Genomic DNA, 72,089 nt, shown 5'->3' with positions numbered 1-72,089 from the left:
AGCATTAAATGTGACACACATCCAAATAAAAATTCCAAAGACACAGATGCAAAACACAGGAAAATTCCTAGAACAGGGAGAAAAAGGTCACAACCTAAAAAAATGTAAATATAGATTAAGAAAGCAAAACTGAGAGCTTTCCCTGCATAAATGATTGTGTGTTGCTTCCATCATTTGAGTGCAAGATAATTAAAAGAAAAGAAGCATATAGCACCAGAAAGGAAGGGTCAAAATTAACAGCCAATTCTAACAATTTATGTTAATGATCTTTTTTCATTATATAGTCACAGGAAGCCAGAGCCTATATCAGCAGTTTATGCTGCAAGACACAAATCATCTAAACATGAGAATCTCCTTCCATTACAAGATATACAGTACTTGTACAACCCCAAATCAGAAAAAAAAATGTAACGGTATGGAAAATGCAAATTAAAAAAAAGTAATTATTTTTAAATTTACATTGACTTTTTCATTACTGACAGTACAAGATCATGGGTGTTCATCTTAGGTTTGTGCCCTTGCCCTTAATTCCTTCAGATTCCTTGGACTGTTTCTGTTAAATAGATCTGGTGCCCACACCTTCAATCAATTCTTGTGATGAATGCCTTCAGCAAGGAGAAGATGTTGTGAGATAGCATCTAACTTTCACTGAATGTTTCGACCCAAAATCACAACATCCTCCAATTGTTGGGTTGGCAGTGGCGGCCAGTCACTGCCCATCTTCTCTTTTGGTTTCCAGCTCATATTTTCCTTCAACCTGCAACCTCCTACTTTCCGTTCTCTTCCTTCTATTCCCAGGGCTATGAACATTTTCCGGGAACACCCTGCAATCTACTTCGACTGGAAATAGCCAGATATGACACCCTTTGTCCTTGCATTCTTGAACCAAATCCTGATGCTTGGTGGCCTTCCTCTCCAAGTCCTCTTCATATTAATCTTCCCACAAAACAGTCAGTTCTAGCAAGATGATCTTCTTCGCTTCCTCTGACCATATCACTATGTCAGGCCTTAGAGTGGTTTGAACAACCTGGGGGAAATATAGCTTCCTACCCAGGTCTAGCCTTATCTTCCATGCAAGAGCTGCAAAAAGGCTCTTCTTGGTCGAGGGTGGCTTCTCCCCCTATCTGATGAACTGGATGGATGGACCTATACCCTCTCCTTCTCCAAAATATCTGCCAGTGCCCTGAGAACCATGTCATGGAACCATGTATATCCTCCTTGGCTAAGTGCAATCTTGCAGCTCTCCAGTATGTGGGCCAGCCTGCCTTTCTCCTTGCATTGCTTGCATGGTGGATCCTCTCTCATTCCCTACCTGTGCATGTTAGTTGGTGTTGGCAGGAAATCATACACTGATCAGAGAAGGAAAGGCTCTTTCTTTCAAAGTTCTGCCCATGTGATTCAAGTACCACAGCCCTTGCCCTTCGCCCTTCCTTCTCTAGGCATCTGGCCTTGGCTTGGATCATATCTTTCCTTTCTTTTGGTCTGCTTTTCCCCATTTCTGGAAATTGTTGGTTTCAAGCCCTGGTCGCTCCAAGCATACGTTCCTAATGACATCCTTTAGCTTCAACATACTTTCAGCCTGTGCAACAGTCGTGTCTACTGCTCACTTTCATCCAGATCTTGTGGTGATGCTTGCAGCTCTGACTTTTCCATTGCTAGATTGTGTATACATCAACGCAGCCCTGCATTTTGCCACCTTGAACTCCTGGGTTACTGATGATAGCGATTGCTGCAATTGACCAGACCTGTTATATAGCCCTGCTGACATGAAGCTTGGTGGAATTTCAAGCATTCTGTGAAGATGTTTGTTCATTTGCCTCTTGATTCTTTCAACTACTGTCATTGGGATTTAATAAAATGTCAGTAGCCAAAACAGTCTTGGTAGCAGATCATGCTGGAAGAGCCAGTCCTTGTATCTGCCTGATAAACCTGATGCCTCTATCTTCATCAACTCTATTCATCCTCCAGTTTCTCTGTCTTTGATTTGATTTGATTTTGTCAGTGAGAGATGCATCATACCACTTCCAAAGACATTTTCTTGGGTTCTATTTGATTGATGGTATAACCTTCCCCTAGACATGGAGCTGGAACTTTCTGGTCACTTTCCCATTTTTATCACCATACCTCCTGACTTCTTGGGTTCAAATTTCATTCCTACTCATGTTACTAAGTTATCAAGTGCATCCATGACCCATCTTGCTTGTACATGGGATGAAGTTGTTATAGTTGGGTCAACCATAAAGCCTATTGAAGTCTGGCAAGTACCAAAATTCAGAATCAGCCCGTTGGATTCCCTCCCTGCTGACTACTGCTAAATTACCTTTGCTTTCCTTTGCTTCACAGATAAGCTGGTTAAGGAAACCTACATGTTCCAAGTGCCCAGCAGAGTCTGGAATGCAACCTTTCTAAACTGATGTGTCAATGTAGTTGTTCTTCACGATGAAAGTAGTCATCCTTTTGGCCAAGACAGAGAAAAATATCTTACCTTCAATAGCAAGGACAAAAATGGTACGAAGTGGCTGATCTCTGAAGAGTCAGCTTCCTTTGGTACAAAACAGCACACTGCTCTTTTCCAGGATGATGGCGTCATACCTTTTACCCAGACCATCCACAAAAGTTCCCAAAGCCTGTGGAGGAGCTTTGGGCATCTCTTATATTCTTTGTAAGGTATGCCACTTGGTCCTGGGACAGATGCTGATCGGGCCTTCTGTACTACTAGGCTGACCCGCCTTTTAAGGTGACCGACTTTTAAGTTGACCACTTCTTAAGGCAATTCAATATGTAGATCAATTTGATATTTTATTCAAACTCATTAATTTGGTTATATTGCATTTAAGCGGTATTACTTTTTGTTATTTTTGTGATGAAATTTAAACTTTTTTTCTATATTGAGGTCGCCCTTTTGAACCCCCCTTAATATTTAGGCATTTGTACTCCATCAACATTAATTATTTCCAGAGACATATTTTGTCTATTTTTCCAGCGCATCACGCACAAAAGCAAGGGAACGATGGGAGCACCAGAACTCTGCTCACATCATGTCGCGTGCACGCAAGCTGCAAGTAGTAAGTCCGTGATAAGCGGAATACCGCTACGCTTTCCACTCAAGGGACGGAACGACAATCCCGACCACTTTTATATAGTAAGAAAGAAGAAGAAGATATCGCACAGTCTGGAGTAGAAAATCATCTTTTACCTGGAAAAACTAAACTACAAATCCCATCGTGCATTGCAAAATGGACGGGGCGTGTGTGAAACTAGATAGATAGATAGATAGATAGATACTTTATTAATCCCAAGGGGAAATTCACATAATCCAGCAGCAGTATACTGATACAAAGAAACAATATTAAATTAAATAGTAATAAAAATGAAAAAAATTAAAATAAAATTAATGTTAGCATTTACTCCCCCGGGTGGAATTGAAGAGTCGCATAGTGTGGGGGAGGAACGATCTCCTCAGTCTGTCAGTGGAGCAGGACAGTGACAAAAGTCTGTCACTGAAGCTACTCCTCTGTCTGGAGATGACACTGTTAAGTGGATGCAGTGGATTATTCATGATTGACAGGAATTTGCTTAATGCCCGTCGCTCTGCCACAGAAACTCCGCACCTGCGTAGCACTCACAGGACGGAAGGACAATCCCGACCGCTTTTATATAGAAGGATGCCTTGCACTTCTCTCCATGTTGGTGCCCTAATATTGAGCTATTCCTCTGGGGACTCGGTTTTGTCTAATTTTGAGTGAACACTCAGAGTCTGATTCCTATGAGTATTGCTTTGACTCTCTTTGGGGAACTTCTCCACAACTTCCTTAGGGCTGAGAAACCTTCCAGATCTTGCCTCGCCCAACAGGGTATTGTGAATCCATATGGGTTTTTTTATGAACTGTGCTTGCCAGACCTCTTTCTCCTGCCTCAATTTCCGTAACCTTTCAGCCCTCCTAAATCTGCACAATTGCACTTGAGGTCCCCCAGTCAGATCTTTAATGCCCAGCTTTTTGTCAGCATTAGCTCTTTTAAACTGCTTGTTGAGAGTCTTGATTTCCTTCCTCAACTGCATTACTACCCTTTCCCTCCTGTTAAGTTGTTGTTCTTGTGTTCCACTGATACCTCTCTTTTCTTTTATGCCAAATTGTTCCTTGGCCATAACTTAAATGATTGTGGTCATACACTCAATTTTTCTATCAGCAGTTTCTGAAAACGTGGCCTCTAAAACTCTGTCAAGGTCCTAATCTAATTGTTCACATCTAGCATTGTCATTTTGTAGGCATTTCATTTTCTTACTCGCAGGTTCTGGGGTAGTAGTAGAGAGTCCCTCCTGAGGTTTTTGGTTGGAATGGCTGTAGAGAGGTCTCCTGTACTGTGGGATGCATCTTGCCTTGAGTCCTCCTCCATCTCATGTTGTGTCTCCACTCTGTGCTTCAACCACTTCTACCCTCCTTCACATTTGGTCCTAGACTGATGCATCCAAAGTACCTTTACATTCTTACAAACCTTCCTACAATGGCACTTCCCCTGTAAGTGTAGTTTGAGCAAGCCTTCTCATAGTCCATATGTTTCCTTTGACCATTACCATTGTATATGTCCTGTTGAGTCTCTCATCCTCCTCCTCACTCTGGGGAGACACTGGGGTTATTGCACATTGTTTTGTTACGTAGCTTTTCTTATGCCCTCTTACAGGTGCTGCAACTGAGTTTGGTGGCCTCATTCACCCATGCCAGTCTTTCCTGGAGGTCAGTTGTCTTTCCAGCATCATTAACTGAAGTCACTGCAATACCAGAGAATTAACCACTGAATACATCTAGTGACCAAACCTTCATTCACCTCTTGTGATTGATGCCTCATGCAATGAAGAGAGAGAAATAAGCAAATTCCTTCCAAACTTTCTTTGAGGAACATTGTTTAAATACATTTCAGCAATTTTCTGACACATTGGTTGATTCTCTGCTCATCTTTGCAGCTCAAAGATTCAGCCTTTTGTGGATACTGCTTTTACACCAAATTATGACTGCAATCACCTTTTGATATCACTGTTTGAAATCACATCATTATATATATTTTTTACTTCATTACTAGCCCTAATTTGCCTTGTCCCAACTTATTTTGGAATGTGTTACAGGTCTGAAACATAGGAATGGACATATATTAACAAATGAAATGATGTTGACCAGACAAAACATGTAATATATTGGGTTCATACTGTCTGCAATGAAATAAAGTAACTTTAAGAATCACTATTTTTTTTATTTTATTTGCATTTTCCATATAGTCCCAACTTTTTCTGATTTGGGGTTGTGTAATACCCCAGACTTATTCATATGAGGCAGATCTTTGGGATGCGGAATGGGACCTAAAAACCTAGGGAAAGTTCATATGCACGCAAGAAGAGCAAGAATCACTCAGAGATATTAACAATGACCACAAAATTTAGCTTATTGGACCCATGAGGCAGTAGAGTTAACCACTGCCTCACCATTATACTCTTTAAAGACTGCACTCCATTAAGACTGCTCTTTTCAGGTGAGGAGGTTATTTTAAATACATGTAGAGCCAGAGGAGAATTGTGAGTTAGGAATTTCAGCCAGGAGTGAAAAACACTGGACTGATCTGGTGAGATTGTGCATGTAGAAGGCAATACATTAGGCTTGTCATTCAGTGTGGTGCCATAGAATGGTGTTGCTGGTATGCTAAAAATGTCAGCTTCAAAGAGGGTAGGGGAGTGTGACCATAGCTTAGGAAATGCCTCAAAAAGTCAAGATTTTCAGGGAGTGAACTAAACAACATACATATACCTACAGGTACTGTATATAGCAAAATGTATATTTAAATGCATAATTGGTACTGTAAATAGAACTAAATATTTCATTACAGTGAGGAATGTTCCTGATTGAAAGAAACTGTTCTTCAACTAGGAGAGTCTATATGTAGCTGAATAAACCTAATGACTTATATTGTATGGTTTCTAGGAATTTCCTTTTTTTCATTATTTGTTGATGTGTAAGTGGTAGTGTATAAGAGCATTAATAAATATGGAGGATGTACAGGTGGATATATTAGCACAGAAGGAGTTTACTTTCATCTCTAAATGTGGTAAGCACTGCTTCATTTTCACAGAGCTATACAGATGTGTAGAAGAATGTTAAAAGGCCTTCTTTTTAAACTGGCTTAATTGTGACGGTAATAGAAGGTCATCTAATAGAGCACTGAATAAAACTGGCCCTGCTATGTGGTTGTATTTATCACTTCCTCTTAGATTCAGATCATTTGTTAGTTGCAGCGACTTCTATCAACAGGAAATGTTAGATGAGAAGGTAATTTTATTCTGCATTTCTTGCATACCCAATGTGATGTAAGACATAATGTTGCTGTCACTAGTGATGACATTTCAAGGGTCTGGATGACAGAAACATAAACAGAGTGTAGATTATGTGTGACAGGTCCTAGATTGTTATTGGAACTGAAAAGCGATTTAAAAACAGGCCTAAACATTATTTGCATTGCACTGTGCAATATAACAAACAAAAAGGAGCAATAATGTCTAATATAGCTTTTCTAAACTTACTTTAGTCTGATATGTTTTAAATAGTAATGTATTTGTTGTTGACAAAGAACATAGTACTAAATCAAAAAAGTGTATATGCATGGCAGTAGAAATGCAAGTAAAATGTAATTCATAAACCCCTTCTGGTTGTACTTACAGACTAATACCTTTCAGCTCAGTTCTTTTCACATTTCCAGATATATTTTTTAGAAAACATCAGCTAGTCTTGATTCCACAACCAGCATGATATAGCCAGATATTTTTTGGTGTTTGGTATTTGGCACACTCTATTAATCTCCGAGGGGCAATACCACTAACCATATAACAGTACTTGAACTCATATTGTGTATGACAAAAGTGTAAGAGAACATTGTACATAGTCTGCTCAATGGAAGTCTCAAAATGTGACAAAAATAGAGTTGTCTCATTAAAATATGTTGGGTTATACTAGATTAAATTAGATTAGATTAGGTAAACTTCATTAATCCCAAGGGGAAATTTAGATGTATAAACCAAAAGAAACATAAAAAATAAAGATACAGACTCGTAGGATAAATAATATAATCAATCAATAAATAAAAAATAAATATTGAGCCAAAACTTGCAACTTGAAATTATATTTAAATCTTTAAATTGTACTTAAAGTGCATAAGCTTTTAGTTTGGATTGTCAGGAGGAAGAACCGAATAGCCGGATCGCATAGTGTAGAAAAGATCACCAGAGGTGGTTCTTAGCACACAGTGGTGGAGTGAACCTCTGGCTAAAAGTGCTCTAAGACAGCACTTCCTGGAAGGGATGGAAGGGATTTTTCTTGATGGCATCCTGTTTTGCCATCCTCTTTTCCAGAACAGCTTCCAGTGTGTCCAAAGTTAGCCCTATGATGGAGCAGGCTTTCCTGGTAAGTTTATTCAAGCTTTGTATGTCTTTCAAACTCAAGATGCTTCCCCACGACACTGCAGTCTAGAACAATACACAGGCTACTACTAACTGGAAGAACATTTCAAGCAGCTTGCTACATACTTCAAAAGACCCAGATCTCCATAGGAAATACAGTCTGCTCTGGCCATTTTTATATAGTGCCTCTGTGTTTTCAGACCAGTCTAATTTACTGTTTATATGAACCCCCAGATACAAGTAGCTCTACACCACTTCTACAAGTCCCTCCAGAAAAGTGACTGGTCTCAGAGGCTGCTAGGCACACCAGAAGTCCAGCACCAATTCTTTTATCTTGCTGATGTCAAGTTGCAGGTGGTCCTCCCTGCACCACAAGACAAGGCTCTTTCACTCTGACTCATTTACGTTATTAATACAGCCTATGATGCAGAAGTTGTCTGAGAAATTCCGTAGTTGGCAAGCGCCTGTATTACAATAGAAGTTTGTTAGGTAGGGGGTTAACAGAAAGGGAGACGGGAGAATTTCTGACATACAATCTCAGATCCTAACAAACTCCTGTGTGTTTGTCAAATAATCCATAATCCAGAAGATTGTGGGGACATCAATGAAGCAGAATGGGGCTGAAGGAATTGGAAAAAACAAAGAACATTATTCTGACTGTGGTAGCAGTTTTGTCCAAGTAGGAATAGACTCTGTGAAGCATGTAGACCAGAGCAACCTCCACACATATATGTGCCTGATAGGCAAAATACAGTGGATCAAGGTGTTTTGAAACCATAGGTCAGAGCTGTTTAAGACCAGCTTCTGAAAGGTCTTTATTATGTACTAGCAAAATACCCGCGCTTCGCAGCGGCGAAGTACTGCATTAAAATTTTTATTAAGAAGAAAATTAAACCTTTTTAAACTGAGGGAAAATATGCCAATAATTATTTGTTAAGGATCTCTTTGTATACCATGTTGTCAGTTCGGCCCTCCGGTTGTAATATGACCAAGCTGTGCGGTGAGCTTACTCTTGAGCATGTAACTTACAGTTGACCATGTGAACAGTAATCTTGTCTCAAATGTCACAGCTTGGATTGCTGCTGTCATAATCGGTTTGAGTTTCATGGTTTGTTTCAATTACGACAGTATTTGCAGGATTTGTTGTGTTGAAGTGACATTTGGCATCTGTCAAGCGTTGTAAGCACACAACCGGTTTCATTGATAAAATCACATCCAGCTTTTGAGAGTTTAAACATTCATAAACGTCAAAGTGTCCACTACTGAAATCGTCACCTGTGAATCTAAGATGTTTAAGAGGCATTGGCGGTTGTCGAAAGGTGTAAGCTATTTGGCCATTTCGGTACACTTGAAAGCGACAACCGAACAATTCAGTGGCAGCCATCAACTCACATGCAGAACCATAGGTGAAGGGCTTAAGCATTTCACTCTTATAGTGCTCCTGTGTAGTATAATTATCTCCTGTACCGTAATCAGTCCACACCTTGAACCTGTCCCAGTCATTCAATACATAAGACAGAATCTTCCTCCGGATATCAAGAGTGAGCCTGATATGGCCGTGCAATATGTAACAAAGAGAATGGAAAAGGTAGGTGGTATCTCCGGGCAGGAAACCATTCGGTAAGTGACAGTTCTTTGATCGATAGTGATCATCTCGATAGACATGGTAATGGGGGTTGGAATGATAAAGGAAATGGGTACCTGAGCAATGTAAAGTAATTGTAAAATACCTATACAATACCTATAATTGTAATAAACAAACAATAAAACAGCGGAGAAGCCGTGGATTAAACAAATTTGGGCTGTAGTTATCAGTAGGGAGATGTGAATCCCGTGGCGAAGCAAGGAAGGGAATGTAGAGACCGGAGCAACGGACAGTCTTATATAGGCAGGCAGCCAGCCAACAACGTGGGAGGCGTTGGGACGGAGGACTCAACGCCACCTCACGCGGTGACCGAGGTGCAGGCTATGGACATATATATGTACGTAAGTAGGATTCAGTTAGCGTTGGGAACCCGTGTACCAAATTTCTTGAAGATGGGCCCATAAGTAACAAAGACTGTTGAAAAGTTCAATATGGCGGCCGACAGTGGCATCATACCACCGAAATAAGTACATACATTGGTTTCGGTTAGTGCAGGGAAGCCGCCTACCAAATTTCGAGAAGATGGGGCCATAAATAAGAAAGTTCAACATGGCAGACGTTGTTGACCGTTATGACCATTATGCATAGAATTTCGAAATGAAACCTGCTTAACTTTTGTAAGTACGCTGTAAGCAATGAGCCTGCCATATTTCAGCCTTCTACCTACACGGGAAGTTGGAGAATTAGTGACGTTGGAAAGTTCAATATGGCGGCCGACAGTGGTGTCATACTAACGAAATAAGTACGGACATCGGTTTCCGTTAAAAGTTCAATATGGCGGCCGACAGTGGCATCATACCACGAAATAAGTACCAAATTTCAGCCTTCTACCTACACGGGAAGTTGGAGAATTAGTGACGTTGGAAAGTTTAATATGGTGGCTGACAGTGGCGTCATACCACTGAAATAAGTATGTACATTGGTTTCGGTTAGCGCAGGGAAGCCGCCTACCAAATTTCGTGAAGATGGGGCCATGAATAAGAAAGTTCAATATGGCGGACGTTGTTGACCGTTATGACTGTTATGCGTAGAATTTCAAAATGAAACCTGCTTAACTTTTGTAAGTAAGCTGTAAGGAATGGGCCTGCCAAATTTCAGCCTTCTACCTACACGGGAAGTTGGAGAATTAGTGACGTTTGGAAAATTCAATATGGCGGCCGACAGTGGCATCATACCACCGAAATAAGTACGTACATCGGTTTTGGTTAGCGCAGGGAAGCCACCTACCAAATTTCGTGAAGATGGGGTCAGCCTTCTACCTACACGGGAAGTTTGAAAATTGGTGACGTTGGAAAGTTCAATATGGCGGCTGACAGTGGCGTCATACCATCGAAATAAGTAAGTACATCGGTTTCGGTTAGTGCAGGGAAGACGCCTACCAAATTTCGTGAAGATGGGGCCATAAATAAGAAAGTTCAACATGGCGGGCGTTGTCGAACGTTATCAACCGTTATGACCGCTACGCGTAGAATTTCGAAATGAAACCTGCTTAACTTTTGTAAGTAAGCTGTAAGGAATAAGCCTGCCAAATTTCAGCTTTCTACCTACATGGGAAGTTGGAGAATTAGTGATGAGTCAGTGCGTGAGTGAGTGAGTGAGTGAGTGAGTGAGTGAGTGAGTGAGTGAGTGAGGGCTTTGCCTTTTATTATTATAGATGAAGTAAGAGCAGTTCTTGGGATCATTGGAATGCCCTTTCTTTGGCACTGGGACCACATACGATGTTTTCTAAAGACAGGGTTCCTTCCACAAACTCAAATGAAAGGGAGAACAGGTATTGAAGGACAACAAAGAGCTGCTTGACACACATTCTCAGCCTCCTGGGTCTGATTCCATCCTTTCATCTTGTTTGTGCAGACTTTCCTCAGCTTTCTCTTCACTTGATCAGCAGAGATAGACAGTCCAGGAAGTGGGATGGGACTGGAGATTACACGTATTGTGGCATTGTAGGGGGAAGTCATGCGTAGAGATGACAGTTGGGATTTCATAATCTGCTAATCTCCAGAGACTAAGCAGAGTTGGGTGAGGTCTGAAGTGACAAGAATGAGTCAAACCTGTTAGAGAACTGGTTTAGTTCATTATCTCTGTTTGTATTTCTTTCCTCTGCAGGTTTAACAGCCTCATGGTCCTCATCCCATTCCACACTACCTTCATGTTGTTCTGATGTAATCTGTGCTAGATTATCTCTTTAGTGGGCTTTCCCTTCAGAAAGCTGCTCCCTATGTTCTGACTACTCTTTTTCTTATTCAGTAGATATTTTAGGTCTTTTGCATTTCATGGCTTATTGCTGGGGGAACAGCACATACTCTTTGTGGAAATTGTACTCATCCATGGAAAATCAATGTAGTCTGTGATGCAGTGGCTGATTTCCTCAATGTCGTCATCATGTGACTAACAAAGCATGTTCCAGTCAGGCATCAAAGGCATCCTTCAGAACCTCTTCAGCTTTTCATGTCAATTCCAGCATGGTCCTTGTGGTGACTGGCAGCTGCTGGGCAATGGGTTTATATGAGGTTATGAGGCGTACCAAATTATTGTGCGATAGATCAGCCCAAAGGAGGCAAAGTAACAGAGTGATATGTCTATTTAACACAGGCATGTAACAAGTCCAAGGTTTGGTGTTTAATTTTTCTCCAAAATAACACTTCCATCACATTACTTGGTAATTTTTACACATTTCTATGGTGTTTTGTATAAAGAAAAAGTTTCTAACATGTGTGGAAATTGTGCTTCTTAAAGGTTTCCAACTGGTTGCTGTGGTTTTGTTCTTTCACCACCTATGCTTACACTGGGTTAATCTAGAACAGCCAGTTTACCTATAAGACACATTGGGAATGTGAAAGAAATAATTGTGTAGACACAAGGATAAAGTTAAAAATTCTCAAAGATGACAACTCAACCCATTAATGCTGGATCCACAAAGCAGAATCATTTCTTCCTACACCACCGTGCCATCTTATACCCTGTTGATCTTTCCAGTTTCCCCTTATCACAGCCAGAAACTGAAGAAAGTTTCAATCAATTTTTGTCTATTTTTTTCTTTAATGCTCAGAAGTTAAATTATCAAAATTATTTATTATATTTCTTTCTCTTTATTTGGAATGTATTATGTACAGTTCATACACAACCCTTGATATAGCTTTTCTAATGTTTCAGTCCTTTTAAAGCAGTTATTATGATTATTACAATTATTATTGGCCCAGTTTTTTATTGTTATTTATTTTTATGATATAGCTTTCTGTAATACATGCTATTATGTTCCAAATTGTGTTGCATTAAAAGTAAATTTAAAGGCACCTTGACATAACAACAGTTTATAAGCTTCATTCATTACTTTTCATAGAGATAATAAATCAGTGAATCCAGTATGTAGCTTTCATAGAACTACCTTTAACCTAGTACCAGAGCTATGAAAGGAAAAACTGAATGTAGCAAGAATTGATGTAGCAGGATCAAACCTAGAAAAATAATGAAGGAATCATTAACAACAATAAATAACAGTTACTAAGGAAAAAAGCTGACCTCAAGTTCTACTTATACTGCTGTCTGTTTATTTGTTTTCATGTTCTCTTGGAATAAAACTGACTTTTAAAATGTAATTGTTAAATAATACCGAGATTAAAAATTAATACAATTCATGCATTTGTTCATTTGTAAATTAAGCTGTTTATACTTTTTGATAAGATTTGCCAAAAAAAGGAATCTTTGGTATAAAGATGTGTGCATTTTTATATAACTTAAATGTTACAGATCTGTTTTAAACTAGATGCCTGATTTTTTTTTCCTATTCTCTGATTGAATTTCATAGTTGATTGAAGTCCATGTTCAAGTCAGGCAGGAAACTGGCTAGAAAGAAGAAACCAAACACAATCTGAACCAAGATTCCATCTGGAAATAGTTGTTTGCTTCCCCTGCTGTACAGCAAAATGTAAATCAATATGTTCATAAATGCAGACAACTGTATGTCAATATCAGTTCTTATTCCTGGCCAAAGATTTCAATCAAGGGGGATATAAGGTCAGTAATGGGTCAACCCAATACAGTGAGTCACATCTGGCCAGAGAGAGAATAATAAAGGAGGTCTAGCAATCATCCTCAAATTAAGACAACTTTTCTAGTAATTTTGCTGGCATCCAAACCTCACCTCTTCTTAACAGGAGGGGAATGTTTACTTTTAATTGCTTTCAGGGAATGCTGCAGGTGTGTGTCCAAAGTCCACTGCCTGGTGTAAAATAATTAATTTTTTAGCACGTGACTGCATTTGTCAACTGATGTAAACCCTGTGACATCCGGGTCACAGGGGTATTATGAATACATCTAATTTAACCCTTCACTTTAAGCACAGCTCCTGAGAATTATGACAGCTGTAAAAGTATTTATGGTCTATAAATTTAAATCATCTACCAAAAACTGCTGAAATCAAGCCAAATAATTAAAAAAGTTAGAATTTATATTTCTTAATAAATAAAAGTATTTTCTGCTTTCTCATGTAAGCTTAACAAAGACTTTACTCCTTGGGCTCCATCACAGTCAGGTTACTTCAGGTTTGTCACTGAAGGTCTGATCGAAAAATTTTGTTCTTAAGCTATCTATCTATCTATCTATCTATCTATCTATCTATCTATCTATCTATCTATCTATCTATCTATCTATCTATCTATCTATCTATCTAATCTTGTAGCCAGAATTAAGCCATCAAACGGATTAGCATATGTATTTTTGATTTTTGGTGTTACCTAAGCTAAGTTGAATATACAGTAATAGCCACAGTGCATATTAGGTAAATTATCAGTTTTTTTAGGTATTGCCCTCCATATTAGTAGGAAAGGTGATTCAGGAGAAACTAAGCGATGCAGCACTTCAACTTTGTTCATGTTCACACATCGTCACAGACTACATCAGGACAAGAGCATCTACATTCAAGTACAGAGGCACCAACAAGCTTGTGAACCAGACAAAGCTTCACAAATTTAATATATCCAAACCAGAAACCTTACAAAAGCACCTATAAGCCAGTGCTGAATTCATTTTGTATCCATGTGAGTAATTCTTTAGACGAGAATTAAGAAGTCAAAAAGGAATTCATAAGTTCCTCTCCTCTTTATACCTGTACGTGAAAGATAAAAAATCAACTAAGCTAGCAATTGTGGATTGTTCATTTACTGACCATTTACATGTTTACCTACCATAAATCCATCTTCTGTAAACTGTAATTTTGTTGGTTGAAGCCAACATGTTTTGGTTATTTGTTGAAAAATATCATGTTGTCACATCTTAACCACAAAACAGAGAAAGTGAACCTTTTCCAGTTTATGAACTGAATTAAATCTCTCTCTTAACATAATTCTAGCATCCTGGTTTGTAAGGAAGCAGAATACCAGCACTGGTTAGGTTACCCACCCACTGGAAATCACCATCTCTTAAAAAAACTTGGAAGAATATCATCTCCTTTTTCAGGGCTGGAGGAAAGCTCACCCCATGGCCAAGACCAGCCTCCTTACCTCAGCAGCAGATTGGCAGTTGAGATTCGATTTCGGTAAGCAGCTAAGGTTTTCTGAGCACATTGATATAACAGCATTCTGTCAGACATGGTCATCTTTTGAAATTCATCAAAAAAGTGATTGTGTTAGAACTCGCTGTACCCTAGGAAGAGCACATGGAGAGCACATATGAGAGAAAGCCCACCAAGTTCCAGGAGCTGGAAGAGCATTGTGTGAGACAGAGCTGGAATAATCACTCTGAGCCAATAGAGGTGGTCTGTTGGAGATTTGCAGGCTGGTCACTCTGAAAAGTTATGATACAGTAGGGTATGGTGGGGATGGCAAAGAAGAAGGCCATCAGGACATTTGCTTTTGGCAAGGAAAGAGCCAATAGATGGGTAAAGAGGGAGTCCCCATGGTTGACTGCTGATACATGTTCAGGATTGATCAACCCTGATTGGGTACTCTGTATGAGGTTGTTTGATGTTGAAAGGCCTGAAACACCTGAGAACTCCAAGTTATATCACTCATGATGCATCCCAGTGCACCCATGAGATGTATTGAGAAAGAAAACTTTTTGACCATTTCCTATAACTCAACAGCCATCTGTCCCAAACTGAAACCATCAAGTAGTAAATTCCACATTGCATTGGCTATGCCACACACTTTGTGCAATGTGGACTCAATGGAATGGAATCACTTTTTTAGTTGAGTATATTTACACATACTGTACAAGGAATTTATAGAGAAATCTATACATTTCTGTGGTGTAGTAATGGCTAACAAAAATTCTTAATCTCATGTTTCAATGCAGAACAGAAAGAATAAAGCTTATGATATAATAGAACCCAATGGTGACCAATGCTGTACAATGGCAAATACTTGATGTGAAAAACTCCAAATAAAAAAGAAAAAACCAATAATGTTATTTGTGTCGTATGATCCACATGTTTTTTATCCAGTCATATACTCAAAACTTTTAAACACATACACATTTTTGGCAAAATATTGTTCAACACATATTTCCAATAAAGGCAGTACACATCAAAGACAAGAAAGGCATTCCCATAATGCTGCATTTTTGAACTGAAGATCTGAATCTCCCCCTCATTCATTGGTCAAGAGTCCTGTCTTCGAGTCATATTCCTTTTAATTAATGTGTTACTCCACTTTTTACACTTTTCCTAATTTTTATGTCTGCATTTATTTTGATAGATATGCGTCATTAATTAGATAACTAAAAACAGTCAGTCTCTACTTTTTCTCCAGGTTTTCACAATATACAGAATCACTAATCAGAATGTTCATACGAGACATTGTTCTTTCATGTAAAGAATTGAAAGCAAAAAGAGCCTGAATATTTGTTCTCAAGTGTTATTTCTAAGAATTAGGGTGTAATTGAATAAGTTGTATTTGCCTGCAGTCTCTCTCTTCACATGCATATAGAGTATACCTTGGTGTTTCACTCTCAGTTGCTGTAAAAAGAAAAGAACAGCAGAGAACATAATTGATAATGGACTCAGGGCCAAAAGGAGGGATGCATATGTAATCATCAATCTGAATCGTAGGACATATGAGAACATGAGGGCAACCATTGAGAAGGACATTAAGGAAGCTAAAAGGCAGTTACAGAGGAATATAGCAGATAAGGCAATAGATGACACAAAGAGATTCAGTATTTTAGTAGTAAAAGCTAAAGGATGAGGTGAAGTGGATCAGGAATAGTAAAGGAGAATTTAAAAAATACAGTGAAATAGCTGATGTTCTGAACTTGCATTTTTCTGAGGTCTACACATGTAAGAAAATGGATAACCTCCCAGCGATAAACAGGACTACTAAGGAGGTACTGAATGATTTGGAAATTGAAAAGGGGAGAAGTACTGTTTAGTTTAAATTCGCTGAAATCAAACAAATCATCAGGGGCCTCATGCATAACGGTGTGCGTAGAACTCACACTATAACATGACGTTAGCACAAAAGCCGAATTGTGCTTACGCACAGAAAAATCCAGATGCAGAAATCTGTGCGTTCGCCAACTTCCGCGTTCTTCCACTATATAAATCCTGGTCGGCGTGAAAAGTAACGCTTGTGCACACGCGTGCTGTTCCGCCCCAACTCCTCCCAGAATTACGCCTCTTTGAATATGCAAATTAATATAAATAGCCCTTAAGCTTAGCGTTCTGTGAAATAACAATGGGAAAAGCAAGAGGGAAAATGGAAGAATTTCAGCAAATACCAAGTGTAGGCAAGGAAAAGCATACTATTTGTTGGCTTAAACAGTGGTATAAAACACAAAAGCAAGTTGATTGACTGACATAGCGTGTCAGGGAAACTCAAAAGCTCAAGTTCACAAAGTCGCACGGTGCCCTAAATAAAAAAGAATTTGTCAGATATCAAAGTCACCGTGAAAAGGCGAGTCGTAGCCCACCATCTGAGTTTCATATGAAAGCTTATTAGGGCGCAGAGAAAAAAAAAGGCACACAGTGGGAAAAAAGCACAAAATTAAAGTAGAACATCATAAACTAAATAGTTTCTCAGATCACAACGTAAGTAAAGTAGCACGTTAAATGCTTTGTTTTGTATTTGTTCTTCTATGTGCTCTATGTGTGTGAATCACTAGTGCTTCTTAAACCTGCTTTCTCTACCTCTGACAGGACACAGAATCCATTACATTTGTGATATTACAGCTCTCTGAATAACTAAAATACTGAGATTTATACTTGATATCATTTTCATGATAATAGGAGTTAAAGCACGTTATTAAACATGGGTTTCACGGTGGTGCAGTGATTGTGCACGACCTTCAATGAAATAATTTATTGCAGCAGTACTCAGGGGTGGCTATAAGCTCGTGGTGGCACTGGGCAGAGGAAGAATCGATGGCTCTTTTGCCCACCAATGTCAATATGGTATCTTATGCACGGCGGATGGCCACGTCCATTGCGGACACTGCATAGCCACCTCGTCCTCATGACACAAGCGTTTAACTTTTGCCGAAATTTGCCACTGTGTTTTTAGTTGTGTTGTTATTTTCTCTTTCTGTTTTATATTCAATATATATTGGAGTGGCCGCCCCGGGATTTGGCGGCCCTATGCAGGTGCACAGTTTGCACATGCCTAAGGCCGCCCCTGTAGTACTGTCTTTTTCAAACGTACTAACCTCCAATTCATGTCCTTCCTTTTCTTTCTCCAAGTAACCGATCGCCACACAATCAGCTCTGTAATGGATGTTAAGCCATCTGTAAGCTTAGAGCACCGATTCTTCAAAACTTTTAAGGAACATTGAAATATCTTCGTAGTACATGTTTAATTATTCAATCCTTCACGGAAGTCCAACTGAAGCATACAGTGTGAGCAGAGCTGAGAGCCAGATCCTTGCTAGCGTAGTGACACCGTGTCCTTTTAATTATTAACAATATAGATTATTTAAATGAAGTTAAAGTTTTATCTGTATAATAAATATATTTTGCTGCATTTCATCTTAAAAATTATATCGTCATCATATGTAAATACACTCTTTAAAAAGCGGCTCAGGTTGTGCATATTATAACTGTACTGCAAGTTTACAGTGAGGTAACTGTACTAATAAGTACTAACAGCTCTACGAGGAGCACTTGATGGACTGATTGAGTGCGTTTAGAGCTCTTGGGATGAAACTGTTTCTGAACCGCGAGGAAAGGTTTGAAGCATTTGTCATATGAGAAGCAGTTCAAATAGGAAGCATGGCTGAGGCAGGAAGCATGGCTGAGGCAGCATGTGCTTGATGCTGTATACCGATAATTCTCTTTCCGATCAGCTGCTCCGAGTGGTGCAGTGAGAATAATATGGAAAAAGATGATCCGATGTGGCAAACCCTAACGGGAGCAGCTGAAAGAAGAAGAAGAAGGTGCAGTGAAAGTAATAACATTAAAGCAGCTATGGTATTTAGAATAGTTTGACCATTCCATGGACCATTATATTGTTGCTGGTTAACTACAATCAGATGCATTAAACTAATAAACAGTATGCGGTTAATTTCAGTGTATATATAAAGCCGCGTCAGGAAAAGAAGGATAACCACACAGGAACAGTAGCACTGCTTTGATGCTGGGTGCCGCCAGTCTGCAAAACCGAGCAGAGAACTTGCATACGACAGGGTATTAGGTACCGTGGAAATGTGCGTGGTTTTACGCCAAGTTTAGATTTTATACATCGTGATTTGAACGTGGGAACATTCTTACGCAACATTTCTGTGCGTACGCACCGTTTATACATGATGCCCCAGGTCCAGAAAATATTTATCTTATTTTTAGCAAGTCACTGTACACTGGGGACATTCCCAGGGACTGGTAAAATGGCAAATACAAGTAACTATAAGCCAGAAAGCTTAATGTGCATTACAGGTAAATTAATGGAAGGAATTATTGAGGGAAAGATTGAGCAACATATAGTAAGAACAGGAATTTTACTGAATGGACTCAGCAAGGGTTCAGAAGAGGGATGTCATGTTTTACTAACATGCTGAAATTGTATGAGCAAGCAACAAAAGTATCTAATCAAAGAGGAGCATATAATATTATTTATCTTGACTTTCATAAAGCATTTGATAAGATGCCATATGAGAGTTTGTGCATCAAACTAAAAGAAGTGGGGATTCAGGATATAGTGTTTAGATGGTTGCAAAATTGGCTCAGGTACAGGAAGCAAAGGGTTATGTTACAAGGGACCCTATCAGAAGTGGATAATGTTAATATACAGTATATCATCTGGATAGGAATATAAATAACAAGCTGGGTTCGTTTGCAGATGATACCAAGATAGGTGGATTGGCAAATAATCTAGAATCCATTGAAACATTACAGAGGTACTTGGACAACATACAGGCTTAGGCAGTTTTGTGGCAGATAAAATTTAATGTAAATAAATGTAAAGTATTACACATAAGAAGTAAAAAATGTTAGGTGTGAATACACATTGGGAGGTCTGAAAATCGAAAGTACACCTTATAAGAGGGAATTAGAAGTTGTAGTGAACTCAACACTATTGACTGCCAGATGGTGTTCAGAAGCCATAAAGGAGGCAAACAGAATCTTAGGTTATATAAGTAGCACCAAGGAGGTATAAAGGCTCAGAGTTTATAATGTACTGGTGAGGCCGCATCTGCACTACTGTGTGTAGTTTTGGTTTCCAGGCTACAAAAAGGATATAGTAGCACTAGAAAAAGTCCAGAGAAGATCGTCTAGGCTGATTCCAGGGCTACAGGAGATAAATTATGTGGAAAAATTAAAAGAGTTGAGCCTTTTAAGTTTAAGAAAAAAAAGATTAAGAAGTGACATGATTGAAGTGTTAGTACAGTTGCACAAACATTAGGAAGTTTTTCTTTAAACAAAGAACCATAGATACATAGAATAAGTTACCAAGTAGTGTGGTAGACAGTAGCACTTTAGGCACTTTTAAAACTAGACTTGATGTTATTTTAGAAGAATTATAAATGGATAGGAGTAGTGAGCTTTGTTGGGCTGAATGTCCTGTTCTTGTCTAGATTGTTCTAATGTTCTAAATGCAAAACAGCCCGAATGCACACATGTACTGTAGCAGGATGGATTTTAAACATGCAGCAAAGAATTCTGTAACAGAGGGCCACCATCATGTGAAAACACCAGGAGACGTGTAAACTTCTTTTCACATCTCTAATTCTCATCCTACTTGATTATTAGAATAAAATGCTTCTATAGTATACATGGGGGGATATTTCGTACAAAATTAAACAAACGAATAAATAAATAAATAAATACACAAATAAATGATTCATAAAATGTGACAAAAATAAATAAAAAATGATATATGGATATTTTGTACAAAATTAAACAAATGAATAAATAAATAAATACACAAATAAATGATTCATGAAAAGTGACAAAAATAAATAAAAAATGATATATGAGAATAATTAATTAAATATGTCATAAAATATGTTTTTGTAGCTTATTTATTTATGGAGTTACTTATTTCTTCATTTATTTATTTCATTGACTCCGCATGCAACATGAAATATGCCTTTGAAATGAAAACTGTCATTAAGAGAGTGGGATCTGTTTTTTTCCTTTTATTTTGATTGGTGAATTGTTGGGGAAGCGCACATTCAAAGTTCAGACTGTGATATGAGTGCAAGAAAAAGTTGCCTGCAATAGCTACGTCAAGCAGCTACTTTATTACAAGATGCTCTGAATTCCGCATTCTCTCGGGTGTCGGGTGCTTACTGTGAATGTGGCCCATGATGGCTGATTATTTACGAATACTCTACTGACGATTCACCAATAAAAATAATTTTCACTAGAGCCTGTCCTGTCAACTTTGATGGGTAGAAATGACAGTTTTTATTTCAAGGCATTTGACATGCAGTTTCACTAAAATAAATACATTAAGAAATAATTAAATAATTACATAAACCAATAAAACATATTTAATGACACACTTAGATATTTATGAAAACATACAATTTTGTGATTATTTATTTATACTCTCATTTCACAATGCATTTATTTATTTAATTTTGTCCAAAATATTCCTCCATATTTATGAAATGTGTGAAGAATTGCTGTTAATGATTCAAAGATTAGATAAATTGTTGTTGAACTCACACAGCATGTGATGAATCAGCTTCTCTAATTCTGTCTCTTGAGTCTAAAAGTTTTGGATTCTTTCCATCAGGCTTATTCAGTAGCACTGAGTGGCTTTAACAACAACAAAAAAAAGATTCCATTCCAAACTAGGTATGTGCCTATATGTGTCAGTCATTCTTGTGAACAAATCAGTTAGAGCGAGAGTATTAACGCAAGACAGGGAAAGGAAAGATTGCTTCTGAAAAGCACAGTAGAAATAGCAATATGTAAATGAAGGAGCCATTTCAATGGCCCTGTCTCACAGGGGAGCCAGTTCCCTATGTTCAGCAAAAGGAACCTTTCAAAAAGAGCCATTTGTTAGTTCTGTATCCAGGGAGGGAAGAAAGGATGCACTCCTGTCCTGAAAACTAGCCAAATGAATTGGGTATGGCCTCGAGAGAAGATACATAAATGGGAAAAATAAGATTATCTGCAAACATTCGTGTAGTTTTAGCAAGACTCTGTAAATATGAATAATCTTTACTAAATAGTACTAACTAGTCATAAGGTGCAAATAACGATACTGCCTTTATCATAATTTACATTTGTGAAATAAAAATGGTTTAAGTGACCTTTACTTCTTTAAATATGAATTATTGATAATTTGTGAATAAACTTTGATTAATTTCATAAGCTTTATATATTAAATACCTTTACATTAAGGGTAAAAAAACCTAAAAATATATCTTAAGCAAATAGTTTATTAATTACGTTTCAATTTTCAGTTTAACTGCATCCTTGTAAAACATTGTCTTTCTTGACATTTACTTTCCAGAAAACCACACTTCTTTTTTAAAAGGTTAACTAAACGCATTCAGTCAAAATGTCTTTAACTATTGCTTCTCCAGGCATGGATCAAATGGAGTGCTAAGTTAGATAGATACGCTTATTGAAACAGTGTTAGGTACTGTGTGTAAGTTTTTTTTTAAAATTTACAATAAGTGAAATTTAGTTGTTGGTGGATTAAAAATAGAAATAATTCCAATTAGCAAACATCCCAAATTTGCCAAAGCACCAAGTAAAGTGATCTCGTTTTAGTTTTTGTTTTTTTATATTTTTTTTTATCAATAATCCAGCAGTGTCTTAATCTTTCAAATCATTACTTTACAAGATGTTCCACCAGAAAGAAAACACAAGGTAGATTAAAAAAAATTAATTGAAAGATGGGTTTTTATGACAATAGGGGGCCATAATTTCTATCCAGTGAGTGATACAACAAAGTAATTAATTGGTTTCCAATCTATTTGAAATTCTGCCGACTGGATCCTGACATATACAAAGTCAGTCTGTCAGTCAGTCAGTCAGTCATCTTCTAAACTGCTTAGTCCTGAACAGGGTTGCAGGGATAGATTTAGCCATTTCAACTAGTATAGGGCACAAGGCAGGAACAAACCCTGGCCAGGGTGCCAGTCCTGTGCATGGCAAACAAACACACACACACATCCACAGACCAGCCACACACTGGGGCCAATTTAGATTTGCCAGTCCACCTAACTTGTATGCCTTTGGACTTTGGGAGAAAACTGGAGCAGACATGAGGAGAACATACAAACTCCACACAGGGACACAAACCCTGATCTCCTTACTGCAAGACACCAGCGCTACCACTGCCCCATATACAAAGTGACCATATCTAAAAAAGGGGGACTTGAAATTAAATTCGGTAGTCTTAAGCAAATTAATTTCCTTAAGTATAAACCCACCAAAATCCGCTCTTCTTGTGCTACCGCAGTCAACCCTTGTTTCTTGAAAGCACTCATTACGTATATAATTCTATAGGAAGCTTTGAAAGGTATAATATAAACCTTGAAAAAGAAAAAAAGTAGTGACATTTTGGATACTATGGGTTAAAAGAGAACATGCGACCAACTTATCGCACCTATAAAAGCAACATAATGAGGACACATATCTTGCATCAAATTTCTATAATTCCTAACCAAAACTTTTATATTATTCCAAACCATAACTTGTCATGTCTCATGTTAATATTTTTAGCATTACTGTAATCATAATGCCTGCATAATATAATGGTGTAAAGCATGTTAAAATATTTAATTTACGGTATCAATACCTGAATTTTCTTAACCTGCAGAAGTGCTGCACAGCAACAAGACAGGAACAAAGCTTGCCACTCCATTTAAGGAAAAACAACAACACTAATTTGGATTCAAATGAACACAGAAAGAATATTCAAACTCCTTACAAAAAGCAGCCTACGTTGAAACTGAGCTGGAATTCCAGTGATATGAGGTGGCCAAAACACTGGCTGTGATCTCTTGAAACTCATGATTAACTTTTAGATTAGTATGGATTAAACCTAGGATTTGGTAGGGTGGTACAATGATTCAATCCCCAGTCAAGGTACTCATCATGTATGTTCTTTCTGTGTCTGTCTGGGATTTTCCTTCAGATACTGCTGTTTTCCAACTCATTTTAAAGTTGTTTTCATTAAGTTAGTTGAACATGTATGGGTGAATTTTAATATGCACTATGCTTCAGTCTGATGCTTTCCTTCCTTGAACACAATATTGTCAGATTGGCTTCAGGCTCACAAGTCCACAAACTGGATCATGCAGGTAGGATAACGAATGGACAGAGATTGCTTTTAGTGTAAAGTTTGTGTTATGAAGTATATTTATGTTCACAGTGAAGTTTCTTCTGATTTGACACTTGAATCATTTGAATTGCCAAATTTAGCTACTTTAACCTTGATACTAGAGTACTACTAAGTATAAGGAAGGGCCTTGTGCTCAAACAAAATAGCTTTGTTTTGTGTGCTCCAATAGTTTCCTCAAACACAAAACTTAATGGCTGCCTGTGGTAAAGGCTAAATAACCACTCATCTGGCTGAGTACATTGGTTTATTATTTGTGTAAAATAACCTTTAGTCAAATACAAAGCTCAGAAATCAAGGTCTCTGGATAAATGTCTATACTGTTTACCTAGAATCAGCTTGCCAGGCACCCAAAATTCCTTGAGACTTGACTTATTTCTGTAAACAGACCCTGCTGCCAGTTTCTGGCAAACTCTAATTTATTCTTTTGAATTCTCTTTTAATGACTGACTGTGGAGCTTTTCCAGGGTTTTCCAGCAAACTACATTTAAGATCTTATTTCACTCACATTTTTCCCTTTGTCCAATATTGGAGGAGTCTTAAGTGTCTTTGATCATAGAAGTGGTCTTCATAATGGAGATTCTTAACCTCTTGGTCACAGGACAGTTTTAAGAGGGTTTATGAGTAGACTACAAATGCCTGCTATATTCTCCTCCTTATTCTGACAGTTGATCACTACTACTGATCTACTTGGTGGAACTGCACATTAAAATAAACCTTAAATTTACTGTGCATGTCCTCAACAAACTTTACTAGAGGGAGCTGTAAAAATAAAGGATTTATTAAAAGTTTATTATGGTGGCAAAAGGTTTAAGATGAAGCAATAACATATGAAAAGGAAGTAGAGGAAAACTCTTTAATAACTTGTGAACAATTTTCATCATTTTCACCTGTTTTGCCACCTTTTCAAATAAAGAACCTCTTTTAACAATCAGTTACAAACACCATTTCAATAATAAAAAAATTTCTGATTTCAAATATTTAGCAGATATGTCAAAGAAGTGAGTGTGATTAATTTTGCCAAAATCTTCACTTCTATGATATTACGTTGTAAGAAAAGTTAATAAAAGTGCAAACTAGCAACTCCCACGAGAGTTGTTTTACCATCATAATTACAACAGATAAGAAGAAAAGCTGCTTTCTTTTCGACATTCGCCTTTATTCCCCTAACATTCAGTTTTCTTGGTATCTCTAACAAAGTGGTTGTGTACAGTGATCAGAGAACAGGGGGAGCTCTAGTCCTGATCCAACAGCATATTCATAAATCAGAACTTTCAGAGGCTGTCACATGCACCATAATGAGGGCCATTATTCAGGCAGAGTGTCAAAACCACTATCAAAGGACCTTCTTGGAATCACAGTCACTCTGTTTCTTGTTAAATAAGCAATGTAGTATACAAAATGGCAAACAAGAAGCAGGTCAATCTGATACAGTACAGGGGCACAGAGACCTCTGGAGTAATTTACCCTCAGGGAATACTGATGGCTTGGGAGACAAATTATATAAGCTCTCAGAAAAAGATTAATGGAAATAAAAAAAGGAAAAAAAATCTAAGACACATTTCCAGATGCAATGTGTTGCTTATACAGCAGGGTAGGATAGTGTTGTATATGCAAAATTCCAAAGTAAGAACAATATGCCATCAGCTAAGGTCTGTAATGCATATCACAAACCAAAGCATCCAGAGTAATTGTGCATCAAGTACCAGTGTCATTTAAATAAAACTAACTTGCTGTGCTATGCATACCTTCTTTTAAATACAAAAAAAAAGTTTCACCTGAAAGCTTTGGTTCATTTTTCCTGAAAATCACCATTCAGAATAGATGAAAGGAGTAGGGAATTATTTAAAAACCCTGATCAAGGGAGCAACTAATTGAACATGAACAGGGGTACATGTGAGGGTGAACAGTTATCATTTAAAGCTTCCATGTTTGGTGATGCAAGCAGCTAATATGCCCTGTGGCATGTTCATCTAAGCATTGCACAGGTTCCCCACCAGAGAGACAGTGGTCCTCCAGCAACAATGAGCATCTCAGAATGTCTTACATCACATCCACAGTAAATGGTAGAAATGTGTGGGAGACTTTTGACTTTTTGGAACATGGCGCCTGACGGGTTTACCACCAAATATATCTTAGATGGGCAAGAGGATCTTGTAGTGATGTCATTGTGTGGACTAACTACCCTCAATAAATGATAAAGGCAAATGATTATAGGAGGTGATGGATTCTCATACTTTTATACCTCATGTTCCCCCTCTGTGATATTTCAAATTTTTGTCAGGATTGAATTTCTGCACATGTCTTGTCTTGTGTGAATCCTGAGGTCATCAGCCACAAGGAAAAAGAAGAAGAATGTATTTCTAAAGATGACCCAATGCCAGTGCATAGAATAGCAGGCTGCATGAGATATACACAAGCATGCACATAGTTGTTGGCTGCAAGAGGTCAATGATAGAAATTGTAATGACATCTTTAAGAACAATTCACAACTTTCCTCTCATTATCTCATGACCTGAAACTTCACTATAAATACTGATAATATTTCTGATGCATGAGCCGAGCAAATGAGAATACTCACGCATTGCAAGGGGTAGGTGCAAAAGTGCAGATGTGCTTTTATTAAAACAGTCAAACAAAACAGCGCTCAAACAGCAATAAACACCAATAAAATAAAGTGTTCTGTGGAAATTAAAATCCAATTAATAGAAAAGCCATTGAAATTAGGTTAAAACCCTGCAGGAAACTGTCTTTAAAAACTTGAGCTCAGGTGCACTCCTTTAAAACAGCCGTCTCCTCAGCTTAGCCTGACCTGACCTTGCAGCCAAGGAGACAGTTATCTGACAAGCACCTACCATCCTTCTACAGGTCTGGGTCCCTGCCACTCCATTGCTGCAACAAGGCTGCCACTCTGAACCCAATGTTTGGGTCCCCAAAGGCCATGGTGCTCACAATGGGGCTCCCAGTCCAAGCCTCAACAACTCCTGCTGCCTTCCCAGACTCACCGTGACAGCCCCTGAGTGGTGACCACCTGCTCCCTCGAGGCACTCTCCTCACGGCTCCTTGCCTCCTAGTTCGCTGTCTCTCACTCTTGGTCACACCTGTACCAATTCTCTCTCCTGTCTTCCTGCCTATTTGTTTTTCCTTCTTTTAACCTCTGCTCTGTTCTTGTCCCTTGTGCTCCCGTTTTTATAAGCTGGGAACGGTTGCAGGTGTGATTGCCTGATTGTCATACCCGGTTGATAATGAGACAATCAGACCACCTGCACATGCCGGCAAGGCAATGCACGGCCAGCTGACCACCTTGCACCAACCCAGAGACGAGCCATCTTCTCAGACAATCACTCGCACCTGCTCTACTATGCAGCATGAGCCCATCCATCATTTTTTTATTCCATTATTTTAAATGAGAGCAGCGCCACAGAGTTGTATTGAACATTACCCAATACATTATTTGAAATACAGACATATACATGAAAGTAAAATTGTCACAAAGACGTCACGATATACAATATATTAATATATTAATTAATAATATATTATTTCTTCCCTTTTTAAAATCCTTATAAAATCCCAGAAAAAAAAACAAAAGACCACAACTTCTGTAACCAGCAGTGTCAGTTTTACCAATGACTTTTAAACTGGAGCTCCAGGACATGAGGATGAGGATGAAACCTGGGAGTAACTCCTTCAGATCCAGCTAAATACTCATCATGGGGTGATCATCCTTTCTTTTCTTACTCTTTCATGCTCCTTATTTCCAATGGAAAGATCTCAAGCCAGGACTTCCATGTTACCGATGCATCCTGTTTGGGTTAAGTCATTCTTCTTTCCTGAATAAAATCCCAGCCTTAGAGTAAGCCGGCTAATAAATCACTGCCCCTATTCACTACATTCAGTGATGCTCCATGACAAGGACATATTTACATAGACACACAAAAGGCTAACATGGCACCGCTACAGAACCACATACTGTAGTTTTTTTTTTACATATAATATATAAAGCTACACTGCGGTGGGCTGGCACCCTTCCCGGGGATTTGTTCCTGCCTTGTACCCCGTGCTAGCTGGGATTGGCTCCAGCAGACCCCCATGACCCTGTGAGGATATACAGTGTTCAAATAAAGTGCAGTGCTTTCGTAAAGTCTTCATTAAATAAATAATCCAATAAAAAAAACATGTGGAGGTTTAAAATCAATAAATAAACGAGGTAAAATAGTACAGGAAGTAACATGTTAAAACCAAAATCCGGTATCTTCTGCTTCCATGGCGGCTCCCCTGCTACACTCATCTGGTCTGCTCTACAGGAGAGTCGCCTACCTGCAGGATCAGCTGCCCTTCAATCAGGTCCGGTAACCCTTCGACCCTTGGCTTCGTCAGGCTCCCAACCGGTCCAAGACTTTGGTTATTTCCCAGCGGCCATGGTGCTCACGCTAGGACTACACCAGCCCAAAGTCTTCTCGACTCCCGCTCCTTCTACGGTCAAGTCGATTCCACTGGTCACTCCAGCTACTTAGTCGCTCAGCTGGAGCGACCGCTTTCTCAGCCCCACTGAGTGTCGGCCGAACACTCCCCTCGTAGGCTAGCCTCCCAGCTGCCTGCTTTCTCCCTCACTCGCTCTTACATACCGGCGCTCTCTCTCTTACTTCCTGCTTTCTTCAGCTACTTCCGTCTCTTTCTCTTTCTGTTTTCTGATCTTTACTTTTTTTTGTTTCTGATCTTCTTTCTCCAAACCGACTTGCGCTAATTATAATGCGAGGGGCCATAGCAGCTGTAGTATATTAGCCATGGGAGCAATCACGGATGTGGCCAGTTCCTCACCTGTGCACACGGTGAGAAACGCCCACATCGCAGATCGCCCCGTGGCTTGCTATGCGCGCCCTCGCCGCCGAGAGCGGTGATTATTTATTTAAAAAACTGGCCCTTATTGAGAACGCTGTGGACCCGCTATACCACATTCCCCAATTGTACCATAGAGTATATTCCATAGTGCCAGTTGATGACTCCATACTGGTAGCAATGGGTACTCCTGTTAGTGACTAATACAGTAAATGGCAGTACGGGTGTTCTGTGGTCACCATGATTCAATCCTGTCCATCTAAAGTTTTTTGTTTTTTTTAATTAATGAATGCCTCTGTAGTGGTTGTCAGCATTATTGACATGGAAGCCTAATTACAGTATATACACACAAAAAATATGACTATCAGGTGAATCTGAGGACTTCTTTTTTTGTGGGTTTAGGTGTGTTCCAAAATTATAAAATGTAAATGTATTTTTGTTTTCTGTTTTTCTCTCATCTCTATGACACCACAGCAGCTAAGCTTAGTCAATACTGGAAGCTAAACACAGTTTCCTACTGCACCTATGCGGTGGAAAGGGAACAGAATGACCTTCAATTTGTCTTTCAATGAGAAAGGCACTTGCATATTTGACTAGGCACTTCCAAGAGAAAGACTGCAGCAAAGGAAAAATTAGGAAATATCAAATAACTAAATCTGTTACAATTTAGTTGTTACTAGCAAAATACCCGCGCTTCGAAGTGGCGAAGTACTGCCTTAAAATTTTTATTAGGAAGAAAACGAAACCTTTTTAAACTGAGGGAAAATATACCAATTATTTGTTAGGGAACTCTTTGTATACCACATTGTGAGTTCGGCCCTCCGGTTGTAATATGACCAAGCTGTGTGCTGAGCATACTCTTGAGCATGCAACGTACAGTTGGCCATGTGAAAAGTAATCTTGTCTGAAATCTCACAACTTGGATTACTGCTGTCATAATCGGTTTGAGTTTTATGGTTTGTTTCAATTATGCCAGTATTTGGAGGACTTGTGTTGAAGAGACATTCAGCATCAGTCAAGCGTTGTAAGCATAAAACCGGTTTCATCGATAACTTCACATCCAGGTTTTGAGAGTTTACATTCATAAACATCAAAGTGTCCACTACTGAAATCATCACCTGTGAATTTAAGATGTTTAACAGGCATTGGCGATTGTCGAAAGGTATAAAATATTTGGCCATTTCGGTACACTTGAAAGCGACAACCTAACAATTCAGCGGCAGCCATCAACTCACAAGCAGATGTATAGGTGAAGGGCTTAAGCATTTCACTCTTATAGTGCTCCTGTGTAGTATAATTATCTCCTGTACCGTCATCAGTCCACACCTTGAACCTGTCCCAGTCATTCAATACATAAGACACAATGTTCCTCCGGATATCGAGAGTGAGCCTGATATGGCCGTGCAATATGTAACAAAGAGAATGGAAAAGGTAGGTGCCATCTCCGGGCATAGAAACCACTCGGTAAGTGACAGTTTTTTGATCGATGGTGATCACCTCGATAGATATGTTAATGGGGGTATGGTTGGAATGATAAAGGAAATGGGTACCTGAACAATGTAAAGTAAGTCTAAAATACCTACACAATAATTATAATCGTAATAAACGAACAATAAAACAGCGGAGAAGCCGTGGATTAAATAAAATGGCTGTAGTTATCAGCAGGGAGATGTGAATCCCGTGGCAAAGCAAGGAAGGGAATATAGAGACCGGAGCGATGGACGGCCTTATATAGGCAGGCGGCCAACAACGTGGGAGGTGTTGGGATGGGGGACCCAATGCCTCCTCACACGGTGACCAAGCTGCAGGCTATGGACGTATATATGTAGTATATAAGTAGGATTCAGTTAGCACTGGGAACCCACGTACCAAATTTCTTGAAGATCGGCCCGTAAGTAACAAAGACCATTGAAATGTTCAATATGGTGGCCGACAGTGGCATCATACCAACGAAATAAGTACGTACATTGGTTTTGGTTAGCGCAGGGAAGCCGCCTACCAAATTTTGTGATGATGGGGTCATAAATAAGAAAGTTCAACATAGCGAACGTTATCGACCGTTATGACTGTTATGTGTAGAATTTCGAAACGAAACCTGCTTAACCTTTGTAAGTAAGATGTGAGGAATAAGCCTGCCACATTTCAGCCTTCCACCTACACAGGAAGTTGGAGAATGAGTGAGTGAGTGAGTGAGTGAGGACTTTGCCTTTTGTTAATATAGATTACAGAGAGAGATAGCCACAAAATACATACACAGCAAACATTGTTTTTCTTTTACTTTACTTCCACTATTTAACTTACATATCTTTATATATAATACGTAACCATGGCTATTTGTTTGTCTGTGCGGGATTTTAAATCACCTGTTGACCTACTGACCTGAAATTTGGTACGCATATACTATGTGATGTCTGCTATCCACTTTCGGGATGATGATTGACCTCCAAGATTATTCCACTTTTTATTTTATTTTATTGTAGAATCGACTCTCAGCAGCAGCCAGCAGGGTGGCCATGCGGCACATGTGTACAGGTGCCATTCTCATCCCTACCACCTTCACCGTCACTTCCCCTACCTCCTCATATCTTAAATCATTGTTGAGGCAGATAGAAGACTTAAGTGCCTGCTTAAGTGAAAAATTAAAGAAAAGTAATTGCAACACAAACACTGACTTAATCAGTTTTAACGTGAACAGATGGTGTCGAAAGAAGAGAAGAAGTGGGCCACTAGGGTGGAGAAAAGAAGAGTTGCTCAGGAAGCAGCAAGGGCATCAAAATCTGAGCAAACGGATGCTAAACGTACAAAGAAAGAGTATGAAAACTACAAGTCAAGTGTATTCACTGCACGTTATCGAGCAGTGCGCCTTTACTGGTATTTTCATAATACTTGTGATTTCAGACTAGCACCTGCCTTTATTAAATTGAATACATGATGACCACCAAAAAGATGGAATCTTGTCATCTGTCAAAAGCAATGGAACACTTTACATCTTGTAAGTTGTACCGTAAAAAAAATGACAACCACATAAAAGGAAAGGATTTAATTTGTAAATAAATTTTGGAAGATTATAGCACTAGGGCATGTGTGTGTATGTGTATACAGAGCAAAACAAAGAAATCCTACAAAAGTATTGTCAGATGTACAGTAATTATTGTATTTATATGATAATTTCCCTCACTTTATTATTTATGATCAATGATTTTAAAAGTGTCCAAATATATGATAATGTCACTACTTAAAACATGTTTAGATGGGCAGGGAGTAAAATATGCTCACCAAGTGGCAGGAAACACAAAAATATCTTTTAATGTTGTTCTACAACAGCCTCATCAGCCCAAGCAGTTTTCAAGAATATTTGGTTCATTTAATGTGCCAATCACTATTACATTCTATTGTATGTGTGTGACTCACTTAATTCCATGCTTACATATTGAAATTCAGTTTCACTTAGAAATTGTTTATGGATGTAGTGTACAGTATATATTGAACAGTAAGGATAGAACATATAAAATTTTATTAAATATTTTCCTAATTAACATAGGACACATGAGTGAAATCTGAGAGTATGAAATAACAGAAAGGGAAAGGTGTCGATGGTTGTGGTCCTCCTGATGCAGTCAGAGCAGGCACTTTGTGTACTCTGATCCTAAGTGTAAGTGGGTTACTTTTATAAATGTGTCATGCATGGTTTTGGTGGATAAGGATTACATTTGTGTTGAACTACCTTTAAAAGCTGTAAATATTATGGAGGGATTCGTATTGAGAAAGTAAGATTATTACAACATACCAGTATCACATATATTCTGTATATACATTCACACATACAGTATATATAGTCACATTCTGGGCTATATTGCTCAAATAATCTGGAAAATCAATTTCTATCCCCAACATACTTTATTTCTGGCTTGGAAATAAAATCGTGCAGTTTTCTTAAACTTCTGATTTGTCAGACTCAGTAAAACCTAAATATGCTTTCAGCTTTAGAAAGACAGGAGAAGTCCAGCCAGGTAAACAATTGTGTTCTGTAACAAAGCAAACGACAAATGTCAAAAACAGTTGAGGTGCCACAGATGTAGATTCTTTTTTTCATGGTCTATATTGAGGCTTTTAGAATGGTCGACCATGGTGTGGCGCACCCAATAACTTGATTGCAACTGATGAGTCTTAGTAACAGCAAATTCATGATGCTGCTTTCTGGCTGTTAGGCTTCTTCAAGGTTGCCGAGTTACTCCTGGCTGATAATACACGAATACTGTGAGTGTAAAAATTTTTAGGTATATTTGCAGTGAAATATTATTGGGAAAAATAATGTATAGGTTTCTGAAGTATTAGATTTACAGAGCTTGATGTGCTCCTTCAGTTAAGGTCTACCACCAGTTCTTTTGCTTTCTTGACATTTATTTACAAATTATTTAGGCCACACCATAACACATAATGATTTTGACAAGAATGGTCTCATCAGCAAAGTAGACCAATCCTAGAGAGCCTGTATATGTAATGAAGTTATTCATATACAATGAATAAAATGGTTGTGACAACACACAAAACCATGGGGCAGATGTATTCAGGATGAGGGGTTTAGAGGTGTTGTAATGAAGCTTTCTCTCAGAAAAAAAAATACAATTATTAAAAATATGTTAGTGGTTGATTCCAGTATTTATAACTTTGTCAAAAAGAATGAAGTAATTTTGGTAAAGGTGGACATTTAGTCAGTAAGAAGGTTTAGGAATGTCATGAAAACCCACAGACACAACATCTTCTACAGATCTGTTCGTCCTGTAAGCAGTCTAGTCTACTGCAGATTCAAGTGCAAATTGGGGATGTCTTTGAAACAGGTATTACTGTACCCACCATAAGCAGTTTAAAAGATTTGCCCCCTTAAAAAACAGAAAGAAAAGTAAAAAAAATAAATAAAATTAGTTATTTGTGTTGAAACAATGTTCTGCTATTCTGTATGCTGAGATGCCATCTTCCATGATGTTGCTAAATAATAAAATTTGACTGAAGGCCCATATCTGGTGGTTGCTGTTCAGGCTGTTTTTTCATCTTGTTTTGTTATCTGCAGCAGAATGACTTTAATTTGTCTGGTAATATTAGTTACAAAATGTTTCACTTTGTAGTCGGTAGTTACATGAAGGTCTTGCCAAATACCTCTGCATCACTGGTTGATATTTATTTTCCACATTGTTTTATATTGAACTTTGCACTTGCTGCTTGCTGCATTTCGTAGCTTACATTTAATGGCCTTGATTTTACATTAGTTTCATTTTCATCTTTGTAAGCTCAATTTCTCTCTTCCAACAATTATTATTTTGTTTTGTTTAACCAGGGCTTGTTGTTGTACACAGATAACTGAAACTGAAAAGACATAACACCTCACAAAAATGTAATAAATAAAATCACTGTATTCTTCACCTTATGTTGGATATAGCAGATGCTTTTAAACATATACCTATCTCCAGGCCCACATATTCTATTAGGCAACCCGGCCAGTGTGTGAAAAAAGTCCCATCATTATTTTCTTAGATTCAGCTGCCTATTGCCTATAAGTTTTTAATAAATTGCTTCTAAGCATTTAGTTTTCTGTTATACTTGAGGATGAGAAGTAACATTTAATGAGGGGTGGATATATGCTTGATAAACCTCAGACATCATGCAGTAACTATGATATATCGTTAAACAGCTCAGCTCCTCAAGTGAATGATCAGCTGACCAATCAGCTGTCCGCAGCACGAGACCTTGCAGCATCACCACTTAATCCCGCCATGTTTCGGTAAAGTTGCACATAGATCAGTCAAAACTGGACAGAAGGCAATGTGGTAAAGGTAAGCATAACAGTCTTCAATGGTGTCTTATACTGATGATTTCTCATGAGTCAGCATCTGGTTCAGAAATCACTTAATAAAAAGCTAACTTAAGTTGCATGTAAAGTGAGTTCTGAGAGTGACAACATCAAGGTCTGTCCATTTTCCATCATCTAATGGTCTGTGTCGAGGTCCCCAGTCTCAGGGTTTGTATGACATTAATCAAGTTGTCATTTCACTTTTATAACTGTTCAATTCTGTGTTTCAGAGCATCAGTTAGCTCTGCTCTGTAGCCACAGAGTTGTTCGAGTTTCAAAAAAGAGACTCTCTCATTGCTAGTTTAACATTGTCAGAAGGAAACCAGTGAACAGTTTATCTCTTCTTGACCAGACAGCTACACTCTCGGTATGATTCTATTTTCTGAGATGCACTTAGATCATATTGCATCATTTAAATTTGGAATATTTTTGTTTGAAACAGAACATTTACAAGATATACATATGAAGAAAGAAGCTCCAAGTGTTTCATTTTAAATTAATTTTCACATTGGAAGGTCACATTAGCAAGTTGGTGTCCTATGCAAAATGTTTTAAAGGCTGTAATGCAATTAGTAGTTTGCAAAAATTGGTAGATATCCTGCAGGCTAACTGCCTAGTATAAGGTCTATGTGTGCCACAATAAAAAAGGCAATGCAATTTTACTCATACATTGTGGTAAGAAGATCCATCCATCCATTTGATATCCTTCTTATTCAATTCAAGGGTGAGTTGCTAGAGCAAATTCTGGAAGCAATGGGTATACTGCAGGAACATTTCTGAATAGGTCTCCAGCAAATTACATCACACAGAACACGAACATACAAATCAACAATCAGCCAGTTTATAGTTGGGAATTAACTTTAAAAATACAGTATACTGTATTTTGGTGGAAAACTGGAGGATGTGGAGAGGGCCCAAAGTAGACAGTTGCAGAAGCTAAATCCAGAACTCTGAAGCTGTGAAGCAGCCAGTAGCACAAATCACTCTACCAGTGTGCTTTCATGAAAATAAAATCTAAATTTTTATTTTACAAATATACAGTGTGTATTATTTCCATTTTACACCTTTAATTCTGACATACAGATATTTCATTCAACCCATTTAACGATCAACAATAAAATACTAGTACTCACACAAAAGAAGAAATGCCAATTTGCCAATTATGAGCTTGCTTAGGGAGATGTCAGAATCCATGCCTGTTAGATCAGGCAACGTTCCTGCTCTCCCTTTGGATTAAATTAATTCTCTTACCTGTAGTTTTCTCTCTTCTTTGTCATTTTGGTTATAGCCTTACTTGATCCTGGCCCTCCTTTCTCTTTGTCAGGAAGCAGTTTTCACCTCTGCCACCACCAACTCTCAGACTGAATGTTTCTGGAAGGGCTTTTTTCATTGATATCCTGCCCTGGAGTTATTTCATATTTCAATGATTACTTCTAATCTGTCATAAAGATATGGCAACACTTTTAGGGCACAATGAATCTCAGATCATTAGCTATCTCATTACAAGGCTCAGGTATCCCCAACTGTTTTGGAATGACAGAATCTTTCTATAAATATCAAATGCTTGGTAAGGTGCACCTGGAGATTCTCTTGTTACATTTATATGTTATCGAATAGATGGGATATTAGAGTCAGAAATTTCATGTTACCGCAAAGTCAGAGCTCCAAGTTCAAGAAAGCAACACTACCTAAATTCTCTGACTTGTGAAATAACGCGGATCTTGAAAATCAATTGCACAAAATAAAAAAATATCCTGATCAGGCATTTGGAATTACACAGTGTACCTTTATGTTTGTTTTTTATTTTGACAAAAAAATACAGTTTACCTTTAACTTCTTTTTTGCAGATCAAGTAGCAAATCAACAGGTGACCTTGCGTTTTTCCCATAAATCCAACTGAAAATTTATGTGAATGTGCTGTACTAAAAAGGTGAAACGTCACAAGTTGGAGCTCCTAAAACTGCAATAGCACATGAGATACAAGAGTATCTTCTTCCACAGAATTTATCTCTGCAATAGGAAAAAACAAATATTTATTGAATACTCAATAATGACATCATATCTTATTGTATAATTTGTTCACATTTTTAAATTACCTCTAAGGTACAACAGCAAGAATTCCACAGGAATTTGTAAATTTCTAACCTGCAAAAATGTTTGTTTCAAGTGTACTCATTCATAATATACCACTGTATTTGTATTATCTGTCCCAGAAACTTGCTAATTTTGAATTTAACAATAAATAAGTTAGCTAACACAGAAGTATTATGATATGGTCACGTAATGACATCACACACACAACTATATACAGGTAATTGTTGTCCATTCATGGTTGTCCAAGATTATGGATCCAAATCCAAGACAAGTCAGTCCAAGTTAGTAGTGACGCATCATGAGTGATATTACACAAAATAATTCTATTCCTTGGTGATGGAAAGAAGTGAAAAATGACAGTATCGAAAAATGGACACAATAAGTATACAGTGTCTGCATTTCACTTTATAGTACAGTATATTATTTATAAGACAAAATCTCGGGATCTAATCATTATACACTGTATACATTGTGAACATTTTGGTGCAGAGTGTGTATGTTAAGAATAAATTAAGTCCTAAACAGCGGCGTATGCTCAAAGTGCCTCTATTAAAAATTTATAGTTAAATAACTCAATAAAAGTTAATGAAACTTTTGGCTAATGCCACCAATGTGACACCACTCACTGTCATGCTATATGTTTAAGAGGAGCATTTTGCGATAAAGTCTTCATTTTATATAGATTTATAATTGAAGCAATGCATTCGTTTTCCTTTTGAAATGCTTAATCAGTATACATGAAGTAGTTAGTTTAGTTGATACAAAACCTACTATGTTGGTCTGGAGTTATAGCAGAAGTAGATGGGGTACCCATCTAAGAGGGGTTGAAAACTAAGTAATCCACATAGACCCCAGCATTAATGTTTGCAGTACACCATGCAATATATTTGTCTCTGTTGTATGCCATTAGGTATGGGATTCATAAAAGCAGTGTTAATGTTTGTGATGTGCCATCTGTTAGAATGACAAATGCAGTGCATTTTATTACTAGAAATGTTTGCGATGCACATGACATTTGGAAAGTCAGAGACATAACAAATGGACGGACACAAAGACACATCCTTTTATTAAGGTCTCTTAAACTCTTTCAATAAAATAGTGACTCACATACTGATAAAAACAGAAGGAAATACATTGAACACCTCGCAGCACAAAGGATTGTGGGAATGTAGAGCAAACTACTAAGTCATCTAGTGGAAGCAGAAATTTTCAAATGAAAAGCGTCTATATATTGGGACAGTTTAGCTACAAGCTAACAGAACAAGCATGACTCACTTGTCTCTCTTTTTTCATACTAAAAAGCTTTTACCTGTTTATACTTTTATAAACAGAGATGGCTTATACTTTATCAGTCTTCAACGCAAACATATTCTAAATACTGATATCCTTACTTTTTAATACAATAAATTTACATCAGTTTTGATTATTTTCTTCTCGATAATAAATACTTAGTGTAGTGCTGGTAAAAAAAAACCCAGCCACAGGGGATGCACAAACTAGTGTGTTTCTTCATGCCGGTAAATGGAGAGGGTTACGTCAGGAAGGGCATCCAGTGTAACATTTTGCCAAATCAATATGAGGACAACAATAGAAAATTTCAATACCGGATCGGTTGAGCCCCGGGCTAACAACAACTGCCACCAGTACCGTTAGCTAACAGGGTGCTGGCGAAAATTGGGCTACTGTTGGCTGAAGAAGGAGAAGAAGAGGGGGGAGACATGTCCGGAGGCAGGAGGGGAGGAGGAAATAAAAAAGAGAGTGGAACTGAGGGTAGGGACTTTGAATGTTGGCAGTATGACTGGTAAGGGGAGACAGTTAGCAGATATGATGGAGAGAAGGAAGTTGATATATTGTGCGTGCAAGAAACTAAATGGAAGGGGAGTAAGGCCAGGTGGATTGGAGGTGGATTCAAATTTTTCTATCATGGTGTGGATGGGAGGAGAAATGGGGTACGGGTTATTCTGAAGGAACAGTATGTCAAGAGTGTTTTTGAGGTGAAAAGAGTGTCAGGCAGAGTAATGATTATGAAGCTGGAAATTGGAGGTGTGATGATGAATGTTGTTAGTGCATATGCACCGCAAGTTGGGTGTGCAATGGGTGAGAAAGAAGATTTTTGGAGTGAGTTGGATGAAGTGATGAACAGTGTACCAGAAAGTGGTGATTGGAGCGGATTTCAATGGGCATGTTGGTGAAGGGAACAGTGGAGATGAGAAGGTGATGGGTAGGTATGGTGTCAAAGAGAGGAATGAAGAAGGTCAGAGGATAGTCAAATTTGCCAAAAGGATGGCTATCACTGTGGTGAATATGTATTTTAGGAAGAGGGAGGAACATAGAGTGACGTACAAGAGTGGAGGAAGATGCACACAGGTAGATTACATCCTATGCAGAAGGAGATTGAAGATTGCAAAGTGGTGGCAGGAGAAAGTGTAGTTAAGCAGCATAGGATGGTGGTCTGTAGGATGACGTTGGGGATCAAGAAGAGGAAAAGAGAGAGGGCAGAGCCAAAGATCAAATGGTGGAAGATGAAAAAGGAAGACTGCAAGGTTGAGTTTAGGGAGGAGTTGAGACAGGCACTGGGTGGCAGTGAAGAGTTACCAGACAGCTGGGAAACTACAGCAGATGTAGTAAGGGTGACAGCAAGAAGAGTGTTTGGCGTGACATCTGGAAAGAGGAAGGAGGAAAAGGAAACCTGGTTGTGGAATGAGGAAACACAGGAGAGTATACAGAGGAAGAGGATGGCAAAGAAGTGGGATAGTCAGAGAGATGCATAAAGTAGACAAGAGTACAAGGAGATAAGGCGCAAGGTGAAGAGAGAGGTGGCAAAGGCTAAAGAAAAAGCATATGATGAGTTGTATGAGAGGCTGGACACTAAGGAGGGAGAAAAGGACCTGTACCGATTTGCTAGACAGAGGGATTGAGGTGGGAAAGATGTGCAGCAGGTTAGGGAGATAAAGGACAAAGATGGAAATGTACTCACAAGTGAGGAGAGCAGATGGAAAGAGTACTTTGAGAGGCTGATGAAAGAAGAGAAAGAGAGAGAGAGAAGAGGTTGGATGATGTGGAGATAGTGAATCAGGAACTACAATGGATTAGCATGGAGGAGGTAAGGACAGCTATGAAGAAGTTGAAAAATGGAAAGGCCGTTGGTCCAGATGACATGCCTGTTGAAGCATGGAGGTGTTTAGGAGAGATGGCAGTGGAGTTTTTAACCAGATTGTTTAATGGAATCTTGGAAAGTGAAAAGATGCCTGAGGAGTGGAGAAGAAGTGTACTGGTGCCGATATTTAAGAATAAAGGGATGTGCAGGACTGCAGTAACTAAAAGGGAATAAAATTGATGAGCCACAGCATGAAGTTATGGCAAAGAGTAGTGGAAGCTCAGTTAAGAAGTGAGGTGATAATTAGTGAGCAGCAGTATGGTTTCATGCCAAGAAAGAGCACCACAGATGCAATGTTTGCTCTGAGGATGTTGATGGAAAAGTTTAGCGAAGGCCAGAAGAAGTTGCATTGCGTCTTTGTGGACCTGGAGAAAGCATATGACAGAGTGCCTCGAGAGGAGCTGTGGTATTGTATGAGGAAGTCGGGAGTGGCAGAGAAGTACGTAAGAGTTGTATAGGATATGTATGAGGGAAGTTGTGACAGTGGTGAGGTCTGCGGTAGGAGTGATGGATGCATTCAAGTTGGAGGTGGGGCTCTGAGCCCTTTCTTGGTGGACAAGTTGACAGGCAAGATTAGATAGGAGTCCCCGTGCACTATGATGTTTGCTGATGATATTGTGATCTGTAGCAATAGTAGGAAACAGGTTGACGAGACCCTGGAGAGCTCTAGAGAGGAGAGGAATGAAGGTCAGTAGGAACAAGACAGAATACATGTGTGTAAATGAAAGGGAGGTCAGTGGAATGGTGAGGATGCAAGAAGTAGTGTTGGCGAAGGTGGATGAGTTTAAATACTTGGGATCAACAGTACAGAGTAATGGGGATTGTGGAAGAGAGATGAAAACCAGAGTGCATGCAGGGTGGAATGGGTGGAGAAGAGTGTCAGGAGTAATTTGTGATAGATGGGTATCATCAAGAGTGAAAGGGAAGGTCTACAGGACGGTAGTGAGACCAGTTATGTTATATTTGTTGGAGACGGTGGCAATGACCAGAAAGCAGGAGACAGACCTGGAAGTAACAGAGTTAAAGATGCTAAGATTTGCACTGGGTGTGACGAGGATGGACAGGATTAGAAATGAGTACATTAGAGGGTCAGCTCAAGTTGGACAGTTGGGAGACATTCAGAGAAGCGAGATTGCATTGGTTTGGACATGTACAGAGGAGAGATGCTGGGTATATTGGGATAAGGATGCTAACGATAGAGCTGCCAGGGAAGACGAAAAGAGGAAGGCCTAAGCGAAGGTTTATGGATGTGGTGAGAGAGGACATGCAGGTGATGGGTGTAACAGAGCAAGATGCAGAGGACAGAATGGGAGCAGCCAAAAGAAGAAGAAGTGCTGGTAAAAACAAACTTGAGATGAATTGAGCAGTGCATTCAAATTGCAACATGTCACAAATAAGCGAAAAGGTTTTTAATTGCTTATCACTAAACCTAAACATTCAGTGGATTTTAGAAAGTATTCAAATCAATTCATTTTCTGCACACTGCACTTTAGTTCTAGATTTAATTTTAAATGGTTAAATTTTCCAGTTTCACCCATTAACCTACACTCAATAACCCATAATGACAAATTGAAAACGTACTTTTAGAAAGGTTTGCAAAATTATTTACTCAAACAGGGATCAATATAGAATCGCCAATTAATGTAACCTGCATGTCCTTGGGAATGTGGGGATAAAATTGGAGTGCCTGAAGGATAACCCAAGGGGGGCTGCAGCTGGTTGGAAACAATCCTGGTGGCACATGTCAGGAACATGAATTGGAGCACAGTGGTACTCCACTGCAGGACCCTCTTTTGCACACATCTATATAGATCCAGTTTGGAATTGCCAGTTAACCTAACCAGCACATCTTTAGAGGTGTGGAAGGGACCCAGAAGTATTCAAATAAAAATACATACACAAATGAGAAGCACATGCATACTGTATGCCACATGGACAGTGGCTGGGTATGGGAATCAAAACCAGGACGTTAGACTACTCACCACGCCATCATGCTACCCTACACATGCTTTATTTCAATTGAAATACAGTATTGATGATGCCATCCACAGGAAAGAACAAGTAAAATAAAAAAGATTAAAACAAAAAAAGACTGAAAGCCACTGCTTTAATGATCAATACATGTCTGGGGTTTTCCTGTGTATGAGGATGATTTAGAGGTAAGTACATATTTACCTCTAAATTATACGATTTGACTGCACTTTGTTTACATAATGGTGTCTTGGATACTATGTACATTAAAAGGCAAAAAAAAAAAATCATAATGTCCTTGAATGCAGTTTTATGAAGTGATTCCCTAAGTATAGTTAAAAAAGAGATTTTTTTTTCAAGCTTTGTCTATAACCTACCTGAAGGGAGGAGATTAATCTTTTACATATGAAAGTTTAGACAGGCATTCAAGCTGTGCGTGACACCTTTTATTGCTAGATTATGTAATGTCACCTAATGGTTTGTCATTTCATTTGCAAGATGTGGTACATTTTACTGTAGAACTTGCATGAAAAACAGGGACCCTTAATATGCACCATCTGTTTTGCAAAAAACCCTCAATGTGGTAATACATTTGCAATACCAGAAGCGATGTCTCTAAGACATGAAATGAACATATGTTGTCTTAGAGCCTTCAGGCTGACATTGAAGAAGAGAAAAGATAGTACTTCAAGGCAAATGCTGTCCCTGTAGAAAGACTGCCAGAACCTATACAGCTCAGTCTATTGACAAGTCTCTGGTGAACCACATCATATAATGATTTACACATTGTTATGGGCAGTATAGCTTTCAGTCCCAGTGCTTGCCAGGAGAGGACAAAAAGGCACCATTTTATCATACTGGGCAAAGTTTTTAAACCATGTGCTGCATGCTGGTTTGACAGAACCTAGCAACCAAAGCAAATTTTAATCTCTCCTCAATGTGTTCATTTTCTCTTTCCTGCTTTCTCTCTTGCTCTCTCTCTTGCTTTGTTTTCTACTTCTGCACAGTTAATTGTCCTTTGGAAGCCAGAGGATTTATTTGGGAAAGGTTATGTCATGTAGAGACCGAGCTTAGTTAACCATTAAAACTGCTCAACAACAAAAGAAAGCAGATTCAACGGATCATGAATAGTTGTTAAATAAAGTTTCTTTAGCCTGAATGATGACAAAAGCATATGATAAATGAAGTTCAGATAGACTCCTGCCATTGGAGACTGCAGCAAGAAAAGCAAAGTGAAGATGATGAATAATGACTGAGCAACTATTTCCCCACAGGAAGGACTATTTCAGTACAAAGGAAACAGATGACAGTCTACTACTACTAAGAATGTGTAGTGAGAGCGTGAAAGCACACATCAGCAGGAACAGACACGACTATTCAGATTTCTAGCTATGACACCTTTAATAAAATGACAATCTGAACAGTCAACTTTTCTCTGTCAGCACAAGTTCTCAGTGGAAAGGCAAATGTTCCATTAGGAGTATAAAACAAGGGTTTTCAGAGAACTGTCAAAAAAGATAAATAGCATGTTTGCAAATCGCTGATGACTGTTCAAGAATAAATGCCTATTGAAAAAGGAGAACACACTTATAATCCATGTAAACAGAATTTCACATCCATTAGGGCCTTATTGCTCAGTTTGTATATAATAAACGATAGTGGAATAACTTTCCTTTTGCTCATTTGTGAAAATCATTTATGTTCCCATACATTTTTTGAAGAGAAGGAGAGACAAACCCTATTCTCACAACAATGGATGGAGAACAGGAACCATCAGCCTATCACAATATTTATACATCTGTACTAGCAAATTTTGAGTATCCAACTAATGTGACAGCATGTTTTTGGTTTGTTACAAGAAACTTACAGGAATAAAGAATTATTATGCAAGGAAAAATGGCACTTACGGAGCTTAAAGAAAACCATTATAGGAAAGAGGAAATAACTGGGTTAAGGTTCATAATCAAATTCACTTTTTCATGTTAAAAATAATGGGGACAGAGTTTATCCAGATAGCACTGAATTAAGAATCAGTGCTGAACAGGGTGCCATTTATTGTTGTTGCTTGAGCTCAGATTGACCCCTAGGTGAATCAAATTATAGAGAAACTAGTTGTGCTTCCCGTCTTAGATGGGTCAACATAGTCCTTAGCATTTATGTTTGCAGTGTACTATGCAATGCGTGTGCCATTTTGTCTGGGATTCTTAAAAACTGTGTCAATTTTTGTTCTACGCAATCTGTTGGAAGGACAAACAAATAGCAACCAGACAGACACACTGCCACTTATTCTTTTATCAGGAAGGATAAAAGCCAATGGTTCACATTTACTATTTTGGAGAAGTTCACCTCAAAGCCATTAGGATTTTTAGGGGTGATGGAGCACTTCAAAAACGTCATTTTTAAAAAAATACATAAATAATGAGTCATGCTGTTGTATTTTATAGACACGGAACACAGAGCTAAACTGGTTTATTAAGTGGTGGGTAGTGATTGTGGATGAGTAAAGAACAATGCACAATGTAGCATTCATGTCTATAGGTGCAGAATTCAGTGAGAAAGACAGCTTAAACTGCAGACATGCGGTTTAGGGTTTTCAGAAGGATGTACTTAACATCATGACTTACATGAGGAACCTAAAATTTTGTTAAAGGAAGATCAGAATAAGTAAACATGTCATATGTCACATGGAATTTAAAATATTAATGTGGCACATACCTGATTCTTGGTTTTGTCAATCTAAACATTCACATCCTTTCTTGATTTTTATGAGAGGTCTAGAAAAGATTTGTATTTAATTAACAATCATTTGTTTTCCTGAGCTTACTTGCACTTTTATATCATTCAGAATGTCTCTTTATGTCATAAAGCCTTAAGGGCTGTGAACAAAGTTGCAAAGATGCAGGTTAGGAGCAGCAGTGACCAGGACAACCAGCACTACAAACAATGAATGGTCCCGAGTTCCTGTCAGGTTCTACAACTCACTGACAACTTGTTTGGCCTTGTTTGAGCATTTTCTTTTGTATTTTGTTGGCTGGAGATCTCCCATTGCTTCCAGGAACCCAATGTAGCCACCACATCATAGCTACATCAAGCTAGACAGCCATTTTGACATTTGATTTTAAAAGTAACTGTATTTGTATGTTCCTGTTTTCATGTTTATTAACTTAATGCTATGTACCTTGTTTTCACTTTTACAAACCATTGGTACTTGTACCCATTAAAATAATTATTTGAAAAAAATGTAATTTATTAAAATTGGCATTTTCCCAGGCTCACTGTGACGAGCTGAAGGAAATCCTTACCTTTCTTTTTCAAGCTTCTAATATGGCTTGTCAGGGTTTATGTTACTGCACTTTCTTCTCCGTGTTGGTGCAAAAATCCAAACAACTAAGAGGCATGTTTGAGGCAAAAACATTTTCTATTTTTTATGTTGTGCCTTTTGAGTTGTAGCATTCACAACCAATCAAGTTGCCTGCCAGATGCTTTGCGGTTTTAGAAGCTCTGTAGCTTTTTGATTTTATTATGTTTTTTTTTCTCTCATTCTTGCATGGGTATTTAGTTCATTAAAGAAGTTTATTTTGCTTGTGAGTACATTAATTTCAGTGCAGGATATTGGTTCATGAATAAACAATTTAAGAATTCAAAGAAAAAGTTGTTTAACTGGTTAATTGTATAAAGGTGGTCAGTTACTTAAAAGTATAGGCTGATTTATTCTTCTCCTGTTTAAGTGTAAAGTGGTACACAGCCACATTTTTTAAAATAAAACAGATAAGGGGTTAATTTTTGCAGCAACTGGATATTTGTTGTCATAAACCTTCAAAAGTTTGAAGATGTGAAGATTAACTGACTTCCTTGATTTTCTTCTCACTGTGGATTCTACGTGATGGAATCAGTTTGTTTAACATGGAAGTTCTTGTTCAGTATATTGAAATAATAAGTCAGATAGGTTCTACTATTGGCAACTGTTAAAAAATGTAACTTTCAAGTGTTTGAACAATAGCCTGAATATTTATAATTATAAAAATTATATATATAATAATTTAGTTATTCAATAAAATAAGGATGTTAATAGTCTGTGAACCAGCAGCACTATCTCCATGTTTTTCTATCAATAATGAAATATCCATACAATACAATACAATACATTTTATTTTTGTATAGTCCAAAATCACACAATCGCAATGGGCTTTAACAGGCCCTGCCTCTTGACAGCCCCCCAGCCTTGACTCACTAAGAAGACAAGGAAAAACTCCCAAAAAAAAACTTGTAGGGAAAAATGGAAGAAACTTCGGGAAAGGCAGTTCAAAGAGACACCCCTTTCCAGGTAGGCTGGGCATACAGTGGGTATCAAAAGACGGGGGTCAATACAATACAATACACAGAACAGAACAAATCCTCAATACAGTATTAAAATAACAATTTTTAAAGCACGGAGCAGAATTTAACAGTAGATGATATCATATAATAAGATTTGGATATTTTTAGAGTCCTGGAAAACTCATCCATCAAGCTGCCTCCCCCATTTGGCCATTCCATGGCTGAAACAGTGCTGGGCCAGCCAATCCGATGGAAGGACCCCTCTTTCCCATGATTCCTGCGATCCTCCATCAGGGATGACTTTACCATAGGCAGTCAAAACAACTTGACAGGTGGACCATGGCACCAAGTGCCACATTTGAGTACCGAGAACAGACATATAATAGGTTAAGCTTAGTATCCAATTATAACTATCATGTTACTTATGTTTTAGTGCTAATGACTAACAACAGAGATGCATTCTGTACAGTTAATCAGCAGCTCTAGTCAGGATATGCTAAACTGAAATAGTGAGTCTTCAGTCGGGATTTAAAAGCTGAGACTGAAGGGGCATCTCTTATTGTAGTAAGCAGACCCTTCCACAGTTTAGGGGCCCTGTAACTAAAAGCTTGACCTCCCACTGTTATTTTATTAATCCTTGGAATCATAAGCAGACCGGCATCTTGAGATCTTAATGTGCGCTCAGTTTTGTACGTCATGATGAGTTCAGACAAGTAAGCCGGACCTTGGCCATTTAATGCTTTATATGTTAAAAGGAGGATTTTGAAATCTGCCCTAAACTTAACCGGGAGCCAGTGTAAGGATTTAAGAACTGGAGTTATGTGTTCGTATTTTCTTGTTCTTGTAATAATTCATTTTGGATTAACTGGAGGCTGTATAGAGATCAGTTTGAACAGCCAGTGAACACCACATTGCAGTAGTCAATCCTACTAGAGATAAATGCATGAATTAAGTTCTCAGAATCCTGTTTATTTAGAAAGCACCTTAATTTCCTAACAATTGTAAAATGGAAGAAACATGTTTTGGACAACTTTATAATATATGCTTTAAATTACATGCTAGAATCAAAGATAACTCCTAGATTGCTGGCTGATTCAGTAAAATTAATGGTGATTCCAACTGAGTTAAATGATGACAGAATATTGTTGTGATCAGCGTCATTCCCTCCAACAATTAACATCTCTGTTTTATCTGTGTTTAAAGACAAGTAGTTCTCATTCATCCTTTCCTTTAACACAACTAATTAAAGACAACATCGGAGAAACTTCATTTGATTTAAATGAAAGGTATAACTGGGTGTCATCTGCATATGAGTGAAAATTAACATTATGTTTCCTAATGATAGATCCCAGTGGAAGCATGTAAAGTAAAAACAATAAAGGTCCCAGTACTGAGCCCTGCGGGACACCATATTGAACTTCTGTGTATAATGATGGAGTACTGTCAGCACATTTCTGTACAAATTGGAATCGATTTGATAAATAAGAACTAAACCAAGCGAGCATCCATCCATCCATCCATTATCCAACCTGCTATATCCTAACTACGGGGTCATGGGGGTCTGGAAGGCAAGGCAGGAAACAAACCCCGGGCAGGGCACACACACACACACCAAGCACACATTAGGGACAATTTTCGATCACCAATGCACCTAACCTGCATGTCTTTGGACTGTCGGATAAATTTTAGTATTTTAAGCAAAGATGTTAGGTATATGTATGAAAGAGGTATGAATGAGAAATCATTTACGATATTTATTTGAAGCCACTCTGTTATTTAAGAGCCAGTTTTAGAAACCTTTAATTTACAATATCACTATTCAGTCGAAAGTACTGGGTGGTTTCTGAGAGAAAATAAGCTGTTATCAAAAATTTGCAATTTATAGGAGGAATGTGGGTTTTATTAAAAAGCATATTATGAATGTTGTTGCATGCCAGAAGAGAAATACAAGAGGGGTACACCAGAGTAGCAATTGGGGTGTGAAAACCCAAGGATATAATTAAATGTTTTGGAAGGGAAAAAGACAGTGTGAATAACAGGAAGGTGTATTAGCAATGGTCCATCACAAAATGAATTTAGAAATGATAGATTTAGACTAGAGTATTGATGGATGAAAATCAGGGCTCAAAGTATGAATGAAGATACAGTGAGTATAAAACTGTATGTATAATACTTTGCTAAATATTTTTTAACAATTGTGTTTCATTGATAAATTTAATTCTCTTATTTATCCAAATAGTTGACACAGATAGCTCAGAGAATAAAAGATAATAAAAAAATTCCATTGCTTGATAACAAGTTTGGCAATTGAACTGATAGACTTCTTCTAGGTTTTGGCAGGCTGGCTAGACAGAAAGACAAGAACTGGGCAAACTTAGCTCAATGTCAGGTGGGCAGAAACAGGGTGGTACTGGGCCAGCAGGAGAAAGCCAGCTACTCCGGAAAAGGACTGCTGCCAGTAAGTCTGAGACATTTGAGTGGACAGGAATATGATGGCCATTATTAAGGGAAATAGCTCCTCTGCAGTTTCCCAAACGAAGTAATAAGAAAATACCTTAATTAAATTTTTCTACTAATGACCATAAATAAAACAACAAAAATAACTTCCTAAATTGTTTTATTGAGGTACACCATCTCCTTCTTTCCCACATTGGTTATATCCACAGCTAGAACAAGTGTGTCATGCTCAGTAAAAGCCTTCGTTGGAATACATATTTTCTATAATGTAAACACAAACAAAAAAATCCAAAACAAATAAAACAAGCACCAGAAAATGTTGGACAGAAACAGCAATATATTCAGGACCCCATAACTCTGAAAGGAGGCATTTTCAAAAAACAGCATGAATCATCATTTTCATCTAAATGTTGTAATGTTTAGAAATAAATGCATTAAAGTCAATCTTTTTTTCAATTGTCATTATCAAGTATAATGTATAATTATGAATTGAAATTTAAAAATGGGAAGTCTAACATTCTTCTATTGGTGTCAGAAAAAGCAACTCACCAAATCATTCATCAAAATACGTCCATCCATCCATCCATTTTCTAACCCGCTGAATCCAAATACAGGGTCACGGGGGTCCGCTGGAGCCAATCCCAGCCAACACAGGGCACAAGGCAGGAGCCAATCCTGGGCAGGGTGCCAACCCACCGCAGGACACACACAAACACACCAAGCACACACTAGGGCCAATTTAGAATCACCAATCCACCTAACCTGCATGTCTTTGGATTGTGGGAGGAAACCGGAGCGCCCGGAGGAAACCCACGCAGACACGGGAGAACATGCAAACTCCACGCAGGGAGGACCCGGGAAGCGAACCCGGGTCTCCTAACTGCGAGGCAGCAGCGCTACCACTGCGCCACCGTGCCACCCTCAAAATACGTCTTCATAAATATTTACATACCTCTTTTATCAACTTACCAAATCACCTGCAACATGTACCTAACACAAAATGTACTAACTAACCTCTTAGGCTATTTTCTTAATATGGGATACAACGAAATGACAAAACAAGCTATATAACTGATAGCTGCAAACTGCTACCTGTTTTACCGTCTGAAGTATAACCTGTATATTCAACTCTAGGGACCTCTAATGGCAGGCTACTTGCTGGCTGGTACATTACATCAATCCACTTTACCACCAATAGAGTTCGTCACAAGAGAGACATCTTGTGCCCATCGGAGACGAGAGTGGTGGGTGTTCCGGGCATGTCCCACTGGGAGAAGGACATGGGGCAGACTCAGGACACGCTGGAGGGATTATATCTCCTGGCTCGCATGGGAACGCCAGAGGGAGCTGGAGGAGGTGGCCGGGGAGAGAGAGGACTGGGCTTCCCTGGTTAGGGTTCTGCCCCCTTGACCCAACATCGGATAAGCGGTGGACAATGGATGAATGGAGAATTATGCAGTGTGGGTGGGTTTATGAAGTTTTCATTCTTTCCCAGGGGATATATCCTTAATCAAAAAATGAAAAGAAAAAGATTTGTTTCTGGAGAGAAAATTCTCTTCTAAATGGACAGTAGCAACGAGAACTCCATTTAAGTGTCCATTTTAATTAGAGGAAGGCTCCTTGGAAGTGTCCATTTTTGCAAATGAGCTGAGCTTTTTACAAAAGTGTCAGAAAAGTGTCAGTTGACATCAGAGACAACTATTTTTGCAACAAACAGCAACTAAAGGAAATCTCTTTAAAAAAGCACAATAAAAGGCACAAACAAAACACCTGGCTTATTTGCTTTCACCTCTGTTAGCATAGCGTGCATGACACTTTAAGTTTCTGAAATCAGAAAATGTTTTTAAATCATTATCACAAGCTCAAGATTATTTTCCCAATCAAAAGCTGCACTTTCTACCTAAGCAAAATGCTCTAAGTCCCACTTCGCATTTTAGACTTTTCCATTATACACAATACAAAATAAGAAGTTGTTTTTTACATGACATTAAATAATATGTTTTCTATCTGTCCATATGGAACAACCTCCAAATAGTAACCTGATTTTAATCCTAATGCTTCTACCATTCTGCGTGAGTTTATCTCCAAGAGGTGATGCCAGTATTGTATTTCTTCACTTCCAATTGCTTATTCGATTCTCCGTTGTTCTGTTTGTCTTGTCCAGTTGGTAGAAAATATTCATAAAACAGTGGATATAATATAAAAATCTGAGTAGATTCCTTGGAAGCCTCAATGCATACATGCAAGCTGAAACTGTAAACAACCATGGAACCATTTTTGACTTTGAATGGATTTTTATTTAAATAAAAAATAGATTTAAGATTATAGGACTTTGACAATACAGTATTTTAAAAAACAAAATCCAAAAATTTGATAATCATTCAGTTATATATCTGAAACCCTAATTTTTACCAGTACACAAAAGATTCAAGGATGGCATTTTCTAAAATTTCTCTATGTTTTGTCTGGAGACTCTCATACAGGTATGTTGTGTGGTTTTCCTCTTACCTTCATTGACTGATTGAACACATCATTAATTCAAATAAAAATCATCTGTTAGCTCTAAATATTTTCTGAAATTTCCTCAAAGCGCCAAACTGTAGTTATCTGTCAGGCACTCACATTAAGGGGGCATGTAGATGATGGTAGGTAGCCTGATCAGTGCGCCATTCACAAAGTTTAAATGGGAGGTATATTTGTAGCACTGTACTGGTGCAGTACTCACAGACTCTGAGTGCCCATGGTTTCTCTCTCTTTACAACATTCTTTTAGGTAGCTCACTAGCTTTCAAATAATCACTCACTGTGGCCACACAAGTTGGAATTCTTTTGACATTTTGTCTGGTTATCCCGTTTTAAAAGGCCCCCTTGAAGCCATTCATTTCCGTGATAGAATGCTAGCTCATACTATGGGTGACTGACTTCCAAGCTAATAATGCAACCTGTAGGCAACATTAGAATATTTTTTATTTAACATCTGTTTTCCTAACCCAGTTATCCTGGGCAGGGTTGTGGGGCAGCTGGAGCTAATCTTACAAGGAAAATGGTGGCATGGCAATTCTTGTTTGGTCTTGTGAACAGTGCTTGAAGGGGACCCCCAAGCTCCCATTGAATGTTAAGTGTTTCACAGCACTCACAGATTCAAGAGGTCCTTCGCCCTTCAATATTATGCTATATACTAATATGCATGTGCTCTGGCCTCCACCCCATTGTTTAAAGGTAACAATGAATTGGGAGGAGGAACATGATGCTGACTAAACATAGTACTGCCAGTAATTTGGTTTCTCTTCAAGAACTGCTTCTGAGCAAATAGGAATACAATTGTTATTAGCACAAGATAATAAATCTTAAATAAATTATTACAGTATATATCAAAGCCAGTATCATTGTCAGCTTGCATGCACATTGTACATTGGCATGTCGTTTGCACACATTATAAGTAGCAGCACAATATGCAGCATAGCCAAGCCATGATGAAGCACAACAAAGTACCATTTTTTGTATAATGCAATGCCTAGTCACATTTTTTGTTCAGAAGATGGTAGAAAGAAAACAACTGAAGATGCAAAATAATTAGTAACTTCGATTTTCCTGTTGGTAGACATTTGTTTAAATCCATTTTATGATGAGGCAGATGTAAATTTAGAGTTTCACACCAACACGGCATATTGATTTGTAGAAATTTTAAATGAACTCAGGACAACTCACCTTTGAATCATTGTTAATAACATTACCAAATGCTGTGATGTGTGCTGAGTTGTTGCAATCTGTGAGACAACAAAACTACTTTGTTACAAACTAAAAAGCATGTGCACCATTTCCCAACAACCCCCCTACTGCTCAGTGTAAAGCAGCTAATTATTGGCATCTCTCCACCCATATCCCCAAGTAGAGTTTATCATACATTGTAGCTGTTTTAAAATGATAATGTGATGATGTAAAATGTTAAGAAAACTTCCAGCACTATCGTACCTTGGCAGACCCAAACAGTGTTCAATTTAAAGAGAACATTTCGGAAAGCTGAATGTAAATGGAGAAAAACTGAATGGACAGTCCCATATGTAATATTGAAGGCACAAATAACTGAATATAACCATGCCACCTGCCTTGAAAGGCAGCCATATTTCTCTAAAATTATAAATGATCTTTAATTGGAATTCCCCATGAAAACTACTAGTGAAACTTGTAAGGCTTTTGTTATATTTTTAAACACAAAATAAATGATATCAAAATAATATAGTACATCCCACCAAAGTTAATTCTGTTGAACCCCAGCATACCCTTTTAAGCAAGTTAATTTTTTTCCCTGGAATAGATATACCTGAACTATGTAGAATAACTGACTCGATACCAACAGGCTTTTTCTCAGATGTGCTGATTGATAGTATACTTGACATAGTGAACTCATCATTAGATATGGGGGTCTTCCCTGACTATCTAAAGACTGCAGTTATTAAACCCCTACTCAAGAAAAATAACCTCAATCCCTCTGTATTTAGTTTAAACTAATTTCTAACCTACCATTATCAACTTAAAGTTTAGAATGTAAAAAATGTATTTATTTGATTGAACATTCTATTCTTGTCAAGTTTCTTTAAGGTTTTAGAACAAATTACAGAAATTGCACTAGTTAAAGTAGTTAAAGTAGTAAATGATTTGGGGGTTAATGCGGACTGAGGCTTTATATCTGTTCTTGTTCTCTTAGACTTGAGTGCAGCATTTGACACCATATACCATAGTATTCTTATAAATCATCTTGACAGTGGGTGGGCCTCTCCGTCTGCGTCTTAAACTGCTTTCAGTCTAATATAACTGGTGGAAAAGTCATTGTTAGTTGTGGTAATTGTACTTTGGAGACCCATGATGTTGTATATGGTGCACCAAAAGGATCTATATTCTGGGCCCACTACTCTATGTGCTTTTATTAGGTCAGATTATCCAAAGCACAAAGTGAGCTACAATAGCTATGCAGATGGCACACCATTGTATTTATCGATAACACTTGATGGCCCTGATGCTCTTGGTTTTCTAATCCAAAGTCTTAGCATTATTTCTGAATGGATGAGTAGTGACTTTATTAAACCAAGTAAGGAAAAAACAGAAGTCTTTATGATTGCCAAATAGATAGATAGATAGATATGGAAATAGCAAGGGAAATAAACATGATCCCTTAGACAAAAGTCAAGGCAAAGATAAAGAATTTATGGGTAATCATTGATTCTGGCCTAAACCTTAAATCACATATTAATCAGATTATTAGGATTGCATTTCTTCACTTAAGGAATATAGCAAAAGGTAAAATTACAAGACAATGAAAAATTAGTTCACGCTTTAGTTTTTAGTCGACTAGATTACTGTAATGCACTCCTAATAGAACACCCTAAGAAAAACACCAATCAGTTGCATTTAGTGCAGAAAGAGAAAATCTAAGTTTTTTTTTTTTTGTCCTCCCAGCCATCGCACCTTACCATGTATTAATCTTTAGAGATTTACATCATAATAGAGTATATAAAGACACTACACTTCTACTTGATATTTATCTGTTTTTTAAGATCGTATATATTTATTTGTTTTTTCTTTGTTACATATACTGTAATATTATTGCCTAATTTTATTTGTTTTAATTTTTTTTTAATTTAACTTTCTCGTTGAAATTTTCTAAAGCACTTTCAGCTTCATTGTTTGTGTGAAAATATGCTATATAAATAAATGTTGATGTTGTTGAACTTTTAAGACATTGCACAGTCTTAATATGTAACTGTAACTGAAATATTATTCATTTTATTTCACTGAACCATCTGGGGCAGATTAATGTAACAAAGGCAATATTAAAATACATAATTTTCTACAATTCTAGAGAGACATATTGTAAAAGATAAAATCATCAATCCTCAGTAACTGTACACCAGCAAAAGAGAAGACATTACCTGAGAAAAATTACAGTGTAACTAAGCACACAGAAATGAATTTAGAAATATGAAAGTTGATTCTATTATGGTTTAATTGCATATTTAGATTTATGGTTATAATTAAAGTATATATTTAATTACAGTCTAATTTCCCATTATGTCTAATTTGTTCAGGGCTTGTTTACATTTGGAACCATAACACTTTGACAATATACCTTTATTGTTGCTTTCAGTAATTTACAGTTTTTGAAAACCAGGTAAATTATATTTTTCTCATTGCTTGGAATTTACATTTTTCATACTATGATTTATGCAATTCATTTTTGAACATTTTGTGTTGAATTTTTTTATAAAATGCATTCATTTTCATGAATTTGCTGCAAAGGAAAATTTCAGACCAGATTGATGTTCAGAAATTAATCACCCTTTCCTTTTCTCTGTAAAAATCTAATTTGATTTCAAAATTATACTGATAAATAGATTTGATTTCTTTTATACTTTATTATATTAAACATAGAAAAACTTAAAAAAGGAAAACATAAAACTAGTGATTAACAAACCTCATGGAATTCACTTCACTATGAGTTTGACAAAATCACTGAAATGTTAGGGAACTTTGCTGAACTCTAAGAACTGCATTGAAATCAAAGTAAGTTAAGAATTGAAATAGTCCGGGTTGACTCCCTGGTTTCTTCCATGAGACAGTTGAACCTGGAACCCTCGATATTCATGAAAAAAAGCCAGGCAAATAAGGACACACACAGTCAGCAAGGGGTTCATGCAAAAGTATTCAATAGTGCAGTGCAAAAACAGGTCATCCATCAACAAATAAATAATACATAAAATTAAAATCATGGCAGGAATCTGTCCATCAATTTAAAATAAATACAAGCCCCATTGCATCTTCCTAAAATCTGCCTCATGCTGCAATGTCCTGATGGGATAAGCCAAGGAGTCACCCACCAACAAATGCAATCATCAATTAAATCCTGGGTTTGGGTTCCTACTGCATGTGGACGTCGCCTCAAACCTCACTCACGTCCCCCTCAGCCAGTCCGTCAGTGTTTAAAGGTAGATGCTGCACAATGGGGCCACTCCTACTCCTCATCATGCTCAGTTGGAGCACCCCTTCTCCAAGCCCATACTCGAGGGCAGGCCTACCACTGGCTTCATCAGGGCATACTCCCAACCACCTACCTCCACTCTTTAATATCAAAGGCTACTCACCGTCCTTCCTTTCTCTTCTTTCTTAATCTCATTTCTCTCTTGATCTGATCTGATTTCTGTGGAAGTAATCACAAGGAGATATAGGAAGGTTTGGTGTAGCCACCCCGTGTACTTTAAATAAATTATTTTTTTTTAGCAGACCTGAGGTAACAGAAGAAAATGGCAGTTTTGTACAGGGAAGACAGAAAGGGGTGTGTTTCTGGGATTGGAAGCGGAAGTGAGGTCAGGAGGGCTGGAACCAGAAGGGAGGTCAGGTAGGATTCCCTTCTGATGGTCTGCAGAGGAGGAAAGAGAGGAAGCATTAGTGAACTGTGTCACCCCTTGTCCAGCATGCAATTACAATTATTTAAGCCCATAGACTGCCATCCATTCATACATGTGTGACAATTTGTTCTCTTTTATTCTCAGCAGGCTCCTTTTATAGTGCCAGATTGGGTGCAGGTGCAGTCCGCTATCTACTTCGAGGTGTGAATGAGGCACCTTACTGATCTGCTCACATTTGCATGCAATGCACGATCAGCCAAGCACCCTAATCAACCCCTGAGCAAGAGCCGGCATGTGCAGACTCGTATCCGTTTGGAGCATACACACTCCTACAAAGGACACAATTATTTATTTAAAAATCTGTTTCACCACAGACCTCTTATCACAGGAATTGAACAAGTTTTGAGTGATTATAATGTGCAAATGTGTTTTAAACATTCCTGAGAACTACAGAAGCATGTGTCAATTAGTTATTCTGGACCAATTACTGTGGTGAAAAATGTGATCTTAACTGTGAGGCAGAAGTGCTAACCAGTGCACTATCGTGACTCAAACAGCAATAGACACTGATAGAACGATAACCATAAATGAATTACAAAAAATTGCCACAAATTAGCAATTAGTAAAAAAAATATACAGTAAATGGTGACTGATTGTGATGTGCTTTCATTCTCATGGGCTGGTTCAGTAGCAGAGAAAGCACACTTTCAAACAGCAATTGCATACAAAATAAACACACTTTCAATTAGCTAATTTACTAGTGTGGGATCAGCTGCAGACATTAGTGCATTAGGCAGTTATTATACTGTGTCCAGAGACTTTAAAGCCAGCTCACTTACGTGGTGTTCATTTCTCTGTCCTGTCCAGGCCCCATGCAGTTCCATCACTGCTCTTGCCTCTTTGAACCGTCCCGAATAAGATGCCTACAAATTCTTTTAATTAAAAGGATTGCCACTGGGACTAAAATAGTGACTAGATCCCAATACTGTTGTTCAGATGCCAAAACAAATGACTCTTTGCTAAGTTCTCCCCCTCCTACCTGCCTGTGCCCAACAGCCCAAATGCAATAATACATATAATTGCACTCACTAACATAAGGAGATGCATCCCGAAAACAACATGCAGCTAAAATTTGCATAACTCTAAGCACACACAGCATTGCAACGATGTATTTAAACAGCATACTACCAATAACTGGGCAGAGTGAAGGTATTTAAAAAAAATGACTTGCCGTTGGTTGTCTGTGCATGAAGGAGGGAGGGTGACCGCAGTTCCTTATTTTCTAGCCATCTTCTTCCAAATAAAGACGTGGGTGCAAGTCCAGATACAATTTTAAACAGGGTGCATTGTTCAGGCACACATGAAGTGCACAGGGAGCTGGAGAAAAAAACAGCAGGGGGGAAATACCTTTTTATGGTATTGAGTTTTATATTTAGTTTACCGTTTTTTGTTCAAGTTTGCTTTATTGTGTCCATTATTTTTGTTGTTATTGTTTGTATTCGGTGGAGTTGGATTTAGTATGGTTTGGAATTGCACAGGATATTTTCCCATTTAGGCCAGGCAGTTAGTTCTGTTCAGCTTTAGGTTAGTTCTAGGAGAAAAATGTCATTGTCTTTAAAAGGGTTGAGACATTGTCCACTAGGAGTCAGTTGACCTGGCTTGGTGAGAGAATAGAATTTAAATGTTATAATTGTTACTGTAGGTTGGTGCTGAGCACTCAGTAGTAAGAGAGTGGTTGACTGGCTGGCTGCTTCACTGGAGTGCTGTTGGCTTCTATTAGTCAGTGCAAGCTACTGAATGTTCCGTATATGAAAGAGCTGGATTATTCTAGACTGCATCAGAGCCTTATTTCTTAAATAAAGTCAGGCAGTTTTTTTTCCCTCCAGGAGTACGAATAGTTCTGGGAGTAAAGCCATATTTTTGGGTATTTTGTTTTTCTTTTTCTTCTTCATGTTATTTTTGTACCTTTGGTCTGATTGAAGTATTTGCTATGTTTTTTTTCTTTTTTATTTTTTGCATGCACTATATATGTTCCTGCACCAGAAATGTATTTTGTCTTCTGGAGACTGCTGCAATAAAACATCTGATTTTTTTTTTTCTTTTAACCTTCCACTGCCTTAATGGTTTGTTTTGACTCTGTCTGCATCAACTCCTGAAACACTAGCAGAACACCTACCCCTGTAATTGGCTTGTGACAGACACATTACCAGTGCGATGAAGCTACAGCCTGGACTGGCTCATTTCATTCTCTGAAATCATGGTCCTGGGCACAACAGGAAAGTATTTTTTGTTTCCTCTCTTGCAGTTGCTTTGCACTATTTTCTTCCATGCAGAAGATAAAAATGCCTTGCAAACAGTAATACATATTTTGATATTAGTATTATTTAAAAGGGTCAGATGTGTTTTCTTTCTCTGAGAAGGGGAGAGCTCCTGTAAGGCTTGTTTTGGGTCATATCTCAAGGACATGGCTAATTATGCAAGCAAATTAGCTTTATGTTGCTTTGCTGCCCTAGCACTGGGATCTATAACAATGCTCGTAATATTTGGTGACAGTATTCTTGTTATGGCCAGCTAATGGATCAACTCAAGTGAAAAATACTGCAAGTTTTTGCACTTTTTTAACAAATGCATGGTGGAGCACTTGAGTACTGATCGGTTGATGACATCACACATGAATTTCCAGGAACATATTAGTGGCGAACACATACAGGGTGGTCCAGATCTAATTATGCAGTTCCAGATCGTCTGGATGACTTTGATTTATGTGGGGACGATTCCAGTTCAGTGCGAAGACGATTCTTCATGTCGTCAGTTCGCACACTTCTCGATGGTCTGGGATTTTTCAGGTGATTTTCTATGTAATAAACTTAATAAGTTATAGCGTAATGAAAATTGCATAATTAGATATGGATCACCCTATATTTGCTGCAGATAAAGCTTTCTTGAATTTTAGTGATCAAAACTACTTAGCACCATGGTACATCATTACCGCTTCTGGTTTCAATGATAAAATGTATGTTTATAAATGCAAACTCCAAGAAATTTGTTCTGATTATCAAGATTAATCCAGCCAGGTAATTATAAACCAGTATTATATTTTATTTAATCCCCACTGGATTACCTATTTATATTGTAGCTGAGGTAAAGTATCCACAGAATATGTTCAGAAACACTGTTGAAAACAAAGCATGAGATCATAACCAATGAGACCTCCAGAAACAGTAAACAGTAATGAAGAAGTGCAAGGAGAGCTCATGGTTAGGAACACATACAGTAAATGCATCTAATGTCGTTTAGCTTTACTTTATAGTTTATGGCTTGAATATTTTTCTGGTTTGTTTTCTTAGAAATACTTTTTATTTATTCTTCATGTTCTTTACATGGCAGTGTCAATGACCTGATTTAGTAGTTGCGTTGCGTTTTTCTTTGTTGACACTGGGCTGTTGCTGGACCACATGTGTACATTTGTCAGGTTGTGATGTAGTCAATTAGAGGTTAAGGAAGAGCAAAGGGATGCCATTAGCATCCGTCTAATCTTTATGATCAATAAAGGAAAGGCTCTGCACATTCCCTAAAAGAAATGTTTAATTCAAATGAATAATTTGAGCTTCTGACTTTTCTCATTTCGATTTTGAATTTTGGTTTATCCTGTTTGTAAAAATCTGCCTAATTGTTTTGACCCATACCCATTCAATTGTTTGATTTCTGATTCCAAAACCCTGCCATTATCTTCACTGTTAGTGAATACTGGTTATCTTCTGGATCATCATGCAGGCCCTAGAAAGAGTCAAAGCTTAAATTCAAATTGATTTCTGGCCACACAAGATGGCACTCATTAGGAGTGTTGGGTAGACAGGGAATATTGTATATAGGACAGATGCCTATTGGTGGGACTTGGCCAGCTGCACAGAAATGCAGAAGAAGAAAAAATACACCATCATGTTTGTGACTACACAAACATAATAGAATAGAAACAGTTGCACACTAGTTGTGTTTAGCAGCAGTGCAGACAGGACAAAAATACAGAAAGGCACAGACAACCTCTGGCTGATAAATGAGCAAAGGACAAACAATGACAAGTAACTGAAACAACACCAGCTGACTTCTAGAAGTACATAATGTTACATCCAGAGATACTAGGGTAGTGCTGAAGAGACTGGGCAGGTTACACTCAACAACACACAGACTGCTTCTTAGAAACAAACAAGAGAAAAAAAAACAGAAACATAAATGGGTTAATTCAGACTACCACTTAGGCAGACAACTGAACAGAAATAAAAGCAAGAACTCTTAATTATAAATCCCTAGCTAGTCAAGGTTGCTGTCATTTTTAGAGGATGTTCATGCCTCTAGCAATGTTTTGTGACAACAGTACTTTAATATGGCAGTGCCCATGATAAATAGGATGACCTCACAGTAAAATATAAATAATCATCATTAAATATGCATCAGCATATTAGCACTGGATTTTCCAGAGTTAAAAAAAAACAGAACCACCTACACAAGAATGCATAAAAATGTATTCAGGGAGAAATATATTTTTAATGTAAGTAGAATCATAACAGTCTGGCAACCACAATCATACTACAGTGAAAATAGACGATAAGTCTTGACAATTTTAATATGTGGTTGACTAACAACTAAACTTATTGCCCATGTCTGTATACCAAGTATAGTAATTTGCAGCCACATACGTAGATGCTTGTTTAGAGGAGAGGGCGCTTTGCATTATAAGCAGAGTGTAAACATATTTTTTTTTTATCTTCTAAAGCACTGGTGTCGAACTCCAGTCCTGGGGATCCGCAGTGGCTGCAGTTTTCATTCTAACCATCTTCTTCATTAGTGACCAATTTTTGCTGCTAATTAACTTCTTTTGCCTTAATTTTAATTAACTTGACTCTGTCCAACTTTATTGTTTCTTTTTTCCTTAATTAGCAGCCAAATAATAATGAGAAACAAAACAAGCCGCCACGTGATCAGCTCACCTGTGCCCATCACACAATATCTGAAAATAAAGAAAGGTGAAGGTCTCAGTAAGGCTAATCTCTCAGGTCACCAAAGCATTTTGACGGTGCTATGGCAGAATGAGAGTAGCAACAAGCCATGGAACTAAATAATGAGTGTAATTAACAGCAAGAACCGTCATCTCATTAAGAAAGTGATTGGAGTGAAATTGGTTGGAGTTTGCAGCCCTAATTTAGCTGGTCATATCTGTTGGCTTTTTTCATTTCTCATGTCTGTTTGGCTGTCATTTAATGAAGAAAAGAATCAATTGAGAGAACTGAATCCTTAAAAACAGAGCTATTAAAATGAAGGTAAAAATAAGTTAATTAGCAGTGAAAACTGGTCACCGATTAGGAAAAGGGTTAGAATGAAAACCTGCAGCCACTGTGGCCCTCCAGGCCTGGAGTTCGACACCCCTGTTCTAAAGGTATACCTTGTTCTTTTTTGACACTTAGTTTGGCTCAAACTGAATTTTTACGTCACAAAGAATGGACACCTTTTCAAATGTCATCTGCCCCACAAATGTTTTCTGTTTGTATATGGAGTGATCTGTCCACAATGTGACTAGTCTAGGACAGTTGGAATTTCAACTTAAACCCACTCTACATATATGTGCTGTACCTGTTTTCATTGTGTGTGATGTGCCTCTTGTTTAAAATTGATTTAAATGATTTATATTTATGTTACATCCCCTTCTTTAATATTTTTTATACTATATGTGTAATTATTTGTCAAATGTGCAGTGCTGATAAATGGAAGTGCTCAAAGAAATTGAATTGAAATGAATATACAAAATAGGACAATTATATTGAAATAAATACGAGAAGATATACATTATACTGCACTTACATTTCTTTTGCAAATTAACAAATATCTTATGCTTACAAACTCAGTTGTTGTATCACAGTATGTTCAATTTAAATAAGCAATACTACATAATGTAACACAACTAGAGTATTCAACTAACTAAAATGTTTATTTTAATCAGCAAGTTCACAAAAGTTCAGTTTTCTCCAAACTGTAATCTTTAGTTGGAAAACACCATTTAAATGAATTTATTGTTTTCATTGCGTATTGATTAAATATGGGGAACTCTCAAGATGTTCTGGTAGGAATGGCTTTTTTAAACTTTTCTAGAAACATTCAAAATTCTGAAAAAGCCCTACATCAATTAAACCACCTTTTCCCATTATACAGTGAGACGAATCTAAAAGACTGATATTAACTACAGTGCATCCGGAAAGTATTCACAGCACATCACTTTTTCCACATTTTGTTATGTTACAGCCTTATTCCAAAATGGATTACATTAATTTTTTTTCTCAGAATTCTACACACAACACCCCATAATGACAACGTGAAAAAAGTTCATTTGAGAGTTTTGCAAATTTATTAAAAATAAAAAAATTGAGAAATCACATATACATAAGTATTTACAGCCTTTGCTCAATACTTTGTCGATGCACCTTTGGCAGCAATTACAGCCTCAAGTCTTTTTGAATATGATGCCACAAGCTTGGCACACCTATCCTTGGCCAGTTTTGCCCATTCCTCTTTGCAACATCTCTCAAGCTCCATCAGGTTGGATGGGAAGCGTCGGTGCACAGCCATTGTAAGATCTCTCCAGAGATTTTCAATCGGATTCAAGTCTGGGCTCTGGCTGGGCCACTCAAGGACATTCACAGAGTTGTCCTGAAGCCACTCCTTTGATATCTTGGCTGTGTGCTTAGGGTCGTTGTCCTGCTGAAAGATCAACCGTTGCCCCAGTCTGAGGTCAAGAGCGCTCTGGAGTAGGTTTTCATTCAGGATGTCTCTGTACATTGCTGCAGTCATCTTTCCCTTTATCCTGACTAGTCTCCCAGATCCTGCCGCTGAAAAACTTCCCCACAGCATGATGCTGCCACCACCATGCTTCACTGTAGGGATGGTATTGGCCTGGTGATGAGCGGTGCCTGGTTTCTTCTAAACGTGATGCCTGGCATTCACACCAAAGAGTTCAATCTTTGTCTCATCAGACGAGAGAATTTTGTTTCTCATGGTTTGAGAGTCCTTCAGGTGCCTTTTGGCAAACTCCAGGCAGGCTGCAATGTGCCTTGTACTAAGGAGTGGCTTCCGTCTGGCCACTCTACCATACAGGCCTGATTGGTGGATTGCTGCAGAGATGGTTGTCCTTCTGGAAGGTTCTCCTCTCTCCACAGAGGACCTCTGGAGCTCTGACAGAGTGACCATTGGGTTCTTGGTCACCCCCCTGACTAAGGCCCTTCTCCCCCGATCACTCAGTTTAGATGGCCGGCCAGCTCTAGGAAGAGTCCTGGTGGTTTCGAACTTCCACTTATGGATGATGGAGGCCACTGTGCTCATTGGGACCTTCCAAGCAGCATAATTCTTTTGTGTAACCTTCCCAGATTTGTGCCTCGAGACAATCCTCAGTTCATGTCAACTGTGGGACCTTATATAGACAGGTGTGTGCCTTTCCAAATCATGTCCAATCAACTGAATTTACCACAGGTGGACTCCAGTTAAGCTGCAGAAACATCTCAAGGATGATCAGGGGAAACAGGATGCACCTGAGCTCAATTTTGAGCTTCATGGCAAAGGCTATGAATACTTATGTACATGTGCTTTCTCATTTTTTTTATTTTTAATAAATTTGCAAAAATCTCAAGTAAACTTTTTTCACGTTGTCATTATGGGGTGTTGTGTGTAGAATTCTGAGGAAGAAAAATATTTTAATCCATTTTGGAATAAGGCTGTAACATAACAAAATATGGAAAAAGTGATGTGCTGTGAATACTTTCCAGATGCACTGTATATCTGCAAAGAATAGAATTTCCAAATCACAGGGAAAATAGAAAACTGATAGGGATGGAAATTTAGTCATTTTTGATGTTGCCTTCTGGCTTGTTTTTTTTTATCAAATTCATCCATAACTACATGCAGTCCCAGAGGCTTTGTGATATAGTCAATTACCCTGCCATCTATCTCATCACTATTTACTTGGAAGGTCATTTTGACTTTAATAAGGTTGCACCAGTTTTTGTTTCTCAGAAGTTCTCCAGCAAATAAGCACTCATAACCTCTGCTTTAAGGTACACTTTCCTTCTTAATGTATTTTTCTATATGTATTTACATTCTTTGATAATGAACAGTAAATACAGTTGAAAACAACTAGGGTTCCAAGTGAAATATTCCCTATTTATTGCACAAGTATGTGTTGATGGTAACTGAGGTATGTGAGTATACCACCATGTCTAATGAGGAGTGTCCTGCTCCTATTTAGTCAAAGAAGGGTCTGGAATGAAGGGTAGGGCCTTTTATAGGGTGTGGTTTAATTAAGGTTCTTAATTTGGGACAGTACGTTCTGAGCTGTGGAAATATAAATGTGTGACTTCACTGGTCTTTTGTTATGAGCAAGCTGAAAATACAGTACTTGCCAAGGATTGGAAATTGAAAAGTGGAGAGGAAAAATATGGGAAATATCAACAGGACAAAAACAAGAGAATGGTCAGACAGATAGCAAAAGGTCAACACTAGGAAGTTACTAGAGAAGACCGATTGTCAAAACTGTTTAATCTAGGCCAAAACAGTTCTAAATAAGTGAGAGCAAAATTCTTGGTTAATCTTTCCCTATATAACTAATTTACAATAAATTTTTTAATCCAAAACTTGGACAAAAGTTTTATTGCACTGCCATTTTAAATAATGTTAAAATAATAGTTTCATAGGTAGCAACATTGTCATAACATTGCAACCAACAATATGGTTGAGGGCAAAAAATTACTTCTCAAAATCTGAGTTTTACAAAATGAGACATACACATAGACATGAGTAAAGAAACAATAAAACAAAAGTAAGAAGTACAAACCAAATTTGACAAAAAAGATTCTAAACACAAAATAACGGATTCATAACACCTCTTAACAACCCTCTTCTGTGTCTGTGTATGTTCTCCCATTTGATCACATTCTTGGCCTTAAAAGTATTGTGTTATATGATCCAATAACTTTTTAAAAATAATTACTTTTATAACATGCATATCAGTTTTTGAAATGATTAATATTTGAGAAAAATTAGCTAATGCTCATATTTATATTAGAGTTTTAGTTTATATTTAAAATAGGCCAATCACCCATAAAATATATCACACTCTCAAAAATACTGATAACATATAGGCCACTAATAATTATCAAATATAATGTGGAAGAGATTTAAATGTTATGTTATACTTTAACTTTGTTTTGTTCTGAAAAATATTTAGATTATTTATTCTTACCATTCTGCAATAGAATTGCTGGGCCTTGACAATGGGACATTGGAATAAATATAATGTGGCTCTTCATGTTCAAGTGTGGTGATAATGTGATGGCACCAATTACCAAACCAATGGTAATTAAAGCATATAACACAATATATTAACATTACAACAATGCTAATTTTGCAGGTAGAGGTTTAATCTTGTCTTGTTTTTTTGTATTTCTATTTTTCCTGTGTTTTTTTTTAATTTTGAAGTAAACAGTTCTTATGTTATCTGTTTATGTTATTGTTTGACTGAGTAGCATGATATTTTAAAGTTCCAGTTTTTGAAAAATACAATAAAAAAAAAAAAAACAATTAAAGACAACATACCCCTAGTTCTGTTTTACTGTTACACAGGCTTAGCTTTTACATTACATTTTACATGCTCAGATGTAGTTTACTGTACTAATATTTATTGGAATTTGGGAATGAAAAACTATTACGACTGTCATTTGACATTACTGCATACTCTTCTTTTATATTATGACCTTTACATCAGTTATCCATTCTTTCCATCCATAAAATAAAAAAAGAGATCAGTCTCTATGTTTGGTAAAATCATTATACTGTGTGTCCTATTCAAGTATCCATAGATTCCAAAATACTTATCAAAAAAGGATTTGGGCACCTGTCTTGAAAAAAAAAGAGTTCATGAACCATCTTATAGTCTATGAGCATTTTTTGAAACTGCTAAACTGTTTGATGAAAATGTTCAATTGTAACATCATCGCAAGACATGATTGGTGACAGCAATCATCACAAATTACCATGTTCTGTATCTAAAATACAGGCAATGAGTACACTTGGCAAAACACATTTTCTTTGGAAGGACAATAATAGTAGGCCCAGGTTTCTGTAGACCAGGCACCTACATTTTGATTGGTTACTACCTGAAGTAGATTTTTGAAGAGTAGAATGCCGAACTTTGCTTAAGTAAAATAACTGAAAAGAATAGTCCCATAACAACTATGCAATAACAGAGGTCATTCCCTTAAGTAAATGCAAGTTTCTTGCTCAGGATTTTTGTTTAAAGACATTTAAAGACAGAGATGAACACAACAGTTTATAAGGACAAATACACCATATAATATGACTGCCACTTTTGTAAAATGCTACTTGATTATACAGCACGTCCTCTCTACAATATATAGTGTAAAACTGGTCCTATATATTTCTCACTAGATCAAGACCTTGTTTCTTTTACTCTGTTGGATTAGACTCATAATACAATATGGCTTGGATAATGAGAAAGTTTACTGAATTTAATTTTAAAAAATTATTTGAATTGGGTTGCAACTTACATAATTTACATATAAGTATGTTTATTAAAAAAATGAAAGCACCTGTGTCCCACAACCTTGAAAACGTTATGTTGAAAACTTATTGATAGTAATATGAAGTGTAATTATTTCAAATCAAACTTATTGTCATGTGAGCATAGTACAATGAAATTTGTATTTATGACAAAAGTACAGTACTACATAAATAAATACATAAATTAAAAGTATGCTTAACATCCTGTTGAATTTCTAGGGCAGCAAGTGGTGTAAATTTCCTGAATAAAGGGCAGCTATATGCTAGTAATATTATGTGTTGATTTTACCACCCTGCTTTATGATATGGAGCCAAGCAGGCACCATCCCAGGATGTCATTCAGACAATGAGGATGGACTTCACTGTGCACCTATAGACATTCATGACAACAGATAGAGAATTGCAAGCTGCCCTCAAATGTTTGAGGAAGTAGATAAATTAGTGAAGCTTTTTGACAGGAAACCAAATGTGTTGTACCCACATCATTTTGTCAGTGATTGTCACTCCAAAAAATCTAAAGCTACTCTTCTTCTCAACAGCGTTATCTCAGATGTAAATGGGATTGTTGTCTTCCTTCAGCTTCTATGAAGTCAATGACCAGCTCCTTGATTTTGCTGACATTAAAGATGAGATTATTTTCCTGGCACCACTAAGGCAGCAGGTAGACACTGTCTGTGTAAGCTTTCTCATCACTGTTGGCAATCAAGCTTATGATGGCTGTGTCATCACCCAAGTGTAATGATACAGCTGTTTGTGGATATGTAATCATAGCTAAAAAACGAAGCACCATGTGGAGTTCCTATGTTAAGGGCTAGCATGGAGGATATGAAGCTTCTAATCCATACCTGTTGAAGTCTGTTGGTTAGGAAACCCAAAATCAAATTGCGCAAGGTGGCACTAAGTTCTAAACTGAGAAGTTTGGTGGTTAGCTTTGATGGTACAACTGTTTTGAATGTTGAGGTGTAGTTTATAAACAGGACTCTTGCATAACAGCTTGAATTATCCAGATGTACCAGAATAGTGTGAATGGCTTCCTCTGTGGGCTGGTAGTGACACAATGCAAACTGGAAGTGATCATGACTATTTGATATATTCTATTCAGTATGTTCCTGCACTACTACCTCATAGCACTTCATCACGACTTTTGTAGGACAACAAACTCAGTGAATATTAAAAACCACACTGAAGACAACTGATAATTGGATGTAGTAGATTTTTAAAACATGCCCTGAAATTCCATCAAGAGATAGCTTATGTACATTAATTAGTTTAAAGTCCCACTGATGTCATGAACAGAAAAAAAGAAGGAAACATCATGTGACGATGAAGGCAATCAAATATGATTTGTATGGAATGATTGCAATAAAATTAATAAAATTTCATAAAAAAAAAAATAAAAGAAAATATGGTTCCAGGATGTACTTTAGCAGTAAACAATATCTGCAACTAACTATAATTAAGTTTTTAAACAGTAGTCTACTATAGCTATGGAGGCTGCAGTGTATTCTAATTGTATACTTCTATACTTTATTTTGCAAATAATGGGTTATAGGGCAGAAACTATTTACTTTGAGTTTTGCATGCAACCGGTTAATCTAAACCAAATCTATTAACAAACTGGTAACTAAGCCTATAGTAGGTGGTGCCTGTTGCCCCATTTACAAGCATAAACTTATGGAGACAACTTTATATAAGGAGATCACAAGGGCTAAACTGTCATGCTGGAAGGAACACAAGCAGGAAAGCCTCTTCATTGTATCTTGAGTCACATTAAAACTGTGTCCACCCATGGGTGTTGCTAGCTTTAGATCATAGTCCTACAATTATATTAAATGGAAAAGCATTGGGTTGGGTTTTAATGCAGTCACCCATAAATGTAAGAATGCAGAAAGGGGGTGGTGTCTGGAATATCAAAGATCAGGTGCTGGACACCCAAGACCCCAGATCATGGGCTAAATCTCCAGAAGCCACCAGAGGCCAAGAATTCTGACTTGCAAGAGCAGTATAAAAAATTTCAATGTGATAGGTGCGGTGTTAAGAATTGGGAGGAGGAGGAAGATGGGACCAGTTGATGTATATAGAGAGGAAAAAATATACAATGCTCTATTATTATCTTATTCATTTAAAATGTCATCTGTAGAGGCTTTCAAATAAATGGAGTAGTTAGCTGACTCACCAATCCTTTCTCTAGTATACGTGTACTTACAATGCACTGCCTACACAAAAAGAATAACTTCAGTCTTTCAGTATTGTCATATATGAGAAGGAAATTCATAATATATATAATTTAGTACCACAATAATTTACATTCCAAAGTAAAAAAAGACATTATTGATTGGAACTCAACTGTTCACAGATACACATTTTCAAACCTTCTGTGTGCAATAATAGTAATAATAATTACACCTTATTCATCATCAAGGTTGAACTAATTTAAATATCTACTTGCATGGTATTATTAAAAATTCTCATTCCTCCAGAAACCAACACTATAATGCTAAAAATATGTATTTGTTTCCTGCTGTGTTATCACTGTAACATATGTAACATGTATATCAGAGACTTTACATGCATATTGGTCATAGCTTTTAAAGATGATTTGCCAATTTACCAACACATTATATAACATTGCTTACATGACACTGGAGTAAAACACGGCAGTTTAGACAGAAGCTAAACTCAATCTTTATTATATCTCCCTGAATTGTCTTTTTAAATAAAAATTCTGATGAGTTGTATCTCCTCCTCATACTCTCCAAACACGAGTAAGGGTGACATACTTGTCATGGCAATGTAAAGTTAAAGCTACACCACCACTTAGTGTTATGAATACAAAAATATGTGCAAAAGAAGACATAAGCTGTCCAAACCAAATACCAAAAAGTGTTTAAACAGCTGTGGACCACTGGGGCACATACAGCTCCCCAATCCCAGACACAGACAGGCACAGAGGCACAAGTTTGACACAAACGTTTATTCCTGCGGTAGAGCACTTTTTCTTTGCTCCCTACAGCACAGCACAGTACAACAAAGCACTGTAAACACTTTCTTTCTTTCTTTCTTTCTCCACCTCCACTCCACTCCACTCCACTCCACTCCTCTCCTCTCCTCTCCTCTCCTCTCCTCTCCTCTCCTCTCCTCTCCTCTCCTGGCAAGCTTTGTCTTCCTCCTTCCAATTCTGGCTCCTCAAAAGGAGTTTTTTAGCTCCTTTTATTCAGCACCTGGGAGTGCTCCAGGTGGTTCATCAGGATTACTTGGAATAACTCCCAGGTGTGATGGAAATCCTCTATAGGGCTCTGTAGCTCCCCCTGGTGGCCCCCACAGAAAGAACAGGGCTGCACCAAACTCCAGCTCCCAGCGTACCCTGTGGAAATCTGTGGTGCCACAGTCACCCAGGAGGGCTGCCCACCAGCATCCCAGAGGAGGTATTGCCTCAGTGATCCTCTCCCCGCTGGTCCTTCCATTCCATAGGTGACCTGGCCAGGTAATGGCTGTGGCTGCCCATCATACAACTTAAAAACAAGTTTAATGCCCAGAAAAAGCATATGATAGGTGGAAAAATAAATGGATTACAGTGGAACCTCGGTTCACGACCATAATTCATTCCAAAACTCTGGTCGTAAACCGATTTGGTTGTGAACCGAAGTAATTTCCCCCATAGGATTGTATGTAAATACAATTAATACGTTCCAGACCGTACAAACTGTATATATTTTTTTAAAAATTTTTAAGCACAAATATAGTTAATCACACCATAGAATGCACAGCGTAATCTATACTAATAAAAGGCAAAGCCCTCACTGACTCACTCACTCACTGACTTATCACTAATTCTCCAACTTCCCGTGTGGGTGGAAGGCTGAAATTTGGCAGGTTCATTCCTTACAGCTTCCTTACAAAAGCTGGGCAGGTTTTATATCGAAATTCTACGCGTAATGGTCATAACTGGAAGCTGTTTTTCTCCATTTACTGTAATGGAGTTGAGCTCGAAAGCCGTGGGGGACAGAGTTTCGTGTGACATCATCATGCCTCCCACGTAATCATGCAGTACGTAGAAAACCAGGAAGAGCTCCAAAAAGCGCTGAAGAAAACATGCATTATATAATTGAGAAGGCAGCGAAACAATAAGAAGCGAGCGAGTGACATATACAACCATTTTCATGAGTGCTGCTACTTCGGAAACAAAGCACGGTGTAAACCTAAAGTTTAAATTAAGTTCATAGACAGGCTGCCGCTGGCGTTTGTAATTTAGTGCCTGCCCATATAAGGCCGTCCGTCAGCGGCAATCCAATAGCAAACTCCCACTAAATATTCACGGGTTAAGGACTGTGCTTATGCAAACGAAGATGAGATGGTCAGGGATACACTAGTGTTTGGCACAAACTCAGCAAAAGTGCGAGAGAAACTTAAGTGCCGGGTCGCGGAAGACACGCACAGGAGCGGAGGAGCGACAGTGCCATCCCGGCCAGTTAATGGCAGGGCTGTCTCTCCAGTCTACACGAGACCCGCCGCGCTCCCCAAAAGGCACTCATATCATCAGCGAAGACGTCTCTCTACACTTTGTAAAAGATAAAGGCAAGTTTCCTTTCTTTACACCTTTTTTCCTTTTATCCCAAAATACAGCCTTTCTCTCTTAACACTGCAGAGGACACAAAACTAATTTTCTTTAATTTCTGGTAATGCCCGTAAGGCACATTACCACAGGCAGAAATGTGGACGTTCACATAGAAAATGTAATTTCTATACCGCAGCCGTCGTGTAGCGCCTTTCAAAAGGGATCTACTACTAAGAGATGATCCATATACATTTTAGCTGCTGTTAGTACTACTTACCTGTTGTGTTATACCATCTTTAAAATGTAGTTTAACCGGCGCGTGCGTAGCTGTCCCGGCCTTTGAGACGATGACTGCGCTTCTGCCTTAAATGAAAGTAAGCACCTTTAATTTTTTACTCCTTCCCCTGAGCTGTAGCCCAGACAACTGCAAATACGGGATTCCTTTTCTAGACCGCGGACAACTAATATTATTACTACAGGCAGAAATTTGGACGTTCACATAGAAAATGTAATATCTATACCACAGCCGTCGTGTAGCGCCTTTCAAAAGGGATCTACTACCGAGAGATGATCCATATATATTTTAGCTGCTGTTAGTTACTTACCTGTTGTGTTACACAGTCTTTAAAATGTAGTTTACCTGCAACCACTCCAGTAGTGCTCAATGTACCTGTACTTCTTGAAACGTTAATGTTTTACTGTTTAATAACTTATAGACTACATTTTATTTTTTTCCCTTGCATTTAGTGAGTGAAGCCAATCGGTAATCAGCTATATATATATATATATATATATATATATATATATATATATATATATATATATATATATATATATATATACATCTATATGACAGCAACACTCATAACAATGACAAAACAATTACATTGACAATCATGTTACGTTATTTTTAAAATTTTTCCTTTTATTTTTCATAACTTCTTTAACACACTACTTCTCTGCTGCGAAGCGCGGGTATTTTGCTAGTAGTAAACTAAATGTAAAAACACTGAATAACACTGAGAAAAC

The sequence above is a fragment of the Polypterus senegalus genome, chromosome 8 (assembly GCF_016835505.1).
Source record: "Polypterus senegalus isolate Bchr_013 chromosome 8, ASM1683550v1, whole genome shotgun sequence".
In the NCBI taxonomy this organism is placed as follows: domain Eukaryota; kingdom Metazoa; phylum Chordata; class Cladistia; order Polypteriformes; family Polypteridae; genus Polypterus; species Polypterus senegalus.
The sequence above is the reverse complement of the archived record's forward strand: the minus strand, read 5'-3'. Positions refer to the sequence as shown.